Source organism: Malus domestica, chromosome 04, assembly GCF_042453785.1.
Source record: "Malus domestica chromosome 04, GDT2T_hap1".
Classification (NCBI taxonomy): domain Eukaryota; kingdom Viridiplantae; phylum Streptophyta; class Magnoliopsida; order Rosales; family Rosaceae; genus Malus; species Malus domestica.
The window spans coordinates 15,343,331-15,415,419 of record NC_091664.1 but is presented as its reverse complement, the minus strand read 5'-3'; the positions used below and the strand labels follow the sequence as shown (position 1 = coordinate 15,415,419).

At 38.4% G+C, this 72,089-nt stretch overlaps 2 protein-coding genes and 1 pseudogene across 2 annotated transcripts; 1 reads left to right on the top strand and 2 right to left on the bottom strand.

Moving 5' to 3' along the window:
- Positions 1-19,903: 19,903 nt before the first annotated feature.
- Positions 19,904-20,551, bottom strand: LOC114824492 (AP2-like ethylene-responsive transcription factor AIL6). Its single transcript, XM_029101640.1, has one exon. The coding sequence runs from the start codon at positions 20,549-20,551 to the stop codon at positions 19,904-19,906; it is 648 nt and encodes a 215-aa protein (XP_028957473.1).
- Positions 20,552-38,274: 17,723 nt separating this feature from the next.
- On the top strand, positions 38,275-40,115 carry LOC103412497 (alpha carbonic anhydrase 7-like). Its single transcript, XM_008351048.4, has 6 exons — positions 38,275-38,519; positions 38,748-38,965; positions 39,060-39,269; positions 39,365-39,574; positions 39,646-39,699; positions 39,800-40,115. The coding sequence occupies exons 1-6, from the start codon at positions 38,414-38,416 to the stop codon at positions 39,878-39,880; spliced, it is 879 nt and encodes a 292-aa protein (XP_008349270.1). The 5' UTR covers positions 38,275-38,413; the 3' UTR covers positions 39,881-40,115.
- Positions 40,116-40,300: 185 nt separating this feature from the next.
- On the bottom strand, positions 40,301-43,036 carry LOC103446621 (E3 ubiquitin-protein ligase RZFP34-like; annotated as a pseudogene).
- Between the last annotated feature and the right edge of the window lie 29,053 nt (positions 43,037-72,089).

Here is a 72,089-nt window from a genome sequence, read left to right as displayed (position 1 = left end):
GACACTTAAAGCGCTACCGAAGCACAATAATCCTTTATCGAAACAACGATGATCTCATGTGCAAGATATTCGCCACCACTCTAAAAGGCGAGGCACAAGATTGGTTCTACACCCTACCGCCACAATCCATCCGAAATTTTTACGAACTTTCTTTGGTTTTCACCAAAGAATATTCATCTTATCACTCAATAAAAAAGAAGTCTGACCATTTGTTCGACATCAAGAAGAACCCAAAGGAGTCGCTTCGCGACTATGTGAGGATGTTCAAAGTAGAGAAGGCAAAAATAGTCGGATGCAATGACTCGATAGCTAGAGCAGCCTTCCAAAAAGGACTTCCAGCAGACCACCCGCTATTCGGAAAATTGATCATGAAAGAAGATCTAACTCTGGTAGACTCTTTTGCTTTGGCAGAGAAGCATGCACTTTGGGATGAGGCTCGCCAATGCACATTCAAGGACTTGAAGTAGTACCCGACATCACCTCCCTAGAAGCAGCGGAGGACTTATTCGCATGTTTGACGGTATCTAAAGTAGCAATAAGCTCTACCATCATGCAAGAGGAAATAGGGGCCTGACTACCTGTATTCTACAGTTCAAAAGCTCTCATCGATGCTATTAAAAATTCAAAACCTAACTTTGGCGATAATTATTGTAACCCAAAAGCTTAAGTTTTACCTTCAAACGCAAGTAGTCATCATCATGACGCACTATTCCACCGAATCCAAACCGGTGACGATAAAGGCGTAGACCCTGGCAGATGCAAAGTTTTCTGACGAACGTAACAACTCGGCCCAACGACGTCCCGAAGGCAGCCGAGCACACTTTAGCCACACCTGTTCCCTCAATGGAGATTTCTGGCATTTGCATGTCGACGACGTATCCAACTACGAAGGCTCGTGAGCAGCCGTGGTTCTTGCCACCCCAGACGTTTCAATACTCAAGCAGGCGATCACTTTAAGCTTCAAAGCATCTAACAACGAAGCAGAGTACGAAACCCCACTAGCAGGCCTTCGAATGACAAAAAACTTGGTGGTGAAAAAGCTTTCCATTCATTCCGAGTCCTAGCTAATCACCAGCCAGACTACCAAGGGTAAAGGCATGATGATCATGGCAATCGACTACTTCACCAAATAAATAGAAGTAGAGCCCATGACGATCATGGTTCAGACGGACATAGAGCGCTTCATATGAAGGAGTATCATTTGCCAATTTGGCATCCCTTTCCAAAAGGAGATGGCCACAAGCTTAGATCTGGCAGAAGAGAGGCGCGAACAGACTATCACTCGCATTGCAGCCTACCAGCATCAACTCCTCTCCAGCTACAACAAAATGGCCAAGATCCGGCAGTTCCATCCCGGAGATCTGGTAATAAGAAAAACCTTCATCACTGCCAGCAGAAAAGGCTCCAAAAATATGGATCCCATATGGGAAATTCTGTACAAGATCAACAGAGTAGGTGGCAAGAACAATTACACCCTCGCCACCATAAAACGACAAAAAGATCAAAAAACAGTGGAACGCCTACAATATGAGGAAGTACCATGTGTAACATCTCGCTACATCAAAGCCCGAAGACTCAACCAGCTTGACGGGCACTACCTCACCAACCGAGGATTATCCAGTTGTTATGCAGTTCTTACCTTACATCTAAGTTCTTGTTCGTTTAACTCGTTTTTCAATGAAGAACTCAGAAGTAATCACGACTTGGCTTGGCTACATGCTTACAACAACTGATCACTCCTGAACTTCAAAAGAAGACTGCGCCCTTCTTAGGGACTTACCGCAGGAATTGCGCCCTTCGAGGGACCAACCATACTCTCCAGTGCGAGAGGGTAAACTAATTGCTCTCCAACACGAGAGGGTAAGCCAATTCCCCGACACCCACATGGGTCAGCTCTCCAAGAACGAGAGGATAAACTCTACACTCCGAATATCCAGACGTGGATGAGCCGGGCTGCCCTAGTATAACTAGATGCACAATGGCTTGCGCCGGGATTCCTAGAAGTAGCTGCAATGGTCTTTTTCAAGGCTTAGCTAACTGAAGGATTTTGGGTCTCTTAGCCTGATCCGTGAGGAACCGAGCCTTAGAGACGAAGACGGCACATTACACAGTACATCCGATAAACGGCTGCCCTGGAATCCTAAAGCTGATACCGAGTGCACTAAGGTAGCCTACGGATTCCAGAAGACTGTCTACGGCTTGCCCTTCAAGCAGTAAAGCCGCACTAGACTTATACAACCGCACATTCTTGTGAAAGGTTAAACAAGCTAGCATGCATATACGAAGTTTTATCCACTGCCGAGATGCTACGTAGTCGATAAGCTTCACCTCTGCCAAGCGCGGAACAACCTACACCAAGTCTTAAAGTGTTGTGATACTTGCTACGCAGCCTACGGAATTGGAGAAAGTCAAGGTTAACAGCCTAGTGGTTACGCGGACTTGTCTGCTTCTGTAAGTAAGGCATCTGGCTGCCAACCCAATGGTTAACAACTTTACAAAGTTCTACACCAACACCTACGGCTGCTTAGGCTACGCGAGCTTGTCTGCTTATAAAAAGTAGCATGCTTGCCACTGGTCTATCAAGTCTAAAGGTTAGGGCATGAACAAAAGAAGTAAAAATGAAGAAAAGCTAAGGAAAACATGTTTATAAACGACTAGCAAAGGCTGAAGGAGTTCAAGCAAAACAAGAGCTACAAGGAAAAACAAAGAAAATCTTAAAGGCTACCCAGATGACTACACTTTAGCAGCCTGGACATCCCATGACTATTTGGTCGCCACACCTTTAGCAGCCGCAAAGCTCTTAGCAGCGGCATCACCCCCGACTGCTTCAGCCTGGGCACCAACTTCTCCAACTACTTCACCAATACCAACATGGACGCACTGCAGCTCATCCACTTCTTTCTTCAAACTTTCGTTGATCTTCAGTACACCTTGAAGTTCCAACACTTGGGGTTCAAGCCTATCGACGATTCTCTTTAAGTGGATCACTTGATTATAAGCAGCAATCAACTTTTCATCCTTTGCATAAGCAGCGAAAGAAGTCTTTGGTTTTTTTTCTCAGCCGGCATCTCTTGAGCAGGCAGGGAAGATCATTTTTCCCACCTTCACTTGCAGTAGGATCCACAATGGTGATTAGACGAGCCAATGCATCCGCCTTGATCCTATTCACCTCTTATTTTGGGAGCAGCCCACGTTTCTCCTGACGAAGAGAGTTAAAGTAGCCAACGCCATTCGTGGTACCCAGCAGGGGAGTTCAACCCAACATTCCAGCAGCTCATGAGCCCCGTAACCTCTTCATTTCTCTCAATCACCTGCCTAGCTCGCGTCATGTCTAAAAGCCCAAAAAGACATGAGCCATGTGACTTGCCTAGCACTGCACCACATCGCCACAATCTGTGGCCCCAGCCATACAAGCTGCCTTTGGTTCTAGCCAAGTCGAGCAGCTTAAAGTAGTGGTCCCTGCCACAATACCTCCTCGGCCCATGCCGAGCTGACTCCTGGCCCATACTAGCCCACATGTCGCACAACCTCGACGGCTGCCCCGAGGTAGCACTATCCAAGAAGAAGACAAGGAAAATTAATTTTTTCTTACCTTAGTGCAGCATGAAGAAGACGAATAAACCAACGAAAGACGGTCCTTTGCATGGGCAAGAAGTAGAAAATTGCTAGAGGAAGGGGAACAAATATCCTCTAAGCTATCTCTCTCTTGTAGGGTAGAATAAATCGGTTTCCAAAGTTGATTTAATAACCCACTTAAGGTGGACTTAAATAGGCTTTGAGAGAAATTTATTTCACTTTCCTAGAAGGATCTAATTTCCTATTAAAGAGAGAATCTACATCAAAATAGGAAGCAATCCCACGTTTCCTAAAGCAAGATGATCTTTACACCTGCTACCCTTTCCTACGAGCAGCCCAACAGGTGTGGGGGCATTTGTGGAGCCAAAAATAATCACAAGGCGACACGTGGATTCTTGGGTAGAAGAGGACAAAAATACCCTTGAGGCATACTGGGATTCCTACGCGCGAGCAGCGGGCAATCATCCCTAAACCAAGTCAAAAGTGCCCAAAATAGGTAACAATTTAAAGCCTATTTCATCAAATCCTTTCTATAAGGTAATTCCTAAAACCTAATTTATTCTATATATTTTGTATTCCATTATTTAGCTAATCAATTAGCTAAATGATATTTTCCTTTCATATTCCCTAAAAATTGATTAATTAAGGGATTAATTACCTAATCAATCCCTTAATTATCAAATAAAACACCCATTCACACCTAAAACTACTAAGAGGCCGGCCACCTCCCTTTTCCTAACCTTTTTCACTTTTCTCCATTTTATTACCCCATTTATACAAATAATCAATTTTGTAACTCCTAATTAAACCTAAATTAAACCCAAAAAAACCCTAGCCACCTCCTATCCCTATAAATATACTCTCATTCTCACCAAAAAAGCCAATTCCAACACTTTGGCAAAAATCCCAAAATTCTCTAAACACTCTTTCTCTCTAAATTCTAACTTTGGCATCGGAGGTTCTTCGGCCAAAGCCCCCCCATTCATCGTGGGCGCGTGAGGCTCTTGGCCTTAACCTAAGGTGTTAATTGTTTTGTAGGTGCAAAATTGTCCAAGATCAAGGAGGAAGAAATTTGAATCCACAATTGTGACATTGTTAATAAGCAACTGTGAAATTGGGTTTATTTTTATTTATTTACCGTTTTGCCATTCTTCACAAAAATGCTCTACTTTGGGTGCTGTTATTGGGCCCGATGTGGCCTGGGTTTGGGAACGCTTGCACTCCAAGGGTTAAAGGCCTGCACTGAAACGGCCCACTCAAAGGGCTAAATTCCTGCACTGAAACATCAAAATTATTGCTTTGCTTGTTTTGATTTCAAATCAGATGGACAAGGGTGAAAAGTTTGGGGGTACTTTTTTCATTGCAGGTTTAGGAGGGGGTATGCTTGGTTTCAATGAGATTGAGGGGGATGCTTGTTGATGGAGCCATTGCAGACAGAGAGGCAGATGGTTGTGAATGGGGTAATAGAGATCGACAGAGATGGGGAGGAAATAGGGATTGCAAAAAAGTTACATAGCAAAAAAAAAGGGCCACCAAAGTAGTACAATAAAAAGGCCAATCCAACAAAAGGATTGGAGCCCAAAACAACAAAATAGTAGAAAACCTAGCCACCTACTGCCTATTACACCACCAGAGCATTAACCATCCGCCTTGATCCTGCACCACCATAATATGCTGAAACTAAAAGCATAGAAATCCCTAAGAACGAAGATGAATGAAGCTCCATCATTCACCAACAATAACAACAAAAATCTGACCCAGAACATAAAGGAAACCAGTGAGAAGGAACATCCCACTGGCAAAACCAAGGAAGCACGTGAGAAGGAAATCCCATAATCAACATCGCCGACAAGGGCGAACATTGAGAAGGACCATCAAAGGTCAACAAAGGTGGTGGTGCGAACACCCGAGTCAAAGCTCTCCACACCCTCTCTAGATCCACGACAAGATACAGTAAACTCCAGAATCAAAATAATTGTGGGCTAATAGATGATGGAGATGGAGCCAAGTGAAGAAGAGAGAAAAATTGAAGATGGAAGACATAGAGGTAAGAGAAATCCAAAAAGGAATGGAAGAAAATAGGTTGTTTGAAAGCATGGCAGAGAAGAAACATTGCGGTGAAAAGGAGGGGGCAAATTGGAAAGTCGAAGAAAATTAAGTAAGCCGGAGAACAAGGGAGAAAGCAGGCTGACAAACATGGAAGAGAAAAAAACGAAAGGGAAACGAGGTTGCCATCGACCCTTGCTTTCGCAAGGGCCGGCGGCAGAAAGAATTGCCGAATCTATAAACTCACATAGTCAGTGAGAAAGACTCTCAAAATGAGAGAAAAACTCTGAGGTGGAGAGAAACAAAGAAACTTATCATTTGTTTTAGCACAACACTATGACACAATTATCTAATCTGCCTTCACCAAATGACAGTCTACCTATGGGCCATTTGTCCACCTCTGCCTGCAATCTTTTGACATCACCGACTGTAATCAGAGCTGAAGCAAGACGAGTAGATTTTGATCGTCCCCGTAAAGATCACCTTTCGGCACCTCTATGTCTACATAGAGACATGCTATGCCAAGAAAATGTTTGATGAGCAGATCCGAGCGTTTCGTATAGATCATCTTCTGGCACCTCTATATCTACATAGAGACATGCTGTGCTGAGAAAATGCTTGATGAGTAGATTTTGACCCCCCGTAAATATTACTTTTCGGCACCTCTGTGTCTACATAGAGACATGTTGTGCCGAGAAAATGCTTGACAAGTAGATCCTGGAACTTTTAGATGCATCTTTCTGTATCTTTTTAATGGGAGCTCAACTTTCTTTATACAACTGCAACTCTTGAGATTTTTTACAGGCATAAAGAAACACAAAGGTTGCTAGCATATAGATTCTTGTAGATGACCAAAGTTTACCTAAGACAACACTTGCCTGCAAAATAAATTTACTGGAGAGAAAATGAAGAGAAAAGAAACATAGGATTTGTACCTTCTGATTGTTGCTTGTAGTTTGCTCTCCTTCTTTGAAAGACTTGGTTCGGAACTGCCAGTAATGGAATTACTTTGTCTTTTCTTCCGGCAGTACTTTGTTGCTTTTTTTCTTTCTCTCAAATTCTCTCTCAATTTCTGTAGAGTACCTCTTCATTTTTCCTCCTCCTACTGCAGCTAGTGCCTATTTATAGGCATCCAAGGAAAGCCCTAGAATTTTACATGAGGCAAGGTAGAGGCCATGTTCTCCACCACTTTCTCTTAACTTCTCCCACCAATTGTATGCAGTCCTCCATGTCCTTTTGTTGCAGAAAAATGGGGAGTTGCACGTCATCTTCTTTTTTGCAAAGAAACACATATTTTCTTACTATTTATTTTTTATCCCTTTTTTATACGTATCCGACTGCACATCTTCTTTTGTTGACGAAGCCATCTTTTGCACGGCTTCTTCCTTTGTAGAAGCAATTTTTTATTATTTTTATTATTAATATATTTTCCTTTGTGAAAATATATGGTTCAATAGGGCCGCTGCTTTGTTGACCTTGGACCCGTGGCTAAGATTGATGCCTAGTTCCACGGCCACAACAGAAATTATGAAATTTACGTAAATATAGATAATAAAGATCTATGTTTACGTAAATTTCATAATTACAATCAATTACGTATCTGTTCGTCACTATATATTTTGTACGACGAAATCTTCGACGCACTGAGCCTGTGCGACGAATTACTTATTCGTCCCACAAATTTTCTTCCGCGACAAACATTTTGTCGCGTAAAGGGCGTGTAAAACGCGATTAAATTTACTGCCATATTTCGAATATATACGTTTTGAGCGACGAAATGTTCGTTGTGTAAGGGGGTAATCAACATGCGACAAATCATTTCCCGCCAGAGTCTTGTGCGACAAGGGTTTCGTCACGCAAGATTTTTACTCTAAACGGTCAGTTTTTTGAGTTAGAGGATTCAATGATGTTGAATCAGAGAATCAGTTCAGCATTTTCTGAGGGGTTTTGCACGACGAAAGCTTCGTCAAGCAAGGTGGCCAAGGTTCCTATAAATAACTAGTTTCAGTTTCCATATTTCTCAAACCTTTTTTTGGGTTACAATTCCAATTGTTATTTAAATTTGAGAACGATGGCCGACTCAGGTGCTTGTTCGTCGAAGAGGATGCAAGGTGAAAGTTTCAAAAAATGTAATACCTACTAAATTAATTATGTGTTTTGCATGCATTTTATATTTTGTGTTATTATTTTTAATATATATTTTTTTAGTAGACAAGAAAAAAAAAAAAGATGTGGTCGTGGTCCGATACATTTTTGGAGCGAGCCGCTATTGAATCAATTATGAAGAATTGATGGAAATTTAGAAGTCAGATATGCGCAACAAGTTTATGTGCAATGTGCAGGTATTAGTGCTTGACAAATGTAGTGTGGATTGGGAGTCTTGGAGAGCTGTCTCCGAGGAGATAAAGATGCACTTGGTTGATGAGTTAGAACCTGATTGTGACATTGACTAGAGTGACCCAAATTTGATAAAGTGCATCGACAACATATTCAAATCCTCTTTCCGAGAGTGGAAGTTTCACGTTGAACGTGAGGCAGAACTGAACCGAATACCAAAACCACCAGCTACAAAATAGAATTTTATTTATGTTTAATTAAATAATAATATTTGGGTTTTAAGTTTTTATTTATGAACGTTACTTTTTAATATGTGACTTTAAAGTTTTGGTTGAATAAAATATTATTGTAATAAACGATTATATTAATTAAATATGCATGAATACTTAAATTAATTTAAACATTTGTAGATTTGTTTGGATATAATTTAATACTTTGTTTATTAAGTGTGTATGTGATTTAAAATGAATAAAGTAATAAATGAAAAAAAGTATTTTAAGACAAAAAAAAATTAACAAAATAGTGACGAAATCACTTTTTTGTCGCTCAAAGGGGAATTAAGCGACTAAACCACATCGTCGAGCAAAGGTTATCAAAAAATGTGTGAATGGCCATAAGTTGGCGCCAAAACGTGGAATGCATATGTTTTACGTAACAAAGGTTTTGTCGCGCATGGTGGGTAAAAAACGCAGTAAGCGAGAACATATTTGGCTTTTATGTACTCGAATGAAGAGGTTTTGCACAACAAAGCAAGAGTGTGACATTTAATTCAGCTTCCCATATGCAGAGAGGCAAAAACTGCAAATTCCTTGTAGTTCTGCCTCTCCTCCCTCAGCTCAATGTCTCTCCTCTCCCTAAGCTCGATCACTCGGCCTCGTGGTCCCGCTCTTCATCACCTATATATCATTTGGTAAGTGAATTTTTTTTCAATAATTTTTTTTAAATTAAACAATGAAACTAACAAAATTAAATTTGTTGTGTGTAGGTGTTTTTTTAGCGACTATCGGCGAGAAACGCATTAGGAGGTATATTTTTCTTGACTATTTCATTACCATTAAATGTAGTTTATTTATTTTTTTTTTTTAGGATTAATGTGATACAATTTATTTGTATGCAAACATTTTTGTACGGTCGTACAAAATTTTTATTTATTTTTCTTTTTGTACGAAGTTAAGTATTAACTTTGTACGTTTTTTCATGAAAACATAGTTTCCCATTTGAGAATTAGTTGGATTTCGCGCATGGATGCGAAAGCATGACTGTGGTCCAATTAATTCTTGAATTGTCCCAATTTTTGGACAGTTTGGGAATGCACAGTTATGTGTCGTAATTTACCGTTCACGGATTAGATTTTGATAAGGATAAATTTGGTAGCGTGTACGTGTATTCTTTGAGTGCTACATATGTATTTAGTACATACGTGCTGCACTTGAAGAACTGCAGGGATATGCTGCCAAATTTTTTTGACATCGAAATCTAATTTGATAAAGCTATAAAATATGGCATGTAGCCATGCATTCCTGAATGGGATAGGACCTTTACTGAAGGCATAAGGTGGCATGTTATAATTGAAGTGTTTGTAACGATTGTGATTTTGTTTTTTTCGTAGGCGATGTGGACAAACAATGGATATAGAATCCTAACAAATGTGCAGACGAATACTTGGATGGAATAAATCTATTCATTGATTTCGCAATGGTACACAACCAGGGTTTACCTCTAATCCAATGTCCGTGTAGGAAGTGTAACAATTCAATGGTTGAGTATTATGAAAATGTTCAATACCATTTATTAAGACATGGTATGATGGAGACATGTACCACTTGGAATCATCATGGGGAACGATTAGTACATCCTTCATCTTCACATGTGACCCCATTAGTTGAGGCAGTTGAATCTTATGTTGATCCAAACGAACAAATTATGGATATCCTGGATGATGCTTTTCCAAACGCCTTGACCAATTTTGATCAAGAAGGGGGAGATGACGTCCCTCGAACAATGGATAGTGGAGCCTTTAAAAATTGTGAAAAACTATTAAAAAGTGCCAAACAAGAATTATACTCCTGTTGCAAGGACTTTTCGGTACTAACGGCTATTGTGGAGCTGATGCATGGAAAAATAAAATTTCGTATATCTAACCAGTGCTTTGATTATTTTTTGGGCTTTTCAAGAGGATGCGTCCAAAGGACAATTGTTTACCTAAAGATCACAAAAGTGCAAAGTAGGTGTTGAATGGTCTGGGAAGGTTATGACAAAATTCACGTGTGTAAAAATAATTGTATTGTTATATAAGGTTTAAAATGACAGCTCAAAATAGAAAGACGAAGATTCAACAAAAAGTTATGCGTTATCTTCCAATAAAGCCCAGGCTTCAACGTTTGTATGTGTCAATGCATACTACTAGCGAAATGAGATGGCATAAGGACATACATGTGGATGGCGAATTGATGAGGCATGGAAAGATTTTGATGGTTTGTACCACGATTTTGCTCGAAAGACGCGGAACGTAAGATTGGGGCTAGCCACAGATGGATTTAATTTGTTCGGGGTATTAAACCAAAACCACAGCACTTGGTCAATCTTCGCAATTTCGTACAATTTTCCGCCTTGGAAATGAATGAAGAAAGAATATATGATGATGAATATGTTGATAATTAAGGATTCGGGCAAGTCTATTTTATTTGTGGCCGTTGGTCGATGATCTGAAAGATTTATGGGAAATAAAGCAACTGGGCAAATGTTCACCTTGCAAGCAGCAGTGGTGTGGACTATAAACGATTTTCCCGCGTATGTTATGATGCCCGAGTGGAGTACTAAGGGTTATTTTGCATGCCTAGTTTGTAAGGAGGACACTACGTCTTCTTGGCATGCCTAGTTTGCAAGGAGGACTCAATTACAATTGATCTTGAAAGTCTCCCAAGATACAATCCACCTAAGGGCGCGGATGATGTTGTTGATGTACCAACGGATGAGGATGAATGGGAGACTGAAAGTGATCAAAGTGAGGATAGTAATATTTATTGTACCGAGGATGAGGATTAAGGGCTTTTAACTTATATGGAATGCAATTACGTGTATTTAATTTTTTGTATATAAACAATTCTTAATTTACTAAAATTTGTAATTGGATAAAGGATTTAAAAAAAAAATTAAAGTCACGTTTAAGTGATGAACATTAGAAAGTCGTTCTGCATAACATAATAGCGCGATGAAAACAAGAAAATTCGTCGCTCAAGGTAGGGATGCACGATGCAAGGGACGCATTTGTTACACTTAATCGTTTGCGCAACGCAACAAGTTAAGTTCATCACTCAAGGTCTTCAAAATTTCCCAAAATCAAAATATGGGCGCCTTTTTCTAAATGTTAATAAAACATTGAGCAACAAATGGGATAAATTCGTCACTAAAGGTCCTTCAAAATTCCCAAATTAATATAATATATAAATGCAGGTCCATTTTCTCTCTAGGGGCATGGTTTACTTGGCCTTGGTTTTGTTGAAACATTTTCCATTAACCATGGTTGATTCTTTGTTGGTTGTGCTTACCAAGCTGGTCTATGGAAACTTGCCTAGCTATGGGGTAGAGAGGCCATAAGAGGATCCTTTTATATGAAGGTGAAGAACGGCAAATATCCGGCCATTGACATTTGTGCCTATCGAAAGATCAAATCCTGTGAGAATCAGGTTTTGCCGGCCGAAATAGGCAGCATAAGAGGCGGCTAGGTTCAACTGAAAAGTGAAAAGTTATACAAATTTGACACAATCATTTTCTGTACCGGATTCAAGAGATCGGCGAATTTGTGGCTTAAGGTGACTACTCAAAAACTGTATAATAATCATTTTTTTTAATTTTTAATTTTTAATTGCTTAAGGTGATATAGAAATTTGTTATGATTATGACCAAGCATCCCTAATCATTGCAAGGGAAAGAATGAATTATATTGTGTGAGACTATCGAAAAGAGGATTATATGGATCCATGGAGGATGCTTAAAACATAGCCAATGATATTAAGTCAAAACAAATGCACGAGAACTTACCTACACTTTTGGCTACCTAACATTCCAAATCAATGAGAGCATTTTTGCTCACCACCATTTAGTGTGGTATATGTTCACCACTTTATTTATCACCGTTAGATGAGTTTGAATTTCAAGATTACTATAGTAGATAAGCACAAATCTCAAAATTCAAACTCATCTAACGGTGATAAATAGGATGGTGAGCATACACCACATAAATGGTGGTGAGCAAAAGTGCAATCCCAAATCAATATGACGATGCCATGTTGAAAAGTTAAAAACACTAGACGTTTCACCGGTCTGAAATGAGACATTGGTGCACGTGTCGGAAAATCTCTCTCCTAAGTCCCACTTTCTATTTTTCCTCTTTCATTTTTGGTTGTGAGTTGTCATTGAATGTGAATTTTAAATAAATAATAAATAACATTTCATTATTAGGAAAACTAATAAAAATAACTTGAAAACTTTGAATTTTAACGATAAGAACAAAATAAAGGGTAAAGTGAATAGTACCAGGATTAACTTTTTAATGTAAAAATGTGATTTTTCGTTAAAGTGAATAATGCCGGGAGTTTTTCGTTAAAGTTCCCTTCATTATTTTTGTTACAGTAAATAACTGAAGCAACTTGGATACAAATTATCAAAATTGTCACACTAGCTAAGAAATTTCAAAACCGAACACCTTATAACGACGGCGCTGCTACGACAGGAGCCAATTGATAAATAATTGTTGGCCGGTAATCATAAGCATATCAAGTTGGAATGAATGTATTTACACAACTGTCTTGCAAACGCAGCATGCCTGTGTAAACAAAATGGAGGACAAGAACTTTCCTAGCATTTTCTTCTTTCTTTAGTACCTTCCAAGATACTCAATATTTAAAGGGGTGTGATATCCACACATTCCATTTTACTTTTCACACACTTTTTTAATTTTCGACCGTCGGGTCGGATAAATTGAAGAAAATCAGTGGATACAAATTATCAAAGGGTGTGTGAGAAGAAATTATCAATGGATGTGTGAGAAGTAAAATGCACACCCCTATTTAAAAATAGTGCATTATTTGCCTTTTTGTAAAATACAAGAGAAAATTTGTATAGCATGTACCGAACAATGGAGAACTGAATATCAAAAATTTCATTCCAAAGAAATACATTTTATAACTGTACATTGACGCATATATATACTAGAAATGGCCGATTAAAAAAGTTGACAATTAAGTTTACACCCAATTTTTTTAAGTTTTAGGTTAAGCCCAACTAAAATTTATTCGATTTAAACCCTTTGACTATTATACCACCTAGGAACCTTTATTTTATTTTATTTTAATTGAACAACGCCTTATAACAGGCTAGCAATAATGTGATTCAAATTTGCTTTTGGCAAGAATTGAATCCCTTTGACTATTATACCACCTAGGAAACCCTTTTTTTTTTTTTTAATTGAACAATGCCTCACAATGGATTAACAATAATGTGGTTCATATTTGTCTTTGGCAAGAATCAAACCTACCTCCCACTTACAAGTAAACAAAAATATCACTAAACCATAGTATTAAGTGATCATTAGAACCTTCTTTGACCTGGCCTAGTCTAAATCAAAAGACCCCTGGACATTTTCTAGGATCAGAAGGAACCGCTATGATGACCACTACGTGCTACAAAATGTTCTTGTAAATTATGGCCAATACCAGATATAAAAGTAGTGATTTCAACTAAGGAATGAACTGGCTTATTTCTAGTTTTTTTTTTTTTTTTGGGGAGGGGGGGGATCCTTTCTTCACTTTCCGGTATCCATGGTGTTGAAAATAGGGAAATTTTACCAATTCATATTTTAATCCCGGTAAAACGGAATTATTTGGCTCTATTTCATTATATCTCATCCATATTCTAATTCCATTCATTTAATATTAGCACAACATTGAATATTGGTTCAATAGCTATATCTACATATAGACCCAAAAAATGCAAAACACTGGAAAACTTAATTAGATCCTGTGGGGGTGTGACTGAAATTAATCATACGGATGAGCTTGAACCCAGCAATCACGTAATCAAGTGGTGTTGAAACTGACTTGTACATCAGACTTGTTTGAAAAGAAGGTTGCAACCAAAACCGGGGGTTTCAACTTTTTTCAGATGAAATAAAAAGAACTTGAATGTTATCGAAATATTCTCTTACATTATGTTTAGATGAAGAAATTTAATATTACTAATAAATTTTAAAATGACAGGAATTGAAATGACGGGATTTTATTTTCTAGAATTTGTTAATGTTCTTGTTTGATTAACCTAAAAGAACAATTTTATCCACAAAAAAAAAACCTAAAAGAACAAAGAAATTGAATACGGAATTTGTTATTTTTAAGCTCTCAATCATAGAAATTGAGAAGTGACACATATTTACATAGAATTTAAATTTAGGAATTAGATGTCCTAAATTACAAGTTTTTTTTCATGTGGAAATTCTAAATTCCTATGTTTATGAATCTAAACAAGAAAATTGGTGCATGTCAATTTACAGAAATGTTCTCTTGTTTCTTCTCACTAAATAAAATAAAAATTAAGAAAAATTAAAAGAATAATGTGTATATTACAGGCGTGCGATTATTAATTAAGGAAATTAATAATTAAAACAGGAAGCAATGTTTCTGTGAACACGAAAATTTCCTGAAAGGAAAGAGACAAGAACAACGTGCACAAACAAATATTTGTATTTTGATGATTTTGGGTTACAATCTCTCTCTATTTTGATCCTCTGATTCGATCTCTGTAAGGTGTGTATTTGTGGATGTGCGATTGATCCAAAGGGCCGTTGGGCTTGATCTAAGGATGAACGTTCTTCAAGGGCCGTGGACTTGATCTTGAAGGTGGATTTGAGCGGATCTTCAAAGGGGCTTTTGGGCTTGATCTTTGAAGAACAGTGATGAACGGATCTCCAAGGGCTTTTGGGCTTGATCTTGAAGAACAGTGATGAACGGATCTTCAAGGGCTTTTGGGCTTGATCTTGAAGAACGGTTGGATGTGTGGATTTGTTGATGTTTGTTGATCCAAGGGCCGTCGGGGCTTGATCTTGGATGAACGAATGATGAGCGATGGTGCTTTCTTCAAGGGCTGTCGGGGCTTGATCTTGAATTGGTGGAAGTTCTTCAGGGGCCGTTGGGGCTTGATCTTGAATTGGTGGATGGTTGATCCAAAGGGCCGTTGGGGCTTGATCTTGGAAGAACGATGAACGAAGAACACTTTCTTCAAGGGCCGTCGGGGCTTGATCTTGGAATAACGATGAACGAAGAACGAAGAAGGCTTTCTTGATTCTTCGGGAACCTGGATGCTTGAGAGCTTCGGAGTTTCAGAGCTTCAGAGCTTCAAGGTGTAATATGAATTGGTTCCCTCAAATGAATGAATTAGCCTTCTATTTATAGAAATTTCCAAGGCCTAATTTTGAATATAATATTCCAGATGAAATAAGTCGTTTCTGCCAGGTGTTGACACGTGTCCTGTTTGATGACTTTTCCAACTTATTTCGATTTTTTGTTTAGACACACGCTACGTGTAAAATTTATGTAATACATGAGCGTTGAAACTTTGATTTATCGGTCAACATTTATTTACCAAAATTTCGATGTCTACAAATGCCCCCACTTCAAGGCGCGTCGTATACATGTGCTTGTCATGTGTAGGATATGTGTTTTGAAGTCCCTTATTGTAGATGTTGATCCAAGGGCCGTTGAGGCTTGATCTTGAATTGGGTTGGAGATTTCTTCAAGGGTCGTTGAGGCTTGATCTTGAATTGGGTTGGAGATTTCTTCAAGGGCCGTCGAGGCTTGATCTTGAAGGTTGAAATTGGGCCACAAGGAGCTTCATGTGGTAGATGATCTTTGGCTTTGGTAGTGGATGAATCGGCACGTATTTTGTTGCGCTTGTTGACTTTCCACAGCTTTGATCTTGAACTGGGTTGGAGGATTTTCTGGATTCCTCCAATTGTTGATTTTCCACAGCTTATTCTTGAACTAGGTTTTGATTCAAGGGTGGTAGACACTTGATCTTGAATCGGACTTGTGATTTCTTCAAATGCCGTCGAGGCTTGATCTTGAATTTGGCCGGAAACTTCTTCAAGGGCCGTTGAGGCTTGATTCTTAAAGGTTGACTCGAACACATGGCAAGCAGGCACGAGGTGAAGGTGACGACTTGTTGCTTTGTTCAATCTTTCTAATTCACACCTGAGCAGTTTGGTCAACGGTATGATCTTCAAGATTGATGGGCTCTTCTTCCAATTGGTGACTTGATCTTTAAGGATTTGATTCAAGGGTGGTGAATCGGCACGTGCAGCCCACAACGCCTAGTAAGTCGACCCAAGAATTTGAGGGTCAAAATGAGTTCACCGTCCAGAGTGATTGCAACCCTGATGATATGAGATACTTTTGATTTTGAAGAAGTAGCGGATGACTCAGCACGTGCTTTGTTGCATTTGTCTCCACATGCTTCAAGGTATCATTTTCATTTCCTTTAACTGTTCCTCAGGTAGATGCGGCATCTTCTTGAGTTCTTCATCTCAGACTCTTTCTGCTGAGTTGACTGTGCATGCTGCATTCTTCTCTGCTTGTTTCTTCAGGCAGATGTGGCAGCTTTTCGAGTTCCTCAGTTCGGACTCCTTCTGCTGAGTTGATTGTGCATGCCGCATTTCCTCTCTGCTTGTTCCTTCTGCACGTTGTCTCCACATGCTGCAAGGTATCATTTTCACTTGCCTTATCTGTTCTTCAGGCAGATGTGGCAGCTTCTTTAGAAGTACAGCAGCAGTGGGAGACGAGTACACGAGAGCAGTGCTAGGTAGGCAATCAGGGAAGGGTTCCAAGCAGTCGGTTCCTTACCCGAGTTTTGAGTGGAGGTTCCGACATATTGTTTTCTTTATCCTTGTCTTTGTAAGTAAGAACAAGGACAAAGGAAAGGACAGGGAGAACGCATGATATGAGATACTCTTGCTTTCTACCCTGGTGATATGAGATGCTTTTGCTTTGGAGTCATTGGCTTGCAGAGGTACCCCAAGAAATAAGGAACACTGGGTGACTTGAGAGGCTTCGTTGGGAAGGCATTCTCGGAGATGAAGAAAGGTTCTGTACGTTTGCCTTGCTATGAAGGGTGAAGGTGGACATTTATATGGATTAATAACCGGTACTGTTCTTTCACTCTTGTCGGCAACCGTTGGATGATTGAACATTAAACTTCACGTGATTTCTCCTTCACCGAAAATCTTCGACAAATTGCCCGTGATTTGCGCAAAGTTGAGTGTGCATATGACAGGTGTTGACGCGGCTGAAAAAGACTGGCGCCTCTTCGATATCTGGGATCGGCGCTTCGACAAATTACCCGTGATTTCCGCAAAGCTGAGTTTGCGTGTGATGGGTGCTGACGCGTCTGGAAAAGCAAGATGCTTCTCCGATTTCTGAGCTTGCCTCTTCGATTTTTTGAATGGCCTCTTCGAATTCTGAGCTCGCCTCTTCAATCTCTGAAATCCCGTCGAGTGCTGATTTTTTATAGAGGCATGCAGTTCGTTTCGAAGCACACTTGAATTTTCGCTTGTGAAAACTCCCCTCTTGCACTTCTAAGATCTTGATTTATCCGACCTCTTCTTTCTTCAACACCTTTGAAAATGTTTGGACCCTCCGACCGTCGTTTTGATTTGAACCTTGGTGAAGAGGTAGTCCCGTCTTCTCCAAATAACATATGGCGCCCATCCTTCATATCCCCTACTGGTCCTCTTACTGTTGGGGATTCGGTGATGAAGAATGATATGACCGCTGCGGTGGTGGCCCGGAACCTTGTCACTCCCAGAGATAACAGACTACTTTCCAAACGGTCTGATGAGTTGGCTGTTAAGGATTCTCTGGCTCTTAGTGTGCAGTGTGCAGGTTCTGTGTCTAATATGGCCCAACGCCTATTTGCTCGAACCCGTCAAGTTGAATCATTGGCGGCTGAAGTGATGAGTCTCAAACAGGAGATTAGAAGGCTCAAGCAGGAGAATAAACAGTTGCATAAGCTCGCACATAGCTATGTGACAAACATGAAGAGGAAGATTGACCAAATGCAGGAATCTGATGGTCAGATTTTACTTGATCATCAGAGGTTTGTGGGTTTGTTCCAACAGCATTTAACTTCGTCTTCTGGGGCTGTACCGACTGTTGAGGCTTCAAGCAGTCAACCTCCGGCGCCTTTTTTTTTTTTATTTTTTTTTTATTTTTTTTTTAAGGTATGTATAATGCAAATTTATGTAAAATTTCCAGAAAGAAATAAATAAAAACGGACTTTATTTCTCTCGATGCATTTGTTTGTTTGTTTTTTTTTTTTTTTTTTTTTTTTTTTTTTTTTTTACTTGTAAACATACATATTAATTTTTCACGTGGACTGATCCACCATCCTTTTCTATTTTTTTTTTCACGTGGTGACAGCGCCACTTCGCTTTGCTCCACCCTTTTTTTTTTTTTTTCACGTGGTGACAGCACCACTTTGCTTTAATCCACCACTTTTTTTTTTTTTTTTTTTTTTTTTTGTATAAATTAAGATGCTTGGCTGAGGGATTTTGTAGGGAAGGACGAAGATGGACGGAGAGCTGGAGTTTAAGGAAGAGCTTCTCGGCCGGCTAGTCGTTTGACAGCGGTCTTTGAAGTTGGTGGTAGCTGCAAGGCAAGAGACGGAGGAGGGTGCAAGAGAAGAGCGGTGCAGCCTTGATGTCGGAGACTTTGCCGTCACCGTTGCTGCTTGGAACTGATGGGCAGAAGGGGAGAGCTGCAGAGATGGTGATGAAGAGTCCTGCTCGCGACTACCGCAGCTGTTATGACGATGGTTGCCGGTCGTGGCAGAGCTGGAGTTGTAGGCAGCGGCGCAGTGGTGAGGAGAACAGAGGAGGACGTCGCCAAGCGAACCTCACGAGGACCCAGTCGTCACTGCTGAGGTCACGAGGACCCAACCGTCGCTGCTGCGGTAGTTGCCGACGATTCGATCTTCCATTCATAGCCTCAACTTCGTCACGGAGGAGGACGTCGTCGCCGCCAATGAAAACCACCAAGTGTTCATAGCCTTAACACTTGTTCCTTCGCTGCAACTTTAGGCTTCGCCGGAGCTGCTGCTTTCTTCTTCTCATCTCATTTGAGAGTCTGACCAAAGCTAGAAGCAGCCGGGGAAGGTTTTGACGAAATGGAGCTCCTTTTGCGGCAGACAATGATGGGTGCAGTACACTTTTGCTTAGCAAGCAAGGAATCTGATCTTTCAAGCTGCTCAGGGCGTTTGGGTTGCTGACTTGTGGCGGGTGCAGGAACTACAGAGTCTGATGGCTCAGATGAAGGGTCGTGGTTGGGCCGAGTGATGAGATTCTTCTTCTTCATTTCATTCAAGACGAGGCAGGGGAGTTGGTGAGCAGTCCTTAACCCGAGGGAGGATTTGGGGAAGAAGACGACGGCATTGTTGAAGAGGAGGAGCAGGTCTCGGTAGAAGGAGAGAGAGGAGTCGCGATGCGCCGACGAGGCTCGAATAGCTTCGGCCGCAAGCGATTCGTCGGACTGCAGTCGATGGTGCTTGCTTTGGACGAAGAAGGCGGAGACGGGAAGTTAGAGGTTGAAGGCGGCGTCGCTTTCTGCTCTGCCTAGGTTGGCAGCGGCGGATGAAGAGGGAGAGACCGAATTTGGGTGCCCTCTGGGTGCCCCAAATTTCTACAGAGACGAAGGGAAAGGGAGGAGAGATCCACGAGAGTCATGGCAATTTCAGATCTATGAGGATCGGACCGGGTTAAAGGTCGAGATCCCGCCGGAGATTGATCGGACTCAGAGGACCTCAGCATTTCCATGGGAGACATGAGAAAGAAGGACAACCAATTGCTCGCTGGAGCCATGTATTTGTATCTGACTAATAGACGTTTCAGGTTTGCTTTTTGTCAGCTTGTAATAAATCTGGTGACCCCTCTGTAAATCGAAGTCCTCTGACCAAAAGTATCAGCAATCTTCTTTGAGCCGTCGTTGTCGACGGCGATAATTGCCTTCTTCTGATCGGAAGAGCTTTGAGTGGTGGTGACTCCAAGCGACAAAGCATTCGTCGTGCAGCTGGAGTTGTAGACCCCCAACTCGTTCCCGTTCGACTCAATGGAATGACCCTCAAACTCGGCGCAAGCGAGCTGCTGCTGATGCTGAGTCGTCCGGGCCATGGACGCGGAGTCCTCCACCTCCGAGCCCGAGTTGGTCGAAAAGGCTTGGAACCCGGTAATCGCCTTGAGATCTTCCTGCTGTTGGTGGTCGCCGCTGAAGTAGGTGGAGCTCTGGTCGTACATGTGGGTCAGGGACGATGAATCCTGGGTCTCTGTTTGGCTATCGGAATAGCGCACCATTGATGACGAATCGCCGAGAAAGTCCTCGAGCTTCGGGATGTGCTGGGTATGGCTCTGTGGGTCGACGAACGATGACAGATTCGGCGAATCGGACTGGCCTTGTTGCTTGCTTTGATCCATCATTTCCTCGAAGGCGCGGACATAGATTTGTTCAGGCAGATCTTTCTCGAAGATGCTCCACTGTTGTTGAACCCTTTTCATCCAGCCTCTTTTCACCTTCGGGAAGGTAGAGGGCTAAGAGAATCGTACGGAGCGGCTTCTGGACACAGATTCCGTCTCCGAACGAGCTCGGAGTGGTTCAGAAACCCTAGCACTGCAGATTTTCCTCGCGGGGCTGAAGAAGACAAGCTGGAGTTTGGGCCTGTAATTGTAGCTGGGCTCATTGGTTTTGGAAAGATGGCTTGTCAAGTTGAGGGAGAGAACCAGGCATGGGCTGGTGCCTTTTGGTTGCTGCTGGGCCTAGAGATATATATATATCATTTTTTTTTTGGCACAAAGAAATTGTAATAGCATTAAAACTTTTAATAAAATCTTTATTCCTTATTTTGGTGTGACTGAACTCAAATTTTGAATATTCGAGCTGCCTACGTACCCCTCCAAAGAAGAGATCAAGTCGTAACGTAGTTCAAATACATACATATTTTTGGTATTTTTTTTTGTGCCGTTTGCAGTTTTAACTCATGCAGGCAAGGAGTGTTGGTGTCGTTTGCAGTTTCAACTCGTGCAGACAATGAGCATTTGGTGCCGTGTTGCAGTTTCAGCTCGTGCAGGCAAGGAGCGTTTGGTGTTGCCTTTTATGCTCGTGCAGACTAGGAACGTTGTGCCATGCAGTTTAGGCTCATGCAGGCGAGGAGCCTCGTGTCCTACAGTTTAGGCTCGTGTGGACAAGGAGGTTTGGTTCGTGCAGTTTAGGCTCGTGCGAACAAGGAGCATTGGTGTTGCCTTTTATGCTCGTACAGACCAGGAGCTTTGGTGTTGCCTTTTATGCTCGTGCAGACCAGGAGCTTTGTGCCATGCAGTTTAGACTCGTGCGGGCGAGGAGGATTTGTGAATTTTGTCAAGCAATTTTGGAGAGGCGTTCCTCACAATCTTCATAGCAAGGAGCCTTGACCGAGTGATTGAAGAAGTCTTCGGGAAAGAAATCGTGCATTGTGATGGCAACAGACGATCTTTGTGTTGTAATTTCATCATCCTCAACACTTTCACGTTGCTTTGAGGGTTGACAAGAGCTGCTTTGCCCCCTTTCCGATTGGCGGACTTGTGGAGGAGACATATGCTTCTTGTGCAATTTCTTAGGAGTGACTTGAGTCCATCTTTCAGCTTTGTTTGTCTTGGAGGATGCCCCCGGAGGTTGAGGTAAAAACTTTGAGTAGGAAGAGCCCGAAGTGATGGTGGTATAGTTTGACTTCACCACATCGTCAAGATCTAGCTCGATGATTCCTTTCTGAGCTAGCTTCATGATGAGATCTTTCAGCACGAAGCACTTTTCTGTCGGATGACTGATGAAGCGGTGGAATTTATAGTACCTTGGACTGTTGGTGCGATTCATCTCTTCTGGCCGTCTGCACTCAGGCAAGCCGATCACCTTCTTTTCCAGCAAGTCTTCTAACATGGCAACCACATCAGAGTCGGGGAATGGATAAGTTTTCTCCTCAAGCTCCTTCAAAGTGCGTCTACGCATCTCTTGATCACGAAAAGCTTTAGCTTGAATCGCCTTGCCTCGTGTAGGGATTTTGACGGGAGATGTGTTGACTGTCATTGCTTCCTTGGTGGATTTCCACGTAGCCTTTTCCACCTTTGTCTCAAGAGCTTTGTCGTTCTTGTAGTCGGCGATCGGTTCCTTCTTCCCATGATGGGCGATGCTCAACTCCATGTCATGGGCGCGGGTGGCCAATTCCTCGAAGGTCCGTGGTTTAATGCCTTGAAGGATGTATTGCAAACCCCATTGCATGCCTTGGATGCACATCTCGATTGAAGAGGTTTTCGAGAGCCTGTCTTTACAGTCAAGGCTTAGAGTGCGCCATCTGTTAATGTAGTCAATGACTGGCTCGTCCTTCCACTGCTTTGTGCTCGTCAGTTCTAGCATGCTCACAGTGCGACGGGTGCTGTAGAAGCGGTTGAGGAATTCCCGTTCCAATTGCTCCCAGTTGTTGATGGACTCAGGCTCTAGGTCCGTGTACCACTCAAAGGCGTTTCCTTTCAGCGAGCGCATAAATTGCTTGGCGAGGTAGTCTCCATCCGTCCCCGCATTGTTGCAAGTTTCGACGAAATGTGCAACGTGCTGCTTTGGGTTTCCTTTTCCGTCGAACTGCATGAACTTTGGTGGTTGGTAACCCCTTGGCATCTTCAGGGCATCAATCTTCTTAGAGTAGGGCTTCGAGTAGAACAAGGAGGTATGTGAGCTCCCTTCGTACTGTGCCTTGACGGTGCTGGCGATCATCTCCTGCAGTTGCTGGATAGAAAGAGATCCCATGAGTGCCGTTGCTTGGTCTGGCTCCGGCTTCATATCGATATTCTCCACCGGAGGCTCCTCTTCTGGGTTAGGGTTATCGCCGTCCTGTGGCTCCAGTCGGCTGATGAGTGCAGCGATTTGCAAGTCTTTTTCTTCCACAATTCGGGTTAGCCTTGCGATTGCTTCATTCATTTGAGCCAGCTGCTCATCGATTGAAGTTGCTCCAATGGTCATAACTTGCATGGCTGAACTGCCGCTCGAATCGGCATCGGAGAGCATGGATTCGGAGTATTTCCTTGGACTTTCGCCCCTTGGTGCCTTTGGTGAGGCTAAGGTGATCAAAGGCTTGTGCCTTGGGTGCTCTTGCTCCCTTGGCAGAGTTGGTGCAGAGGTGAAAGAGGCGGCAGAAGTAGCTCTTGCCTTGCTTCGAGTCGTGATGCCTAAAGTGACACCACCTGCGATGAGAACGCTCTTGTTCTTTGCGCCAGTTGCGGGAACAGTTTGAGCCTTCCTTGAAGCCATTAATTTTGGAAATGTGCTCGAATTTCTTGAACGGAGAAAGAGATGAGAGGTAGAGATGGTCCCACTGGGCGTGCCAATTTGTGAACACGGAAAATTCCTGAAACGAAAGAGACAAGAACAACGTGCACAAACAAATATTTGTATTTTGATGATTTTGGGTTACAATCTCTCTCTATTTTGATCCTCTGATTCAATCTCCGTAAGGTGTGTATTTGTGGATGTGCGATTGATCCAAAGGGCTGTTGGGCTTGATCTAAGGATGAACGTTCTTCAAGGGCCGTGGACTTGATCTTGAAGGTGGATTTGAGCGGATCTTCAATGGGGCTTTTAGGCTTGATCTTTGAAGAACAGTGATGAACGGATCTCCAAGGGCTTTTGGGCTTGATCTTGAAGAACAGTGATGAACGGATCTTCAAGGGCTTTTGGGCTTGATCTTGAAGAACGGTTGGATGTGTGGATTTGTTGATGTTTGTTGATCCAAGGGCCGTCGGGGCTTGATCTTGGATGAAAGGATGATGAACGATGGTGCTTTCTTCAAGGGCTGTCGGGGCTTGATCTTGAATTGGTGGAAGTTCTTCAGGGGCCGTTGGGGCTTGATCTTGAATTGGTGGATGGTTGATCCAAAGGGCCGTTGGGGCTTGATCTTGGAAGAACGATGAACGAAGAACGAAGAAGGCTTTCTTGATTCTTCGGGAACCTGGATGCTTGAGAGCTTCGGAGTTTCAGAGCTTCAGAGCTTCAAGGTGTAATATGAATTGGTTCCCTCAAATGAATGAATTAGCCTTCTATTTATAGAAATTTCCAAGGCCTAATTTTGAATATAATATTCCAAATGAAATAAGTCGTTTCTGCCAGGTGTTGACACGTGTCCTGTTTGATGACTTTTCCAACTTATTTCGATTTTTTGTTTAGACACACGCTACGTGTAAAATTTATGTAATACATGAGCGTTGAAACTTTGATTTATCGGTCAACATTTATTTACCGAAATTTCGATGTCTACAGTTTCTTTTACTTAAGGAATGTTGGTCAATTAGTTAGTTTAATCGAATGAGAATTAATTCATTTAATATTGGTTACTAGAAATATATAAAACCAACCCACAACCATGTTAAAGATGAACATCATGTTGAAATATGGTCAAATTATAAGGAGTCTTTGGTTATAGGCCCGGCTGCTTATTTAAAGGGCCTTTTTTATATGGCCCATGTGAAAAGCCACGGGGTGGCTAGGGTTCTTTATAAGGCAGCAGCTGCTGCTGCTTTGTTTTGTGTGAGCAGCAGAGAAAGGAAAAAAAAGGGTGCTGCATCCCCACTTTGAAGAGAAGAAGAAAGTGCTCATTTTTTTGGTTAGCAATCATCCATTAAAATAATTGTTATAATTGTTTTAGGTTACGTATAGAGAGGAAATTATTCATTATATTTTTTTTCTCTATTTGTTCCTTTGGTGTGTAAGAACTATTGAGTGTATTGGAGTTTTGGGTTGTGAGATTGTCAACACTTTGTAAACTCTCATTTGGTTGGTAATGGATTATTGGGTGAACTCTTACTGCTCCGAGAACGTACTCTAGTTACACTGACTTTTGAAGAACTTGTTAAAATTTTGGTGTCTTTTTCTATTTTTTGTTCTTGCATTTCATTTGATATATTTCATGTGGGTTAGTTTGTGTTGGTTTCCAATTGATTTAGTGCTATCTTAGCACAACAATTGGTATCAGAGCACTAGTTGCTCTTGGGTGCCGTCTAGTTGTTAAAGATGTCAAACAGGCAAGATGATAGTCCTTTTGGAAGCAACTCCGTGTTTGCAAGAACTACGGTGCAAAATGCAAAGTTTGAAGTGGAAAAATTTGATGGCACAAACAATTTCGGAATGTGGCAAGGTGAGGTCAAGGATGTGTTGGCTCAACAAGATCTACTTGCCACTTTGAGAGATAAGCCGGAAGATATGTCGAAGTCTAAATGGGAGAAAATAAATTTATGGGATTGCTCTACAATTTGGTTGTGCCTTGCAAAAACTCAGAATTATTTTGTAATGCGGGAGACATTGTCAAATGTGTTGTGACAAAATTTAGAAGACAAGTATATGACGAAGAGTGTGGAGAACCAATTGCATTTGAAGAAAAAGCTCTACCACTTTCAATATAAAGAAGGTAAAAAAATGATTAGACACCTTGATGCTTTTAAAAAGTTGATTGCCGATTTAATGAATTTGGATGAGGATATTAAGGATGAAGATATGAGCATTTTGTTACTACTATTATGTATGGTAAAGAAACTGTGAAATTTAAAGATGTGTTGAATGCTTTGATGAATTATAAAATGAGGTATAGAGATAAAAATCATGATAGTTCTTTTAGGGTGCGTTTGTTGCACTGGATCATCTCAGATTGGACTAAACTAAGGGATTTAGCTAGATTGGCTTATACTAGACTAAGCTGGATTAATTAGTGAAGCGTTTGGTTTAGTGTCAAACTAATAAACAAAATATTTTTTTTCTTTACCATTTTCATAAATTTTTTGGTGTGACCTTTATCATTTTCTAGAGCCCACTTTCTCTCTCGAGAAAGTTCTCAATTTTTTCCATGAAAAGTTATCCTCACACCCCAAAATCATCGTTTGCTCGATTGGGTTCTTCTGATAACCACTATGTGGAGCCTTTGCAACCACAACTTTGTCTCAATCTTTTGCACATGTTCACAAATACGCTCAAATCACAAAACCCAGATTCCCTGGAATTGCAAAAACCTATATTCAAATTAGAAAACCCAGATTTAATCGCAAATTCACTTGAATCACAAAACCCAACTTCGCTAGAAGTGCAAAACCCATATTCAAATCATGAAACCCAAACTCAAAATGCAAACCCCAAACTTAAATTGCAAATCCAAAATTTCGTTCTAAACTTTGCAACATTTGCAGAAATCAGTTTCCACATTAGTTTCTGCAAAAATTAGTTTTCACCCACAAAATCGAGTAAAGTAAATGAATGAGAGCGCATGATGAGGAAGCAAGCCCTCTAGAGGACACGACTTGATTCTACGTTCTTCGAGTTTCAAAACGAACGAAGAGATCCTGGGTTTGTGAGTGTAAGCGACGGCGACGCGAATAGACGAAGCAAGTAGAGAGATGAGAGAGGGCACGAAGCAAAGAAAGAAGGGATGCAGCGAAAGTCTTAGCAATCCCATGGTTTTCGGGGGGATTGGCTAAGACCTTTTAGTGAAGGAGATAGTCCACGCGAGTCCTGTTTAATCCCATTTAACTTAGTCTGTGTACGTAACAAACACGAGACTACACTAATGTCTAGTCTTATCTAGTCCAATGAGAGTTAACGAGTCCAAACAAACGCACCCCTAAGGCTTTATTTGTTAGATGTAGATCATAAGAGAGGAGATCTTTCTCTAGTAAGAAAAAATCAGTCTTGACCTAGAGGAAATTCTGAAGGTAGAAAAAGCTTGGAAAGAGATGAATGTGCTTTTTGTCATAATAAAGGCCATTGGAAGAAAGATTGTCTTAGGTTGAAGACCAAAGGCAAAGTGAGTTCTGAAGCTAATGTTGCTGAGCTTGAAACTGATTTTTCTGATTTTGCTTTAATTGATTCCTCATCATTTGATTGTGCTACCAAGTGGGTGTTGGATACGGGTTATACTCATCATATGACTCTTTACGAGGATTGGTTTTCAAGCTTAAAAGCGTTTGATGGTGGTGTCATTTTCATAAGAAATGAGAATCCTTGTACAACAAAAGGGATCGATGTAGTTCGTTTGAAGTTGCATGATGACATGGTTAAAGAGTTGACAGGTGTTCAGTATATACCAAATTTGAAGAAAAATCTTATTTCTTTGGAAAATTTAGAATACAAGGGCTTCATGTTTCATTCAGATAGGCAGACATTGAAAGTTACTTATGGTGCACTTGTTGTGATGAAAGCTCATCGATATGGTCATTTGTATATATTGCAAGGAAGTACTGTGACAGGTGAAGTAGCGGTAGTCTTAGAAATTATGGGTACATCTAATTCTGATACTACTAGACTGTGGCATATGAAATTAGGCTACACTGGTGAGAGAGCTCTAAAAGGGCTTGTGAAACAAGGTATTCTAGAAAGTGCCACAACTTATAAGCTTGATTTTTGCGAGCATTGTGTCTTGGGGAAGCAAACTATAGTGAAGTTTAGTACTACAGTACATCAGACAAAGGGCATTCTAGATTATGTGCATTCGGATGTTTGGGGTCTTACAAATACTCCCTCTTTGAGTGGTAGACATTGGTTTGTGACTTTTGTTGATAATTATTCTAGAAGGTATTGGGTCTACACTATGAAGCACAAGAGTGAGGTGTTGAGCATTTTTTTGGGTTGGAAGAAAATGGTTGAGAACCAGACTAGGATGAAGATTAAGATTTTGAGATAGGATAATGGTGGAGAATACACATATGACCATTTCCTTAAAGTTTGCAAAGAGGAAAGGATTGTGAGACATTTCAGTGTCAAGGGGACTCCACAACAAAATGGAGTTGCATAAAGATTGAATCGAACCTTGCTTGAGAAGGTTAAATGTATGTTGTCTTAGTCGGGTTTAAGCAAGTCATTTTGGGCAAAGGCAGTTACTTATGCATATCACATCATCAGCCGGTTACCCTCAGCTGCTATTTAGTGTAAGACCCCAATGGAGGTATGGACTAGAAAACCTTCTTCTGATTATGATTATATTCGTATTTTTGGTTCACCTGCTTATTTTAATGTAACTAAAAATAAACTTGATCTTAGAGCCAAAAAGGTTATCTTTCTTGGTTTTAATAGTGGTGTCAAAGGTTACAGGTTGTGGTGACTAGAGATGAAGAAACTTGTAATTAGTAAAGATGTGACATTTGACGAAGAAAGTATGTTTAGAAACTCTAAGAAGAATGTGAAAGATGTCCAACAAGTGGAGTTTGAGAATGTAGCCTCTAGCACTTCAAATCTTATTTTCGCTGATGTCAAAGCCACTACAAGTGAAGAAGTGGGAGACCAAGAGGATGTTGAAGAAGTTGAAGTTGAAGACTCTTTTCAAGATGAAGAACAAGTTTCACCTCAAGAGTCTATTGCCAAGAACAGATGGATGAGAAATATTACTAAGCCAACTCGGTATAGTGATTATATTGCTTGTGCTCTTCCTATTATCATTGATGAGATTCCATCCAATTTTGAGGAAGCCATTGACAGTGAGGAAAAGGACAAGTGGTGCAATGCCATAGGTGATGAGATGAATTCTCTTTTGAAGAACAAGACTTAGTAGTTATTGCCTAAGGGTAAGAAAACTATCGTTTGCAAATGGGTCTATGCCAAGAAGGAAGAAGTTGATGAGAAAAACAGTGTGAGATTCAAAGCAAGATTAGTTGCTAAAGGGTTGTTGAAGTTCCTTTCGAGTGCAAATATAAGGATACTATAGCGGCATACGTAAGGATGTCGAACCACAGGGAATGAGAAACAACTTAGTAAAACCTTTGACTCTTACTAATTAGCATTAGTTAAAGACTCCTATGACTTAAAATGGGGGGTTTGAGTAATTTTGGAAAAGAAATAAAGACAGAAAGAAAAGGGACAAATTAGAACTAAACAAACGTAAGACATGAAATAGGTTAGAAACATTTTTAGGACATAAATCTGACTTCAAATAAAAATAGGCCTTCCCCTAAACATTCCTGAATCAGTGATATGATCTTTTAACTTATCCCTTTCAAATGCACAACTAAGATGTTCACATATCTAGCATGGCATATAACTAGATTGTATGAATCCTCTCTTACTTTGCATGTTAGATGCATGGCATATACATAAAACTTATATTTATAGGTGCAACCTAGCATCGCATATACTCAGATTTAGCACCTAGAAACTCATTAAGAACGAAAAGGATTATAAACATCACATGAACCCTAGAACATGACATTTATCCTAGAATTTCATGGAATCAATTTACAAGATTAGTTCTGAACCTAACCACATATTGCTAATGAATGAAAGAAGATATGGCAATCATCCTTGTCATTCCCAACAGAAAGCAAACATAAACAGGGTAGCTAAGCTTTAAAATATGTTCTTGAAAGGATTGAAACAGAAAACTGATTCTAGCTTGCAAATGAAATTGATAAACTACAGCTGCATCATAACATTAATTCAATTATGTCTAGGGCTTGTGCAACTTGATGCACTCCTCAATTCGTATTATGTTAGCTCTTGTTGCTCAATATGATCTTGAGCTTGTGCAACTTGATGTGAAGATGGTTTTCCTACATGGTGATTTGAATGAAAAGATTTATATGTGTTAACCAGATGAGTATAAAGTGAAAGGGAATGATAATTTGTTTTGCAAGTTGAAGAAATCACTTTATGGCGTGAAGCAATCTCTAAGACAATGGTATTTAAGGTTTGATAAATAAGATGATTTCTAGGCTCTTAAAATGTTCAAAATAAGATGATTTCTTCAAGCCCTTACTTTCATCTTAAAATACAATATAAATAACAAAATACCTCGTGATGCATAGAGATTTTTAAGTCAAAAACCGAAGTAAAAGAGGGCATATAAATATTACAAATGAATGCAATGCAAAGTATGGCAAAGAATGGCAAAGTATGGCAAATAATGGCATAGTATAAATACTAACAGAAAACAAAAACAAAATAGATGTTAAAAAAATAAAAAGCCTAGTTGGGTTGCCTCCCAACAAGCGCTTTATTTTATGTCTAGGCAAGACATGATGTGAAGGTTAAGTGGTGGATGATGGTGGTTGATTGAGAGTCTCAGTGACCTGAGGAATTGGTTTATAAGCATCATAGTATGGCTTAAGATGATGGCCATTCACTTTGAAAGTGTTCCCTGTCTGGATGTTTTGAATGTGAAGGAAGATTTTGTGAAAACATGTTCATTTAAGCAACATCTATTAGCATGCAATTAACAATTAAAGGATGAATCATGCTAGCATGCACTTAAAAACAAAACATTAACCAAGAAATTCAAAGCCTAGTAGATTGGTGAACCAAGAATCAACTCAAAACAAAGTGAGTTGAGATTTATACCTTTGTAGATTCCTCTTTGCATAAGAAAAGGCTAATCACCCAAAGAGAGGGCCTTCATTTCTTGCTTCTTAAATCTATGGATTTGGATGGAAGAATAGGATTCTCCAAGTTCCCAAAATAGAGAACCTCTAAGTCTTCACACCAAGGTTAGATTGGAGAAGAAATGAGTGACCTTGGAGGAGTTGGTTTGCTAGCAAATCCCTCCAAGGGGGCCGGCCTCCTAGAGAGAAAAGGAGAGACATGTTCTCTCCAATTTTCTCCAAAAGAACCCTTAATGATTTTAGGCTATAAAGTCCTTTATATAGTCCCTTCAAATAAGTGACCTAAAGAACCAAAAAGCCATTCTCTCTAACATGGCCGGCCATAAGGGTTTTATTGGGCTTTTGGGCCTTTGTGAATTAAGTTGTCATACAACTTAAGTCAATGGGCTTGACGTTCGAAGCCCATTGGGCCTTGAGGCCCAAAACTAACCCGTGGTCTTTTACGAACTTATTCGTTTGATTAATTAACATATTAATTAATCCTTGCCATAAATAATTAAACCATTTAATTATTCTTACTCATCTCCATTGTTTCTTCAATCTCCACCTTACACGGTGTACGATCCATTAGGTTCCTTTTAGCGAGGCAGTGGGCGATTAAAACCATTTCAAATCGATTGTGAATTGAAACTTACTTTCAATTCTCCCTTTAGTGATTATACACGTTTAGGGCTTCCACAAACCATGAGTGACACCTAGCAGCATATCATGGTTACCCAAGCTAATCAGAAGAGGTGGAGAACCTATTCAGTTTAGGATTACAAATGCAATACGGTCTTTCTCTAATACAATACTCTTGACCACATTGTTTGGTTTGATAGTTTATTCATGTCTACTATCCAATGTGATTCGTTTACTTATATGATTACCTTGAATGTGATTTGGAACGCCTTCCTAAATCTCATTCATACTCTGATCAGAGATTTTCAATCATATCATAGAGTATTCTCCCCCAAACGGTTTGAAGGTTAGAGATCCCTTGTTGCGCATTCAATTGTCTCCATGGCTAAGTGGCTTAACCCCAACGATGCCGTGGACACCCGCGGATGGGGTGACTTTGACATAATCAAAGATCAAGGACTTAACCACAAGACAACTGTGATGCCTCAGGTCAAAGGACTACTTTGCATTATCCCAACCATGAGTTCTCATGTGACATGAATATGAGAACTCTTCGTTGATAGTGTTAAGTGAACTCATTCTCTATTGAGCACCTACGTACTTGTCTTGATGTCACACACACCAATGATTCGAGACTAGTCACTCTCCCTGAGAGAAGACACAGCACGTACTGATCTTAACGGACTGTCAATGCCTAATTGGCAATCCTATGATCAGGAACGTTTAGGATGTGTCTACGAAAGAATGGTCTCATGAATCTAACTTCTTTAGATTGCATTCTCCCAATCACATATTCCTTGGACTTATCGTTTAAGCATATAACATTTATATGAGACGGCTTAAACAGTAATCTTTGCCCCTTTATATTTAAACTACATTAGTTTAACTTTGTGAAATGTCCGTAAAGTATCATCATATGATTGGTTTTAGGGCACATTTCCAACATAATGTCCACTGCACCATAAAGATAAACATTAGTGACAAGAAACCGACCATACCAACGAGAATGAAGCTTACCAAGGAAGAGCCTAAGGTGTGAATTGAATAAAAGAACTTTCTGCCCAATTTCAAACGACTTCCTATGGATTGCTTTGTCATGATATGTTTTGGTCCTTTCTTTGTAAATTCGAGAGCTCTCATATGCATCATTCCTTAACTCATCAAGCTCACTAAGTTGAAACCTCCTCAAATGGCCTGCCTCCTTTTGATCAAAATTAAGCTTTTTTATTGCCCAATAAGCTTTATGTTCCAGCTCCACAGGAAGATGGCAAGGCTTTCCATACACAAGTCGGAAAGGTGACATGCCTATGGGAGTTTTATATGCTGTTCTATAAGCCTATAATGCATTATGCAAGAGCAGCGACCAATCTTTTTTAGTAGGGCCTACTGTCTTCTTAAGGATTTGTTTGACTTCACGGTTAGAGATTTCAGCTTGTCCGCTCGATTGAGGGTGGTATGGTGTGGAAACCACGTGCGTGCCTCCTTTTTCAATTGTTGAATAATTAAGTTGTGCATCATTTAAAGTATGGCTAGCAGTAAATTACATGGGGAATTCCCTTGATATCAGCTATTGTCTAACCAATAGCTTTCTTATTCTCTCTTAGAACTCTTACTAGCTTTTCTGTCTCAATATCACTTAAATGGGCATTTATAATAATAAGAAGAGTATTCTCATACCAAGATAAGCACATTTAAGATGTTCAGGGATTGGTTTGAGTTCTAACCTTGGAGCTTGAATCATAAAGGGAATTGGCTTCCCCGTTGAGCTAGGAAGATGCTCAAAACATGGCCATCTTGAAGGCGTGTAAAATGGCATAGCTTTTAAGGCAACAAGTATCTCAGTTCTTGCTTCGTCATATGCATCGTCCTTACTTTTAGTTAAAGTGAGTGCTTTCTCTAGTGGATCATCCCAACCTTGTGTTTCAACTGGTGCTTGCAATGTTAAGCTTAAATCAATTGAATTGCATTCATGTCACTAGGATACCTCATAGTTTCAAGGATTGAAAAGTTTTTGTTTCTCCTAGAATAGTCATGGTAAGCTTTCCGGAATAACAATTAATGATGGCACGAGCTGTGGCTAAAAATGGTCGACGAAAGATGAGAAGAAGATGATTTGGTAGAGGGCTCTCATCCATGTCTAAAATGTAAAAATCTGCTGGTAGAACTAGGCTCAAGGATGAGTAAGAGAACGATCTACTAGTTGAATCATCATATGAGTTGGCTTGAGATCACCTAATTAAAGTGCTTCATAAATAGAATAAGGCATTGAGTTAATCAAAGCACCTAAATCACATAAACATTTAGAATTCAACTCACTAGGTTTAGATTTTACCTTCGGAACATTCAACTTGGTTGGAATGGTGCTCTCGTCATAAAGAGTTGATTTGGGCTCCTTGTGATGTTGCTGGTAATCTTCTTCTTCCTTTTGTTGGACAGCCACAAGTTCATCAATTTGTTGAGACTCCTTAGTGCTTTTAAGCTCCTTTCCAATCCTCAAAGTGATCACATTCACCTATGCATTGTTCAAATCTTTTGGATTTACAACAACTTGACTATGAAGCTTACCTGGTTCTCTTTGGTTTATGACTACTGTAATCTGTCCAACCTGAGTTTCTAAGTTTGCAATTGAATGATCAGTCTTGTTCATGAAAGCTTGGGTTGAAACCTTGAGGTCTTGAATGCTTTGAGCTAAAGAACTCACTTGTCCATCCAATGTACTCATGATGTCTTCAAGAGGTTTGCTCGGTGTAGCTTGGGGAGGTGGCAGATTTTGCACATTGTTGTTGTTTCCCCATCTGAAATTAGGATGATTCCTCCATCCTGGGTTGTAAGTTGGAGTAAACGAATCATTTCTAGGTCTCTGATTTCCTTGAAATCCTCCTACCATGTTTGCTTCTTCATGAAACCTTTGAACTTAAGGACATGCCTCAAATTGAATAAAAAACAATACCTTGAGAAGTTGATTCGGAAATTTGGAGTTCATGATTCAACTAAACCGGTTAGTACCCCTTTGGCTCTTCATTTTAAATTGAGTTATCTACAATGTCCTAAAACTAATAAAGAGAAGTTGCATATGAAAAATATACCATATGCAAATTTGGTTGGTAGTTTGATGTGTGCAATGGTATGCTCTAGATCGAATATTGCTCATGCAGTTGGTATGGTGAGTCGATATATGTACAATCCTAGTAAAGAGCATTTGCATGCAGCTAAGTGGATATTGAGGTATCTTCATGCTACTTGAGATGTTGGTTTATGCTTTTGGAGGAATGACTATGGTATTGGCAACTTTGCAGTTGGTTATGTTGATTCCGATTATGCAGGTGACTTGGATAAAAGGAAGTCTACTATAGGCTATGTATTTACTATGGCTAAAGGGCCAGTTTGTTGGAGGTCCATTTTGCAGTCGTCTATTGCCTTGTCAACTATAAAGGCTGAATATATGGCAGTTGTTAAAGCTATAAAGAAGGCTGTTTGGATACATGGACTTATTAGAGATTTGGGGGTTGATCAGAAGTAGGTGGAGGTGCATGTTGATAGTCAAAGTGCCATTTATTTGGCTAAGTATCGGGTTCATCATGCGAGGACCAAGCACATAAATGTGCGTTATCAATTTGTTCATGAAGTTGTTGGTGAAGGAGAGATCATTCTCTATAAGATTCCAACTTAAGACAACCCCGCTGATATGTTGACGAAGGTTGTTGTTGTAACCAAGTTTGTTATTTGCTTGAACTTGGCTCACATTTTGCCTATATAAATAAGGCGTTGAGCAATAGGAGCTTTGGAGCATTTTGGCTCGGCATGAATTATTCTCTTGCTACTTTTAGGAGTGATTTTGTATCAATTGTTGATTATGTTAGTTTGGCTCGTCATGGCGCTTTCAGAATTTGGCCAAGGTAGAGATTGTTGAAATATGGCCAAATTATAAGGGGTCTTTGGTTACAGGCCCAGCTGCCCATTTAAGGGGCCTTTTTTATTTGGCCCCTGTGAAAAGCAAAGGGTGGCTAGGGTTCTTTATAAGGCAACAACTGCTACCTTTGCTTCGTGTAAGTAGCATAAAGAAAAAAAAGGGTGTCATAGCCCCAGTTTGAAGAGAAGAAGAAAGTGCTTCTCTCTTTGGTTAGCAATCATCCATCAAAGTAATTGTTGTTACTTTGATGTTGTAATAGCTTTGAGCTATGTATAGAGAGAAAATTATTCATTATATTTCCTTCTCTATTTGTTTATTTGGTGTGTGAGAGCTATTGGGTCTATTGGGGTTTTGGGTTGTGAGATTGCCAACACTTTGTAAACTCCCATTTGGTTGACAGTGGATTATTGGGTGAGCTCCTACTACTCCGAGGACGTACTCCAGTTACACTGATTGCTGAAGAACCTCGTTAAAATCTTGGTATCTTTTTATTTTTATTTTTGTTCTTACATTTCATTTGATATATTTCTTGTGGGTTAGTTTGAGTTAGTTTCCCATGTTTGGTGCTATCCTAGCATAACACACCAACCCATTAAATGCAGTCGGTACAAAGGAACTAGATGTTCTATTAGTCCATCCTATCCGTTTATCAGTCATCATGCGGCTAGACATCATTTTAAATTTTTTATTTAAAATTAAACACAAAAAGTACCTAGCGACAGTTGGCTGCACAATGTAAAATAAATGGCTAAGATGAATTGATTAGAATCCTCACAAAGAGGATCCTTATCTGTTTGCTTGTACTTAGAATATGCTACAAGCTAGCAAAATGTGAGGCTATTATGCATAGCTTATGTCGGTAGAGTGCATGATAAATATAGGTGTGTTGTTGTAAGTGAAGCAACCAAGAGGACAGTAGGCAAGCAACCAAGTGAGAAGTGACAAGCAAGAAGTAAGAGCAGTCTTGTAAATGAGTAATCTTGTAAGGAGTGTGAGGGGTCTAGAATTTATCTCTAGAAAGTGAGAGAGTGTCATAACTTTTAAATTGTGTCTTTGAGAGTTGTTGTGGTTTAATATTTTGTGTGTGTGATACAAGTAATTTGTTTACTTGTTTTGTCTCTCCAACACTTTAAGAGTTGTGTACTCTAATTTTTCTCAACAACAACCACTAGGTGTTCATATAGTAACTCTCTCTTCTTCCTGCTTAAGCTCGAGAAAGTGCCAAAACAGCATACACACGAGTGAAATTCAGGAACATAGGCCTTATTCGTGGTTTTATACTTGTGATTTCGTGTGTCCCTGGTGCAAGCTATTTTCTATGGCTTAATATGGCTGGTGAAAAGGGAATCCCTTTGAACTATATTAGAAATAGAAAATATGCCCCATGGCTTCCACCGTAAAATACTTATGATACCATCGATATTATCGGGGAGGGGATGGACTTAGCCTCACAATGAGCTAACAATAATGTTATTCAAATTCGTCATTGGTGAGAATCGAACCTAAAACCTCTCACTTACTAGTGAAGAGGAATACCAGTAGACCATAGTACTCAGTGGCAATGATACCATAATTTATATATAAGGATTGATATACAGTCATCAATTGTACTGATTGAAACAACATGGTGGTTGTATACCATGATTTATACAAGCCATTAATAATCGTCCATTGTACTGATTGACACAACATGGTGGTGTTGCCAAGTATATGCAATCTAACTTGGATTAAAAACGCAGCTCATGAAAATATTATACGTCAAACCTAATAGTTTTCAATCATATAATCACTGGCTTTGATACCAACCGTTAGCCTTATATAGTTATATAATTAAATCACAAACGAAGGAATGGCGAACCTGATTCTCATAGTAACCATGGAGGTTGAACAAGAAAGATTAAGGCTACAGCAACACCAAAGTCTTCTATAAACACCTAGCTGGATACAACTACTTTATGGGAAGTATTATGTTGTGTGTATCTACGGTTTGCAGGGACCTTAGTATTTATACAAACTAAGAGCTAGGGGTTCCGTCCATAAAGAAAACCTAATCCCACTTTCTTAGCTACCAAGAACAGTATCATAATCACAAGTAATTAAGGATTTCATCAATCCTTGTTATATTATAAGACACTTGATATAAGATTAATATCTTAAGAGATCAAATCACAATCTACATTATTCTCCAATATTACATTCCTATTACATATAGCAGACCGCTTAAAGGTTGATTTATATTGGATAAATCCAACACACATTCTGCAAACTATGGGGAAGTCCCTGATGGTAGGCCTTTGACAGTTAGATGCACGGGAGCGCAAGACACCAAAATGAGACTCTGAAGAGTCAACCCCTGCCTCCTTGAACCGGAAAAAGCACAACAGTAGAAGTGGGGATATCATGGGCCCAAAGGACGCTTGATATGTATATAAGCCTGAAGGCACAGGACCTACTGGGTGAACGCATATTTAACCTTTTAAGGTGCAGTGTAGTTTGCTTACGATGTCAAGAGTAAATTCATTAAATTGAGCTAATAGTCCACAAGTTGTTCTCGTATTTGAGGTAGTTAATTTATATCTCCACAATATATACGTAGTAATAGGCGTGTTCGCCCATGTATTGACAGTCTGGGTACTAGTGTTCATAGAGAGAGCTTGTTCATCAAGTTTAAATATCATGAACGACTACTCTTACATGGAAATACATCAAATACATCCATTAAGCCATGGCCTCTATAACCGTAACCATAATATATTTATGTTGCCCTGGTCTAGTCGTGGCCTCCATCCCTTTGTTGGGTTGTTATTGAGTATTTTTTTTGCGTACGTGCGAAGATCATATAAAATTCCTTTTTTCAGCAAGTTTAAGAAAGACACAAAACAAAAAGAAAAGTAATCTATCAAGTTATTTTCATTCATTGATTAGCTCATTCAATTATTTGCTATTTAGGACGAGTTATATTTATAAATCTCTTTCCGCATATGTCTTTGTAATGCTCACGAGGAGGAGCATTTCCAACCCTCTATCTTTTGTGGTTTATCTTTTTTAAGTAATTCCAAATCCCTCACCTAAAAACATATATAGCTAATTTTGTTGGTTAACGACATTTTTCGCTCGGGTTTCGTTACTTCTTAGTCGTACCTCTCAGATTCCCCAAAATCTGAGCTAATTATAACAAGGATGATTTGTGGACACGAATATTTTGAGAGAGAGAGAGAGAGAGAGAGAGAGAGAGAGAGAGAAAGAGAGAGAGAGATTATAATTACGTACTGGCTACAGGTTATACAAGAGCCATATATTGGGTGTAAATCACAGACACACAGACACATTGATCGTGGAGAAATTGTGAATTGTTTCCCCATTCAGATCCCTCTACTGGCAATTGCAACATATATATTTCTATAAAACCTGGGAGGGAGGAGCTCTTGGGGGTCTAACAATTTGTGACAATTGTCTCTCAAAACATGGTTGGATCAAACCAAATCCACCTTGGCTTCATTGCTTTCACATTTTTTCTTCTCTTCTGGGATGCATCACCCATTACAGCTTCCAAATTTACCCGTGAGCTGGGTAATGCCATATACATAACCTTATATGTAATGTGTGTGTGCGCGCGCATGCATTTTTTCATCATCATCTAAATGTTCTTTGTTTAAAAAGTGACATTCTAAACTACTCTAATTTATAGAAACTAATGGGAATTTGATTTGGGTACTGAAAAGGCATAGTACCTGGCTGACTGAACTAATCCACATCTGCATCGTCACAATCTTATTGTGTTTCCCTTTTTTGGTGCAGGACATCCGATAGAGTTTGAATTTGGTAACGGGGATAGAGGACCGGAACACTGGGGAGACCTCAAGAAAGAATGGAGTACATGTAAGTATGGAAAACTACAATCTCCAATAGATTTGAGGGATGATATTGCCCTCAAAGTTAACTCAAACTTTGATGAGCTTTCAATTAGTTACAAGCCTACCAAAGCCTTGATGAAGAATGAAGGTCATGCTATATCGGTAAGAAAGTGAAAGAAAATCCTTATTTTCCTTTTTTTTCTACCATCAGATGCATGATTCTTTTTACTGCTTGTGTTGTAATTTGACAATGCAGGTTGTATGGGAGGGCGATGCAGGAGGAGTCATGATCAACGGCACAGAATACATTCTCCACCAATGCCATTGGCACGCCCCATCCGAGCACACCATGAATGGCATAAGGTATGATGCGGAGCTGCACATGATTCACAAAGACAAGAAAAATCGTGTAGCTGTCGTTGGATTCCTCTACAAAATTGGCAAGCCCAATCCCTTTATCTCAGAGGTAAAAAGCCTCAACCATTGCACGGTAAAAACTCGTTTCGGTTAAATTAGAAAAGGCAAAATATAGGAGATCAATGGTGTTATTCATACTTTCAGGTGAAAAAGGCGATATCGTCTATGATTAAGAAACCGAAGGAGGTACCGTTGGGAGTAATTGATCCGAGGAAAATGAAAAAGGCTCAGAAGGCGCATCAGGATGCAGCAAAGAGGAAGATGAAGAAGAAGACCTCGAAATTTTACAGATACACGGGATCATACACAACCCCTCCTTGCACCGAAGGAGTTACTTGGACCATAAACAAACAGGTACAGCTTCTTCATCAGCCCTCAAAACTTACCCGAAAACGAAAACCAAGCTGATTACGAACTGTCCACAGGTACATACTGTTTCACCATCACAAGTGGAGTTGCTTCACAAGGCCGTTTACAAGGTGACTACCCTGTCCGTGTGAAATAGTTCTAGGTAACTGGCTACACCACAGTAAATATCCTTTAACGCATATTAACTCCTCTTGGTTAACTTGAATGCAGTATGCGGAGATGAATTCAAGACCGGTACAACCTCTCAATTACCGGGAGGTCAAGCTCCACGGTTCATCGTTCGTCAAGTGAGACATGCGTAACTAACGACCTCCGAAAATTTGAGGACAATAAACTTGCTTTTCAGCTGTAATAAATCAGTGCTTGCACATTTTGATTAAAATGCACATCTTGGCAAATTCTATATGTACTTCAGAAGCTGTGTGCTTCTGAGTCTATCTCAGAAGGTATATGGTTGTTTTTGGTTTTGCTCCGCTAAAATTCATTCATTCTCTTAAATAAATTCATATGTACTTCAGAAAATTTATTTCATGATAGTTTTCTGAAACTTTGTTTCATTTTCCATTGATGAAGCCGCATACAATACATTCCCATACTTTCAAATGCAAAATGATTCCCCTACCCAGTAGCTGACAGAAATTGGCTCTAGTATAAGCAAATTTTCCGCGACAAAACCTATCGAGTAACTTACTGGCTCAAGAACAAAGGGACTGGCAATACCACTTTTCCCTATCTCACTACTAAAAGCTGATCATTTTTATATAATTGGGAAGAAATACATCATAAATTTTGATCTGGAGGTTATTCACCTTGCAGTAATCCTAGACGAGAATGACGCTGGCCCTTTGTGTTTTCCTTGTATTGTAGGATTTGCACTTGAGGCACTTGTGTGCCACAATGTGAAAATTAACCTGAGATGTTTCGCCACAGTCGTTGCAGAGGATCCAAACCTAACCAAAAGTGTGCAAAATTTAATTACCCAATAGTTGCAGAAGCAACAGAAAGTGATCATCTGCGTACACTTACCATCTTATTTTGATACTTCTGAGGCATGGGAGTCCCTGCGACCTAAAATTGATTTGAAAGAGATCAGTAAACTAGAAAAGACAGGTAACTAAGAGGTAGTCATATGACTCATTAAATTGAAACATCGAATCCTTGATTTACCTCCTCATCAAGTTTTTCCCATACACGGGACATATTGCGGAATGATTTTGAGCAAACTGGGCATGAATACCTGCAAGTTATATACAATTAATATGGGTACAGTTTCTTTACCATTTATAACAGTCACCTATATCCGATGAATTACTGGTAATGCCGCTCCATCTCCTTTACACATTCCAAATGAATATTGTGTCCACATCGCAAGACAGTAATGTCTTCCCTTGTATCGAAAAGAAACTGCAGAAATAACCGATGCGAGCTGGTGCACTAATTTGTTGGAAAAAGAGGCCAAAAATCCTTAATTTGTCGGAAGGAAGGTAACTTTCTGAATTTCCCTTAGTCATTAGACACAGTATTCTCCAAACTTTACCTCAAAGCACACAGGGCAATTATGATGCATCACGTTTTCCACACAATTGTGCGAATCCTTCATCGCCTTTGAGTAACAACATCCTAACACATAGATAGAGACATTCCAATTCAGGCTATTTGTACAAGTATGATTAAAAGAATTTAATAGTAATAAAAAGATCGGGTTAACATCTTACCACACTTGTTACAGTGGAAAACGTTCTCCCCACCTCCGATTCTGCAACAACAATTAGAACAGACTTAGACAAGTGCAAATGTCTTATCAATGAAGACATTTTTTGAGAAGATAATGATAGGTAACACGTAATTATAAAAATTTAAGAACGCAATGACAAGAATGCAAACGACAAATCGAACAACAGAGAAGTGTAGAAGAGAGTCCAACCTGCAAATATCACATCCGTCACAATGATACTGTTTCTTTGAAAAAAAAAAAAAAAGGTCGTACCCAGTGCACAAGGCTCCCACTTTACGCAGGGTCTGGGAGAGGTGAATGTCGGCAGGGTCTGGAAAAAAATATATAAATTGGATTTATCGATGATACAAGTGTTTTCAAAGTAGGGTTCAATAATTATGACATTATGAACTAAAAGAGTCTCTCTTTTTCATCAGACTAGAACTCAAGGCTTACATCATCGTCAAAGAACTAGCATTTGGAGCAAAAATAGTTTCCCATGCAAACCCCACACTGGACACAGTGTTGCTGAACCTGAAAAAGATATCAGAAATTGAGAATCCATTAACCTCAATCCTTACATTTTTTTTGTCATAATTACCATCATCGGAATTGTCTACAAGAGATCTTACATCTTGTTCGGTGTTGCACAAGGAGCAAATGATCTGAAAGGCACAAGGCAAACAAATTAAAAATGAATCAGTAGCATTTCAACGATTAAAAAAATCTTCAAACGATAACGGCATGAAGAGCTAGAGGGAAATAAAAAGGAAAGAAAAGGACCAATTCAAGTTAATATGTCCCAAGTAATTATTATTCCACAGTCCATAGAGAAACACAGGATAGATCCTCTGCACTTTATCTATCAAGTTTAGATCCTCTGATGTTAACCAGTTTATGCTACACTTGATTTGCAGAAAAATAAATGGAAAGTACATTCATATCCAGCAAAACCCTGATAAAATCAAATCTCCATTGCGAAAAATATCCAACAATAGTTTCTATTCTATTCCATTTTCCAAATTCCGTTCTTTCCTTCTCAACTTATATATATATATATATATATATATATATATATATGTATGTATGTATGTATGTATGTATATGTATATGTATATATAGACCGATATATTTACACTGATAGGTGGGAGGATAAATTGATATCAAACTCACATTCACAAGATTAATCAGAGGGAGTAAAAGCAACTAACCCATTTACACTGATATATTTACACTGATAGGTGGGAGGATAAATTGATATCAAACTCACATTCACAAGATTAATCGGAGAGAGTAAAAGCAACTAACCCATTTCACATCGTGGGGCGAGGAACATTATGGCGATCAAAAGGATCAACCTCCAATGAGTTCTGCTACAAGAACAAAAACATCCAAATCATCAGAAGCTGAATTTCACAACGATCACGAAATAAATAAAAACCCGGAAGAAAAATAAATAAAAACTGACCTTAGCTTCGTTATGGCAATGCCTGCAATCGAATATCCCATCACAGCATGGTGCTCTGATCTTACACCTCCGTTTGTAATGCGCGCACCGTCAAAAATACATCAATAGCAACAACAATTAATCACAAAATTCAGCTCAAAAATTCAAAATTTTTGAAAAAGGAGAAATACCCGAAATTCCCAGATTCCATATCGGTGAGAGAGTTGACTTTCTGGTGGGAATGGTCGTCGTCAATGGACACCTGGGGCTCGAATCCACCGTCCATTCTCCTAGGTTAACTAAAAACTACGTGAACCAGAAGAGATAACTGAAGCTTGAAGGTGTAAAAATGGCGAGGGAAGAGGAAGGCCCAAGGGAGAAGGCCTAACCTTTGCAGTATGCAGAGCCTTCAAGTAAAAGCAAAGCTGCTGAGGAAAGCGTCTGACAAGTAAATGAGGTGCGTTTGATCAGTTTTCTGATATTTTTCATGTGGGATGACGAAACTGATGACGAGGCGACACGGCAGCGTTTGCCGCTGTAAATCTAACCAACGGAATTATTGCACCTCTTTGATAAAAAAAAATGTAATTGCATTTGCAAATGTGGATGGAAATGTGGATGCAAATGTGAATGGCCAAGTCTAGTAATATTGTATTCATTTCATGTCAAAACACTGATGTAAATATTAATGTATGGGTGTATAATTTGCTTTCGCAAAAGTCATTTGTACTCGACACTATTTACTATAAATACGTGGGGAGAGCTTATTTGTAATTACCATCAATTATCATATATATATGTGAGAGCAAGACGGCTATGCTAAGGCCAGAAAGACGAGAGAATAATAGTGAGAGTTATATTTGTACTCTTAGTATTTGAAATAACAAAAAAAACTACTAATGTTGTTTCGAGGATGTAGGCATATTTACGAACCTCGTAAACATTGCTTCTTATTTACTTTATATACCAATATATAGATTATCTATTTCACACCACATTATCATCACGATAAGCTTTCGTGTCAATGAAAAGCACGCCATGAAGCCAGTAAAGCACTACCTACCTCTCATCTCTATTGTTTGGAATATCAAAAATAAGAAAATTCTTTCATTTTATCCTCATATCTCAATACGACTAGTTTTCTAAAATCAAGTATATATCTTGTTGTATGACTGTATATAAACTCCAACTTCTTGTACTCAAATAGAAACTTTTCCTTCATAAAAGTTGTTTCTCATCTTCTCTCCCATAATATGTTAAAATCTCATAAAGATCCAATGGTCAAATTATTGCAGATCTTTGCAATACTAATCTACAGAAAAACGGTTAACCATGTTAGCAATTTTTAAAGTCCAATTTCCTTATCTTGGATGAAAACTCTTCCTTCATTGAAGTTGTTCATTATCCTTCCATTCGTACCCAATAGAACGGATAAAATCCGAAATAAAATTTTGAGTCAGATCCAAAGGTTTTGTCATCCCATAATTCTCAATCTCTACTCTTGACTCCAAAACTTGGTGGAACCATTACTGCTACTTCCTGAGCAACTAATAGGATCTAACAGAGATTATGGTTCTGTAAATGACCACATTATAAAGGAGAGAGGAAGTATAGTAACTTAATATTCAATTTTTCCTTATTATCATTAATTTTGGTATTAATATGATTGGTGCAGTATAATAGCACATCCTATACTATATACTATACATTATTATAATATGAATTGGGTGGAACTGTAGCCTTTCTCATAATAACAGTCGTTATCTTTAAGTTTTATTCATTTTAAGCAATTTATTTACAATGGGCTTTGCTTTAAGCTTTAATATTTATGTGAAATGGCATTGAATAAAAGTCATTCTCACAAGCTTTATTTACTTAAAGATCGAACCCAAAGTTCCATGATCAAAATTAAAACTTGAAGTTTTTGAATCAATTGAGAGAACAACATTTCCTTAACTTAATTGAAATGATATAAGCGCCTCAGTCCATAGACTATTAAATGAGGGATATAAGTTCCTTGTGTAATACCCTAAAAAATTTAAAATATATGTTTTTGGTGAAAAAAAAATAAATAAAAAAAATAAAGAAAGAAAACTGCCTGATGGCAGAAAATGAAAGGGAGGAAGGAAGCAAGAAGAAGGGGAACCAATTAGGAAGAGGGGGAAAAGGAGGAATCAGGGGAATCCAATCAGGAAGGGAGATCAAGTAGGGAAAGGAGGGAAGTGAGACACACCAAACTCGTGCCCTTTATCACTGTGACCGTCCTTGTGACCCGTTTGACCCGAGGAGAACCCGGATCTCCCCGAACCAATTTTGGCTATATTTGCCACTATTTTCGGCGAATCATGACTCCCAATCACCTGCAAACATCATCACGCCCCTCCTCCTTAGTTGATCACCCAAAAATTCGAAGCAAATGAGGCATTTTCATGGTGTATAGTGGCGACGGCGCCGTGGGACTCTTGGTGGCAATTTGTCAATTTCGAATGAAATACACTCGATCTTCATCACCAAAACACTACTTTAGAGGTCAGGAACAAAGCCCAAATAGGTTTGGGGGCGGCGGAGCACCAGTGGTGGTCGAATCGAAGCACAACCACACCTAGGGTTCCAGCCGTTCATGGGAAAATTTAGGCTTTTTCCTGCAGAATTGGACACCGGCCCATGTATGAAAATTGCTACCCTTACTGAGACCTACTTGCCTGTAAAATTTGGTAATTTTTAGAAATAGTTGAAATTTTCCAACAAATTGAGGCTGCCTACTGCCACCCACGGCGGCGTATGCAGCGGCATGTGGCCAGAGGGCCGACGATGCTATTTTAAGCTAAATTAGATGTCTTGATTTCAGATTTGAGTTTGATCGTTTAAACCTAATTTCACTACGATACACTACTTGGTCAAAATATGAATTGACGATTCGACTGTTGGATCGTCACCAAACTTTGAGACATTATAATACGTAATATTTGAGGACCTTGGAAACTTATGGATCGGGAATGCGATATCCGGATCTTCCTAAATTGGATTTGCAAGTTCGTAAAATAAAACATCCACCGCCACTCGAATGTTGTGATTGACGAAGATCCAACTATTGGATTGAAATGAAATTTTAGTATGTTGTTGTAGAAGTGTAATGTGAACTACAAATGGCTTGATCCCTTAGTAGGGGTACGTAGGTAGTCTAACGAGAAGGTTAGATGCAACCATAATAAAATACCTGAGATTGATCTTTTAGTAAAATTTGCTAAGAAAATGAATTTGGGGCCTATCTTAGTAATTAGCTTCCGAATTAGAAATTTCGGGTCGTTACACCTTGATTCATGTAAATGAAGACCATAAGTTCTTTAATCCATAATCAGATTAAGTACGGGCATGAATTTCAAAAATATGAACCTAAAGGTTTTAAAATATCGATATCGAGAAAAAATTTCGAGTCCATATTATAATGTTTTGATGTGAAGTTCAAAATACAAATAATTTTAAGAAGTTGAAATTCTAACGCTTTGTGTGGACTTATGCTTATATAGAATGAATTAATTATTGCAAGTTCTGTCATACCTCATTTTCTTCCTTTTTGGGAATAAGAGAATGGTGAACTTAGCAAAACTCAATTTTATTACCATCGACATCTTAAGGAAACAAATACTTTCATAGATTCATGATGTTCGATAATTAATGTGGAAGCATATCATATTAGGAAACATCTTTGCTTAAATGCTCATTGTTCATATTAATGGAACCCAAAGTTTTTATAGTTTCCTATATCTAACAAGCTGAACTAGAAGTGTTCAGGCATGTATAAAACCAGAAGGAATGGAACTCTTACGTTAAGCAACCTTATCAACTAACGTTTTTGTGAAATCTCGTAGGCGGATTTAACAATTTAAACACATATTTCATATTTAAGCATGTTATTTTTACTTTTATTTTTGGTAATTTTAAAGTTTTAGTTATTTAGTTACAAAGTTTGAATTTTCATAAGTAGCCATTTGAAATCTATAGATCTTTCAGGCATACACTTAGTGTTTTCGAGTAGAGATCAATCCCACAACTACGTTGGTGAAAACCGTTCACGAAACGGATCTATAATGAAAAGGTTACGAGCAACGTAAGTCGAGGACATAAACGTAAATTGGACTTGCTATAAATAGCAAGTCCCACATTGTGGGAAAGGGACCAATCCCTCTCTGGAATTTGTCAGCCAACCTAGACCCTTTCTTCTACTCGCTCGCGACCTGTTTTCTGACTTGATTCCCTGCAATTTTTCCAACGAGATTTTGGCCATTTTTTGGCGAATTAAAGCCACCCACTACCAGAAAACAACTTAGTGTCAATCCCTGATTGTTTTCCACCAATGGATCGCCCTGTGTGGTGACGGTTTCACGTCGAATGAACTCATCGTCTTCCCCGAGTTCACGAGAACAATCTCGTTATTCCTGCTCTTTCTGACGTAAGCCACCACCACCGCCTGACCATCTCGACCTCAGGAGAAAAGTCCAACCAAAGTTTGAAGTGTTGGAGCTCAGGTGACGTTGAATCAACAATAGCCATTTCTAAGGTTTTCCGACCCATTTCACTGTTTTCAAGCGTTTTCAGCCAGAATTTGGTCCTAGAAAAGGTATAACTTTTAATCCACTTCTCAAGGCCTTTATCTTAGTATAATTTGAGCAATTTTGGCGTTAGGTGGAAATTCTAGCGAGTCGTGGCCACTGTGTACGGCGGCTCGTGGCCATAGAACCCATTTGGTCCTTATAGGCTAAATTCGATACTCTAATTTCATTTTTTACATATGTTTTATGAAATTCTATTGTTTGAGCCTAGTTCCACTAAGGTTTGTCACTTGATATTTGTAGTAAACGAAGATCCGACTGTTGAATCGTCACTAAATTATAGTAATTTGTTACACGTATTATTTAAGAACTTTAGAAACTTACGGATCAGACATCCGATCTACGGATCTTCCAGATTGAATTACTAAGGTTGTGGACCTGACCATTGGCCGTGTTGACCAAGGGTTTCCTTTTGGTCAACGTGTCTCAAGTCCTCTTGATTGTTGTAGTGCATGTGTGTAACCTAGAATTATGTGATTTATCGGAAGAATTCTAAGTTGGGATTTGTAGTTTGTTTTAGGCGATGATCATACTTAAGCACCTTGATCATTGAGCTAGAGTGCCATAGCACAGACTCTAGGTGAAAAATACTATTCATGAGATTTGGAAGGTTTTAAAAATCTAAACAACCATGTAACCATCGTCTAAGCGTAGAGAATGCAATTACGAGCGTTTATATATGCTTTCACATTTTTCAGACTTAAGCATTAATGATTATGAATTTTATTTATTTTGAACTCCTTAAAAATATATTCATGAGGGTTTGTATTGTGACAACCTGTCCCTAAAATTTCGTTTTATTTATTTATTTTAATCAAGGAAATTGACGAAAATGCCTAGAGGCAAGGATTTTGATTTCTGTTGACCATCGTCTAGAGGAATGTGTGACTTATTCTTTTGGCGTATTTAAGTAGTACTCGTTGGTACAAACGCATAGGCGAAAGATGTTTATGAGTCTGGATTATAACGGTATAGTTACAAACGCTTGAAGTTGGTTATTTAAAGTTAGTTAATTGGTTAAGAAGGACCCACACCGACCGCGATCTCCCATTTTCCAAGGCCGATTCCGGCCAACTCCGGTGGAGATTTTCGATGCCACCACCACCATCTTGAAGCTCTCATTCCCCTCTACAAAACTCACCCAAGAACCACCTTGATTAACGTCGGTATGTGGCGATTTGAGGCCACGAAAGTTGACAAAAATCAATAGTACGCCGTCCACCTTTTTCAATTTTTCGGCGAATCGGCAAAGCGATGTCCGATGCCACCACTTGAGCTTTGTAGCCTATCATCCCAGGAGCAACCAACCAATCTTGACCCCGTTAGACCACCGTAGACAACGAATTGACACCGGGAAACTTTAGGCACCCGCCGGCTTTGTGGGAAAAATTGACCATCTTCCGTCCACTTCTGGACTTCATGGCAAGTATAAAAGTTGTTCCACTCAATAAGATCTTCATTTCTGTGAAGTTTGAGAATTTTTAGAAATAGTTAATTTTTCTTGCGAGTCGGGGCGGCGCGTGCGGCGGCGCGGGGCCAAGGGGCCGTTGATGCTATTTTTAGGCTAAATTAGATGTCTTGAGTTCAGTTTTGATGTTAGTATGACATTGTTTGATCGTTTGAACCTAAATTCTTTATGCTATGTTACTTGGTAAAAACATGAATCGACGATCCGACCGTTGGATCGTCACCAAACTTTAATACGTTATAGTACATAATATTTGAGGACCATAGGAACTTATGGATCGGGAACCCGATATACGGATCTTCCCGAATTGGATTTGTAAGTTCATGAAATAAAAGGTTGACTGCCACTTAATTTTGGCAATTGGCGGAGATCCGACCGTTGGATAGTAATGGGATTTTAGGATGTTGTTCTAGAGGTATAATGTGGGTCTTTGGAAGCAATGGATCCGAAATCCATGATGTAGCTCTTCCAAATTGAATTACGTAGAGATGTGTTTTATGTAAATTGTGTATTTTATCGATCATATCTCTGAGGATGTGATTTGATAATTGGTCATATGCGACAATGGTTCGTGATGTCTCGACATGTGTGCTAGGGAGTCGTGGCATGGACCTCAAGTAAGTGGGTCTTTTCCATTCTATCGTGTATTATATATATATATATATATGATAAACAATTCCATAAATGTTTATAAATCGATTATTGCTTATGATTAATGTGAATGTTTTGAAATACTATTGTGAACTACGAATGGCTTGATCCCTGTTTAGGGTACGTAGGCAGTCTAATGAGACGTTAAATGCAGCCATACAATAATTGAGACAAAAACCTTGTTTGGGAATTGAGTAAAGTGAAGGAAATTGGTGAAAATATGAGATTTAACCTTATGTTTTTAGTGATTGGATGTTGGTCATAAATCAATGTGGAAGGAATCAAGAAATTGAAAGAAGGAAACATAAGTAACAATAGTTAATTAAACTAATGTTTAGTTGGACTTATTGATGATCGCATATTTTACTATTTATTTACTCCAAAAGTTACATTTTCTTGTGATAAGTTGGATGAAAATGAAAGGGATTTCAGAGATTTGTGCCTTTATGACTAGTTAATAATAAGGCAACATTCCTAAGATTTTTTGTCTAATTTCTAGTCAAAATGGAAGTTGCTGGAGCTGTTGCTCTTTTGGATTCATGTGTAGGCATTATTTAAAGTCATCTTACTTTCAAAATTTTTATGTAGGTTCTACATGGTCAAGCTGGCAATATTATGCTTCCACATGGACCATTTTATTTTGCTTCCACGTGGCCACTTCAATACTTAAAGGGCATCAAACTTTAGTTAATCTCTCTCAAAAGCTAATGGAAAGGCTTGCGATTTGTCCCAAGTTCCAGGAGCAAGCCAAGAGTTGCTTAAGCACTGTTCCCTTCTCATCCGCATCAAAATTCCCACTTCTAATTCAAAACCAACGGATCCGATCAACCTCTCCCTCCTCAAGAGAGTACTTCCTTCACCAAATTTTCAGTCGGTGGATCTTTGCAAGAAGATGAATCTGGAGCATTGGGTTGATTAATTTTCGAAAAATGGCAAATATGACCTGGAAGGTGAAATTCGAGCTGCACAGTTTGGGGGATAAGGAAAAGGAAGCAGAGGAATGTTATTCCCTCTTGCTCCTAACTTGTTTGATTTTCTTGTGGTTTGTTCTCTTATATTATGGGTTTTGGCGTGAAGGTATTAAAGAGAGAGAGTGGCTGTTGATGTTTTAAATGGATTTACTGAGTTATCCAAATCAAGGGGTAAATAACAGCAAGTAGACCAAAGGCACAAGGGAAGACGTTGGCAAATGGAGAAGGTGATCAAGGTGTGTGTATTGTACGAAGTGGCAAGGAGTTAAAGGTTTCTTCCGTTTCTTTTGTTCTAATGTTGTCAATAAATGGGTTACAATTCATTGTTGGTTACGAAAGAAGAAAATTAAAAACTGAAGAGGAAAAAGAAAATGGGGGACTGATCAATCGAAAAGAGAAAAAGAAGAGACACACGGAAGACGGATTTTTGGCAGGAAGAAAGGCTACGGCAGAGCAGAGGAGTTTACAGGGTTTTCTAAACTCAATTTTTTTTTTATTATGAATTCAATGATATTTCCAATTATGTTTCGGAACTAATTTTCCTTAGCTAGGGCTACGATGTAGCCATGACTATGAATGCTTAATTTCTGAAGTGAATTATTTCAAGTTTTCAATTTCATTGAGTATCGTTTGCTGTGTTTATATGCTTGGTTTTTGTCTTGGTGATTAGCTACCATCTTGACTTTTACTTGGTAAATTTGATGCAAGTTATGCAGATGCCATGTTTTCAACTTGAGTGATAGCTTCTTGCAAATAGATACCATGAATTACCTAGTAGTAGATGCCATACTCTAGGATTTGTGTAGTCTTTATATAAATTTCCAGTGATCGTAATGAGTTTCATGATGTTAAACTATTCCAGATGCCATGGATGGTTGCAAATTGAGATATACGTAATAGTCTAGATGCCATAGATATTACATGTGTTAGGGAAATTTGACTATCAATGAGATTGAGTACTTGTTAATAATTTGTTGCAGGAAATAAGTAGGATTGGTTATGGTGAGTCGGACGCTCTAGCGTTTTGCTCGACTGAATTACAATTTGTGTTCTTGGCTGCCACTTTTTGCATTGTGATCAAACTTTCTTGTTTTTATTTGTTTTTACTATTAGTTTCAATTCTCAAAAACATCTTTCATCAATCTTTGCTAGTTTCACTTCGTTGCAATTGGATTTAAGTTAGTTGATAAGAATTAAATCGTTTTCTAAGGGACGATATTAAGTGCTTGCTTTCTATACTATCAAACGATTCGTACGCTTGCGAGCATAAAATTTGGAACTAAGTTGGACTAATTTCGGTTAGTTTAAATTTCGCAACACTTATCCCCGACAATTATTTCTGAAAATAAATAATTTAGTAGTAGGGCGTTATCGATTGTGCATTTTACGCCACATTATATATATATATATATATTGGAAAAATGCTATAACATGGTTGAGTATTAGATTGTATCATGGTTTATCTATATGTATATTACCTGCACATAATTATTGTAAACGCTGAAGTGCAAAGTTGAACGCAGGACACCCAGTTAAGTTCAGGTGAGTTTATGGTATTGGTTGAAATGATCGAGTGATGTCATGACTAATTATGTTTTAGGCAACTCCGATATTGTCGTACAGGTTGCCTATGAGTTATGTATGTCATATGAGATGCATTTAGAGCTCATAAACTTACACCCCGGTGTTAGTGCTCTTGTCCGTGGCCAGGGCACAGTCCTTCACGTGATGTTCACCTCCTGCTCACCTTGAATCCAAGGTAGGTGCACAGTCTTGTCGTACAGACCACTATAGGTGGTTCCAACTCGTAGGTGACCTACGATTATTTGCATAGTCTTCACGTGATCGTAGCATTTGAGCGTATTTAGTTACACCCAGTCCTGTCGTACCGACCACTTTAGGTGGTTCCGACTCGTGTGTAGGTATACTTATTGAGATATTGATAAGTCGTACAGGTCACTAGAGGTGACTCCCGACTTATAAGCTAGCATATGTGATGAGATATATGATGAGCTAGCATATGTGATGAGATATGGATAAGTCGTACATGTCACTAGAGGTGACTCCCGACTTATGAGCTAGCATATATGATGAGATATGGATAAGTCGTACAGGTGAGCTAGCATATGTGATGAGATATGGATAAGTTGTACAGGTCACTAGAGGTGACTCTCGACTTATGAGCTAGCATATGTGATGAGATATGGATAAGCCGTAATGAGACATGGATAAGTCGTACAGGTCATTAGAGGTGACTCCCGACTTATGAGCTAGCATATGTGATAAGATATGGATAAGTCGTACAGGTCACTATAGGTGACTCCGACTTATGAGTTAGCATTGATTGATGAGTTATAGATGCAGTCGTACAGGTCAGCATAGGTGACTTCAACGTGCGTGCTAGTATAGGTTATTAATCACATGATTATTGATATTGCTGATGAGATGATGTGTTGTGGTATATTTATGGTTTACTGTTGATATACTTTTGATTTCATATTGATACGTGGTATAATTTTCTGGAAACTATACAGGTGTTGTAGCGAGGGGTTATAATACTTTAGATGGTTTCTATTAAAATTCCATTTCTACGGCCACTTACCCTTGTTTTCTTTTCACCCTCCAGGTTTTATTAGCTGAGCTTTCTTATCGTCGAAGATTCGTGGCGATTCTTAGTATTGGAGATTCTTTCGAGGGTACAATTCTTAATCCACTCTACTGTACTTACTTATGCTCTAACGTCACGTGTGAAGTGGGTTCCTTCCCGCTCACCAACGCACTATAGTATTTAGGCACTCTTAGGTTTAAATTTATTCATATTTTTTCACATCATCACACTTTATGGCTTCGTCACCTTCCAGGTGTTGGCCAGCGCAACTTGATTCAGAGTCCTAGTGGACATTCCGGGTCGGGGTGTGTCATGTATGGTTTTAAAAATTTAAACGATAATGTACCCATCCTCAAAGCGTAGAGGATGCGATTACGAGCGTTTGCATATTTTATTCACATTTTTCGCACTTGTAAATTAATTATTATAATTTTTTTAATGTATTTTCTATTTTTAAATTACTTGATATTTTTATTTTTAATGTGTTTATAATTTTTTTAAATCTCACTCTTTGCCTATAGTATACTATAAAAATAAATAAATGAATAAAACTTGAATTTTCAACTTTATATAAAATAATAATACAGTAATAATTAATAAACAATATGTACATATCTATTATATCTATTGTATTTTATAGTAAGTTTTTTTAGTAGTTGAAAAAATTAAAATCATCAAAATAACTTCTTTTTTTATTGTGTTGAAACGGGTTACGCACGTTCCACTCTCGTGTAAACCTGTTAAGGACCTGTTATTAACAGGTTTTTATCGTGTGACCCAATAACGACCCGAAACTCGTTATTTTCGTGTCATTTACGTGTCGTGTAAGAAATTGCCAGGTCTACTTCTGCTTGGTTAATTTGCTATGAAAGGCTACTTCTTTCTTAGTTACTTATTGTAGTCTTCCGCCAAATGGCATCTCTCTAGCCCTATTTTAAGTGTATTTTATGAACTGTAGATTAAGAACCTTTGTGGTTTGATTTAGAAAAACCTGTTGGATGTCTAGGTGACTCTTTCAAGATTTCGAACGAGTTTGACTATGATTTTATAACTGAGATCAATGGATTTTTTTTATGAACACCACATACATTGGATTATCGTTACTCACATGAATATCGCAACTTATTTGGGTTGTTTTTTACCCTGTGCACCATTCCCACAGTGTAGAGGCTAATTTGTAGAGGAAGGCTTGAGTAGATACGAGAAGCTAGTGAGGTAGCAGATTAGAGGTCATAGAGCTAGAGCGACTAGGTTACCCTTTTACCTTTCCTTGTATTATTTTTTAGACTTATATTTGAGAGCTTGAGCACATGTCTTGGCCCTAGTGAAGGCTGTGTGCTTCGGGTATACAAACTTGTATATATTTTGTGGGAGAGAACCCACTTTCATGCGTATTTTGAGGTATTAATTCTAATATTTTATTGTGTATTTTGTACATATGTTACCATGTCCCCTATGTTCCCGTGTCATGTGTTGATTCTGGAAGTATCTCAGGACTAAGGCGTGAGAATTGAGCCTCCTTCACAACAGTAGGCTTGGCAGACTCAGAATTAGCAACCTTTTTCTTTCTCTTAGAAGAAGAGAGGCTGGTGACGAGCTTCTCAAGAGTGGCAGAATTGATGTGAAAATTATCTAACACTCAAATTAAAACCCTATGATTGTAGTATATGTAAGTAGGGATCGTTTTAGGCTGGGGATTAAAAGGGATGCTAATCTACTCAATTTAAACTTTAAAACACTAAACTTGACTCAAAAACAGAAAACTAGACTCTTAAGACTCAAAACTGACCAAATTGACTCAAAACAGCAAAACTAAGTTAAAAGGGCTCAAAATAGACTCTAGGGAGTGATTTAGACGAATTTAAGACTATGAAGACTCAAAACTTGGACAGATTTAAACACTTTTCTAAATAATCTAACACACTTAATAAAAAGGGGGGGGGGTTGATTTGAACGAAATTAATTAAATTGAACAGATTGCAAAACTAAATCAAACTAGGTACGAAATCAGGTGAATTAAATGGTGAAATAGGCTAGTTAGTGAAGGAAAAATTTTGACCTAGCTAAGAACAAGTATGAACATTTGAATACACATGCAAGCTATTAACACTTTAAAGTAGGCATGCATCCAAAAACAATTCATAAAACTCATGACTTTCAAAGCCTAGTATATGGTGAACCAAAATAAACTCTTTAACAACATTAAAGAAAAGTAAAGATTTAGAGTTTCTTTACCCTTGAAGCTCATCCTTGTTTACACAAGGGATTCACCCAAGTGGAGGGCCTTCAAGTCACCTCCAAGCTCCTTGAATCCTCCTTGTGTTTTCCTCCCTTTAGTGCTCATTTGGAGATTTGAGGAAATAAGGATTTGTTCTCCAAAACACCAAAAGCTTGATGTCTCTAAGTCTCTTCACCAAGGTTGTATCTTGTGAAGATGAAATGGATGACTAAGGGAAGAAGAGATTGCTAGATATCCCTTCCCTTAGTGGCCGGCCTCCTTAGAAGAAAATGGAGAAAATGTTTCACCCAATTTCAACAAGAAAACCCCTAATGAGAAAATTGCTATAAAGTTGCTTTTATAACATTTTCTTTGGTGAGTGGCAAACTTGTAATTAAGCAAACTTGCCCATTCACCCTAATGGCCGGCCTCTCCTTGTTATTGGGCTAATTTGCCCATTTTGTTTTTGTTGTCATACAACTTAAACATAATGGGCCTTTTGGACCAAAACGCTTTTGGGCCCCGAAACCCAAAACCAACATATAAGCCCATGGTGCGAAAATTACTTGACACACAAATTAAACCCTCTTTTTGACAATTGTAGTATAGATGTAAGTAGGGTATCGTTCTAGGCCGGGGATTAGGAGGGATTGCTAATCTATTCTAAATTAATTCAAAAATATTAAACAAGACTCAAGGACACAAAACTAGGCTAAAAACTCTAATAACTCGAAACACACTTAAAATGACTCAAAATAATGAAAACAATTAAATTAAACACTAGGAACTGAAATGGACGGAAATTAAATTAAAAGACTAACAATAAAGAAAACTAACTAAATAATATAATTTAATAATGGATGGGTGTTTGGTTTTGATGAAAAGTAAATTAAACTTAATTAAATTACAGAATTGACAAAAACATAAAATTAAGGTAAAATGATAAATGACGGACTAGCTAGAGGGTTCTTCTCCACACATGTTATACTTGCATACAAAATGATTTCCAGTTGCTTTTCGATAAGCTATGAATACTCAACACCCCAAATTAACCGTGAATTGCACTAATTAACCCTCAGTTTTTCCACAAGTTATTGGGTTGGATGATTGCATACGACAACCCAAAACATTCCCTACAAGTTCCCTACATGAATTGCATAATAGAGATACAAGCAAGAATCATTAAGTTCTATGAAAAACATAAGCATTGACGATGCACTCGTTACTATGATTTGCATGAAACTTATGCCAAGAATTTACTTAACGTGATTGTGACTAGCAACCTTTACTACTTGTGAATATAAGTTCATAACGATTAGGTGAAATTCACTTATATTCTAGCATCAAATTCATGCATGTAAATTAAGCGTGCACTCTCAACCAACATACACAAATCAGTTTTTATACGAACGGATAAGTAAATTGAATTCACAACTTATGAAATCACAACCGAAGGTAATCAATTCATATTACAAATATATTCATGGTTTTGAATTAACCTCTAGCCAACATAAATTTAATTACACATTATTAAAAACAGAAATAAAATAAAAGTTTGGAAAGATTTAACCAAAAGATAAGTGCTTCTGTTTTGCTCTTCCAGTCGCTGCGCAAGGGCCGACTGCTCCTCTGCCTTGCTGCCACGGGCAGCAGAGTTTTGTTTTTCTTTTCTCGCACCTTCTCTGACTTCTTCTCGGTACTGCCCAGCTGCAAAGGCAGCTTGTACCTTCTCTGCTGAGGCCCTCTCCCTCTTCACGTGTTGCACAAGAGGCAGCTTCTTCTATTTTTTCCCCGAGGCCTCCAGGTACTGCCCAAAGGGCAGCACACACACACTGCACAAAAATGCCGAGCCCCCTCCACGCTGCAAGGCAGCGATCCTTATATCCTTTTTTTTTTTTTTCTCACGCAAGCTGCCAACTTTTATTCCTTTTGTTTTCTTTTTCGTTCCACTCCACAAGGTGCTCTAGTTTTTTATTCTCTAGTGCTGCAAGGTGCAGCCCTTTTTCTATTATTCCCTCACCAAACGCAGCTTTGGCTAATTAATGGTCGACATCAGCCTGCATGAAAGAACACAGAATTAGCCATATATTAATTAATCCACTGATAAACTTAGCGTCCATATACCATATAGGCACGCATGTGTGATATGTACAGGCAGCTTTCCACTCTTTTTTTTCTTTTTCTTTGTGCGTCTCCTTTAGCACCAAAACAAGTTCCCACCATTCCACTACCATTCCCATTTCACTAACCCTTTCCAATATTAAATATCCGGTTGTCCCGATCACGTCCAACCATATTGTTTTAATCATTTGATTTGTAGCATTGCCGCATCATGCTGCTTATATATTTTTTTTTATTTGCCAGTCGAAAGGATGAATGAAATGTTAGTTTTGACGAATTTATTATTTAAAACTCATTTGTGCCATTTTTATTTTCTTTGCATAACAAATCCTATAAACACAAAAATAACGTAAATAGCTCAAAAATATAAGGAACTAACTAAGAAAAGACAAGTGAATTTGAAGTAAAAATATATATAAATATGATCCGATCAAATACCCCCATACTTAGCTTTTGCTAGTCCTCGAGCAAAACAAAGAAAACATGAAAAAGTACTAACATGAAAAACATTAGTTTCCCCCTATGTGACCCTCATAGAATTTCATTCGAGAAAACAAATCATCAAGAACCATAGCTAGCACCAACAAACTAATCCAAGTTCATCTTCCTTATTCAAATATTAGCAGTAATCTTTGAATCATCCTTGAAGTGTAGTGTGTGAGATAGCCATGCTAATGCAATTTCAAGTTTTTATTTTTAAAAACATCATATGCAAACTAGCGACATTCTCACTGGATATGCACTCAATCACACATGTGTTTAGTTTTAATGTGTTTCGCTCAAAGAATCAAATGTGAAATTTCTACCATAAGCTTGCATAAAGATCACTTCTCCACAGTCATAATTGCAAAACTTAAATCAAGAGGACTTTTATTGGATGTAATGAGGCTTAGGGATAGGGTTATTGAAATGAAAGAATAGGAAAACACAAGTTCCAAGCTACATTGCAAGCAATTCTTTTGTCTAGATTTATAAGAACTCAAGCTCTCCAACGATTCTTCTGAAACCTCCAATCACACCCTTAAACTGAAACTTTAAAAACATTTTTTTTTTCTTTTCTTTGTATACAATCTTTCTTTTTCTTTTTCTTTTCTCTTTTTTTTTTTTTTTTTTTTTTTTTATTTTTATACAAACATGAAATACCCCCACACTTATTCGTTTGCCCAACACCCTCAAAGTACTTCACAAACATTTCTCATAAGACAATCTCACATTGCTCACTAGTTTGCTTGGAAAGGGTAAGGAAAAATATTTCAGGTATAAGGGTAGACATATCTGGTGATAAGAAATAAAAGGCTCAACATACACGGCTCAAATTGGCAATCTAATAATATCATTTTTTTCTTTGGGATACATGGTTATTTGGGCCATGGTGGTAAACCTAATGCCTCTATCATTTCCAAGTTCATGCAATCAATGACAAACATTTCGAAAGATCGTTACGCAAGTTCTAGAGATGTATTTCACATAAGTTCATCACACATGAAAGAATAGGAGTGTATGAAAAATGCACACACTTTCAATAGGCTCAAAAACTCACATAGGATGTATATGGTCACTAAATTCACATATGAAGCTTTAAGTCATACTTTAGTTTCACATTAACAAGGCTATGTGCATTTGGTTTTTCAAAGATGATCAAACATGTACAAAACTAACAAGAGAATTAGGAATTTCACAAAACACATGTTAACTAAGTTCTTGATAATCATGATTCAAATTTGATCTAATTATATCATTGGGTCGGGAAACTAACAAAAATCTAATTCAAAACAATAAGGGAAACAAGACAATATTTTTGGATTTTTTTTTTTAAATTTTCCGATTTTTAAATTTTTTTTTTTTTTTAAAATTTTTTTTTTTTTATGAAAACAAAAAGCAACAACATGGAAACAAATGAAACTCGTTCGTAGTTGAAGGTACAAAAAATTTCAATTTGGTCATTTTTTATACTCTTTATACCCTACTTACAACTATACTACAACTGTCAAAAAGAGGGTTTAATTTGTGTGTCAAGTAATTCTCACACCAAATTTTGGCGCCGTTGCCGGGGATTAGGAGGGATTGCTAATCTATTCTAAATTAATTCAAAAATATTAAACAAGACTCAAGGACACAAAACTAGGCTAAAAACTCTAATAACTCGAAACACACTTAAAATGACTCAAAATAATGAAAACAATTAAATTAAACACTAGGAACTGAAATGGACGGAAATTAAATTAAAAGACTAACAATAAAGAAAACTAACTAAATAATATAATTTAATAATGGATGGGTGTTTGGTTTTGATGAAAAGTAAATTAAACTTAATTAAATTACAGAATTGACAAAAACATAAAATTAAGGTAAAATGATAAATGACGGACTAGCTAGAGGGTTCTTCTCCACACATGTTATACTTGCATACAAAATGATTTCCAGTTGCTTTTCGATAAGCTATGAATACTCAACACCCCAAATTAACCGTGAATTGCACTAATTAACCCTCAGTTTTTCCACAAGTTATTGGGTTGGATGATTGCATACGACAACCCAAAACATTCCCTACAAGTTCCCTACATGAATTGCATAATAGAGATACAAGCAAGAATCATTAAGTTCTATGAAAAACATAAGCATTGACGATGCACTCGTTACTATGATTTGCATGAAACTTATGCCAAGAATTTACTTAACGTGATTGTGACTAGCAACCTTTACTACTTATGAATATAAGTTCATAACGATTAGGTGAAATTCACTTATATTCTAGCATCAAATTCATGCATGTAAATTAAGCGTGCACTCTCAACCAACATACACAAATCAGTTTTTATACGAACGGATAAGTAAATTGAATTCACAACTTATGAAATCACAACCGAAGGTAATCAATTCATATTACAAATATATTCATGGTTTTGAATTAACCTCTAGCCAACATAAATTTAATTACACATTATTAAAAACAGAAATAAAATAAAAGTTTGGAAAGATTTAACCAAAAGATAAGTGCTTCTGTTTTGCTCTTCCAGTCGCTGCGCAAGGGCCGACTGCTCCTCTGCCTTGCTGCCACGGGCAGCAGAGTTTTGTTTTTCTTTTCTCGCACCTTCTCTGACTTCTTCTCGGTACTGCCCAGCTGCAAAGGCAGCTTGTACCTTCTCTGCTGAGGCCCTCTCCCTCTTCACGTGTTGCACAAGAGGCAGCTTCTTCTATTTTTTCCCCGAGGCCTCCAGGTACTGCCCAAAGGGCAGCACACACACACTGCACAAAAATGCCGAGCCCCCTCCACGCTGCAAGGCAGCGATCCTTATATCCTTTTTTTTTTTTTTTTCTCACGCAAGCTGCCAACTTTTATTCCTTTTGTTTTCTTTTTCGTTCCACTCCACAAGGTGCTCTAGTTTTTTATTCTCTAGTGCTGCAAGGTGCAGCCCTTTTTCTATTATTCCCTCACCAAACGCAGCTTTGGCTAATTAATGGTCGACATCAGCCTGCATGAAAGAACACAGAATTAGCCATATATTAATTAATCCACTGATAAACTTAGCGTCCATATACCATATAGGCACGCATGTGTGATATGTACAGGCAGCTTTCCACTCTTTTTTTTCTTTTTCTTTGTGCGTCTCCTTTAGCACCAAAACAAGTTCCCACCATTCCACTACCATTCCCATTTCACTAACCCTTTCCAATATTAAATATCCGGTTGTCCCGATCACGTCCAACCATATTGTTTTAATCATTTGATTTGTAGCATTGCCGCATCATGCTGCTTATATATTTTTTTTTATTTGCCAGTCGAAAGGATGAATGAAATGTTAGTTTTGACGAATTTATTATTTAAAACTCATTTGTGCCATTTTTATTTTCTTTGCATAACAAATCCTATAAACACAAAAATAACGTAAATAGCTCAAAAATATAAGGAACTAACTAAGAAAAGACAAGTGAATTTGAAGTAAAAATATATATAAATATGATCCGATCAAATACCCCCATACTTAGCTTTTGCTAGTCCTCGAGCAAAACAAAGAAAACATGAAAAAGTACTAACATGAAAAACATTAGTTTCCCCCTATGTGACCCTCATAGAATTTCATTCGAGAAAACAAATCATCAAGAACCATAGCTAGCACCAACAAACTAATCCAAGTTCATCTTCCTTATTCAAATATTAGCAGTAATCTTTGAATCATCCTTGAAGTGTAGTGTGTGAGATAGCCATGCTAATGCAATTTCAAGTTTTTATTTTTAAAAACATCATATGCAAACTAGCGACATTCTCACTGGATATGCACTCAATCACACATGTGTTTAGTTTTAATGTGTTTCGCTCAAAGAATCAAATGTGAAATTTCTACCATAAGCTTGCATAAAGATCACTTCTCCACAGTCATAATTGCAAAACTTAAATCAAGAGGACTTTTATTGGATGTAATGAGGCTTAGGGATAGGGTTATTGAAATGAAAGAATAGGAAAACACAAGTTCCAAGCTACATTGCAAGCAATTCTTTTGTCTAGATTTATAAGAACTCAAGCTCTCCAACGATTCTTCTGAAACCTCCAATCACACCCTTAAACTGAAACTTTAAAAACATTTTTTTTTTTTCTTTTCTTTGTATACAATCTTTCTTTTTCTTTTTCTTTTCTCTTTTTTTTTTTTTTTTTTATTTTTTATTTTTATACAAACATGAAATACCCCCACACTTATTCGTTTGCCCAACACCCTCAAAGTACTTCACAAACATTTCTCATAAGACAATCTCACATTGCTCACTAGTTTGCTTGGAAAGGGTAAGGAAAAATATTTCAGGTATAAGGGTAGACATATCTGGTGATAAGAAATAAAAGGCTCAACATACACGGCTCAAATTGGCAATCTAATGATATCATTTTTTTCTTTGGGATACATGGTTATTTGGGCCATGGTGGTAAACCTAATGCCTCTATCATTTCCAAGTTCATGCAATCAATGACAAACATTTCGAAAGATCGTTACGCAAGTTCTAGAGATGTATTTCACATAAGTTCATCACACATGAAAGAATAGGAGTGTATGAAAAATGCACACACTTTCAATAGGCTCAAAAACTCACATAGGATGTATATGGTCACTAAATTCACATATGAAGCTTTAAGTCATACTTTAGTTTCACATTAACAAGGCTATGTGCATTTGGTTTTTCAAAGATGATCAAACATGTACAAAACTAACAAGAGAATTAGGAATTTCACAAAACACATGTTAACTAAGTTCTTGATAATCATGATTCAAATTTGATCTAATTATATCATTGGGTCGGGAAACTAACAAAAATCTAATTCAAAACAATAAGGGAAACAAGACAATATTTTTGGATTTTTTTTTTTAAATTTTCCGATTTTTAAATTTTTTTTTTTTTTTTTAAATTTTTTTTTTTTTATGAAAACAAAAAGCAACAACATGGAAACAAATGAAACTCGTTCGTAGTTGAAGGTACAAAAAATTTCAATTTGGTCATTTTTTATACTCTTTATACCCTACTTACAACTATACTACAACTGTCAAAAAGAGGGTTTAATTTGTGTGTCAAGTAATTCTCACACCAAATTTTGGCGCCGTTGCCGGGGATTAGGAGGGATTGCTAATCTATTCTAAATTAATTCAAAAATATTAAACAAGACTCAAGGACACAAAACTAGGCTAAAAACTCTAATAACTCGAAACACACTTAAAATGACTCAAAATAATGAAAACAATTAAATTAAACACTAGGAACTGAAATGGACGGAAATTAAATTAAAAGACTAACAATAAAGAAAACTAACTAAATAATATAATTTAATAATGGATGGGTGTTTGGTTTTGATGAAAAGTAAATTAAACTTAATTAAATTACAGAATTGACAAAAACATAAAATTAAGGTAAAATGATAAATGACGGACTAGCTAGAGGGTTCTTCTCCACACATGTTATACTTGCATACAAAATGATTTCCAGTTGCTTTTCGATAAGCTATGAATACTCAACACCCCAAATTAACCGTGAATTGCACTAATTAACCCTCAGTTTTTCCACAAGTTATTGGGTTGGATGATTGCATACGACAACCCAAAACATTCCCTACAAGTTCCCTACATGAATTGCATAATAGAGATACAAGCAAGAATCATTAAGTTCTATGAAAAACATAAGCATTGACGATGCACTCGTTACTATGATTTGCATGAAACTTATGCCAAGAATTTACTTAACGTGATTGTGACTAGCAACCTTTACTACTTGTGAATATAAGTTCATAACGATTAGGTGAAATTCACTTATATTCTAGCATCAAATTCATGCATGTAAATTAAGCGTGCACTCTCAACCAACATACACAAATCAGTTTTTATACGAACGGATAAGTAAATTGAATTCACAACTTATGAAATCACAACCGAAGGTAATCAATTCATATTACAAATATATTCATGGTTTTGAATTAACCTCTAGCCAACATAAATTTAATTACACATTATTAAAAACAGAAATAAAATAGAAGTTTGGAAAGATTTAACCAAAAGATAAGTGCTTCTGTTTTGCTCTTCCAGTCGCTGCGCAAGGGCCGATTGCTCCTCTGCCTTGCTGCCACGGGCAGCAGAGTTTTGTTTTTCTTTTCTCGCACCTTCTCTGACTTCTTCTCGGTACTGCCCAGCTGCAAAGGCAGCTTGTACCTTCTCTGCTGAGGCCCTCTCCCTCTTCACGTGTTGCACAAGAGGCAGCTTCTTCTATTTTTTCCCCGAGGCCTCCAGGTACTGCCCAAAGGGCAGCACACACACACTGCACAAAAATGCCGAGCCCCCCTCCACGCTGCAAGGCAGCGATCCTTATATCCTTTTTTTTTTCTCACGCAAGCTGCCAACTTTTATTCCTTTTGTTTTCTTTTTCGTTCCACTCCACAAGGTGCTCTAGTTTTTTATTCTCTAGTGCTGCAAGGTGCAGCCCTTTTTCTATTATTCCCTCACCAAACGCAACTTTGGCTAATTAATGGTCGACATCAGCCTGCATGAAAGAACACAGAATTAGCCATATATTAATTAATCCACTGATAAACTTAGCGTCCATATACCATATAGGCACGCATGTGTGATATGTACAGGCAGCTTTCCACTCTTTTTTTTCTTTTTCTTTGTGCGTCTCCTTTAGCACCAAAACAAGTTCCCACCATTCCACTACCATTCCCATTTCACTAACCCTTTCCAATATTAAATATCCGGTTGTCCCGATCACGTCCAACCATATTGTTTTAATCATTTGATTTGTAGCATTGCCGCATCATGCTGCTTATATATATTTTTTTATTTGCCAGTCGAAAGGATGAATGAAATGTTAGTTTTGACGAATTTATTATTTCAAACTCATTTGTGCCATTTTTATTTTCTTTGCATAACAAATCCTATAAACACAAAAATAACGTAAATAGCTCAAAAATATAAGGAACTAACTAAGAAAAGACAAGTGAATTTGAAGTAAAAATATATATAAATATGATCCGATCAGCCCAATACGAACCTTTCGTAAAATTAATTAACTAATTAATTAATCTTGACCATTCTTCAATTAAACCATTTAATTGCTTATCCATTTCATATAATTTCTTCACATACATCCTTACTCGGTGTACGATCCATTAGGTTCCAATTAGCGAGGCAGTGGGCGATGTTACTCTTAACTATCGATTGTGAATTGAAACCACATTTCAATTCTCCCTTTAATGATTAGTGTTACCTAATCATTTGGGCTTCCACAAACCATGAGTGACACCTAGCAGTATGTCATGGTTACCCAAGCTAAGTAGAATTGGTTGGAGAACCTATCCAGTTACAACTACAATGCAATACGGTCCTTCTCTAATACAATACTCTTAATCACATTGTTTAAGTGATAGTTTGTTTCATGTCTACTATCCAATGTGATACTTTCCTATATGATTCCCTTGAATATGATTTGGAACAAACTTCCTAAGTCATATTCATTTGCTTTGGCCAAAGACTTTAGAATCATATCTTAGAGTATTCTCCCTCCACCATGGAAGGTTAGAGATCCCTTGTTGTGCATTCATATGCCTACATGACTAGATAGCTTGACCCCAACAATGCCGTGGACACTCCAAAGGAATGCCGTTGACATGATCAAAGATCAAGGACCTAACCATTAGACATCTATGATGCTTCAGGTCAAAGGACTACTTTGCATATTGCAACCTTAGAGTTCATGCATGACATGTATGTTCGAACTCTCTTTTGATCGTAGTTCAGTGTACTCGAGTACTCTTTCGAGCACCTATGTGTTTGTCTTAGTGTCCAACACCAAATGACTTGAGACTAGTTATACTCACGATTGAGTCAACATAACACATACTAGCCTTAGCGGATTGTCAATGCCCAATTAGCAATCCTATGGCTAGGAACATTTTAGGAATGAACATAAGAGAAAGGTCTCGATAATCTAACTCATTAGATCACTTATCTCTTAATCAAATACATTCCTTGGATTCCCTTATTGCTTAAACACATGATACAATAAATAGTGATTAACAATAAGATTTTCCCTCCATTAAACATATAAAAGTTTAACACAATAAGTATTCCAAAAAGCTATTACATCAAATGAGTAGCTTTGTGGGCATACTTCCAACAATCTCCCACTTGCACTCAAAGCCACCTTCCCATGTATCTAATACCCATCTTTTCCATATGACGGTCAAGCTGGATCTGAGACATTGGCTTTGTCAGTGGATCTGCTACGTTATCGGCTGAAACAACTTTGAGGATGTTGACTTTCCCCTCGGCAGCATATCTTCTAATGATATTAAAGCGTCTGTCAAAATGCTTGTTCTTTTGATGTGCCCTAGGTTCCTTGGCTTGAGCTATCGCCCCACTATTATCACAGTACAAAGTTACTGGTGATGTAATGGTTGGAACCACCCCAAGTTCAGTGATGAACTTCTTCATCCAGAACGCTTTTTTGCCGGCTTCAGCTGCAGCGACATATTCAGCCTCTGTCGTGTAATCAGCAATTACACTTTGCTTCTTGCTTTTCCAACTGACAGCCCCACCATTCAGAGTGAATACATATCCGGAGTTGGAACTTCTATCATCGACGTCAGATTGGAAATCTGCGTCTGTATAGCCTTCCACTCGCAACTCTGATGCTCCTCCATACACGAGGAACATGTCCTTAGTTCTTCTTAAGTACTTAAGGACCGTCTTGACAGCTCCCCAGTGTTCTGATCCTGGGTTAGATTGATATCGACTAGTAATGCTCACAGCATATGCAATATCTGGCCTTGTGCATATCATGGCATACATGAGACTTCCTATGGCTGAAGCATAAGGAATACAACTCATTTTCCGTATCTCTTCAGGAGTTTTAGGTTCCATGGATTTCGAAAGGTGAATTCCATGTCCAACAGGAAGAAAACCTTTCTTAGATTGTTCCATCTGGAACTTACTTAGCACCTTATCAATGTACATAGATTGGGATAATCCAATTAATTTTCTGGATCTATCACGATAGAGCTTTATCCCAAGTACATAAGATGCATCTCCCAAATCTTTCATGTGGAAGGTTTTGGACAACCACACTTTTACAGAAGAAAGTACTGCAGTGTCATTCCCGAATAGTAATATGTCATCTACATATAACACCAGGAATACAACTGCATCCCCAACGACCTTTTGATAAACACAATTGTAGTCTTCGTTTTGAGTAAAACCAAACGTTTTGATCTCAGTGTCGAAACGAATGTTCCAGCTCCTGGAGGCTTGCTTAAGTCCATAAATGGACCTTTGAAGCTTGCATACCTTAGTCTTTTCAGACTTGGACACGAAACCCTCGGGTTGAGTCATATAGAGCTCTTCCTCTAGGTAGCCATTCAGAAAGGCCGTCTTCACGTCCATTTGCCATATCTCATAATCATGGTACGCAGCTATCGCAAGCAAAATCCGAATGGACTTAATCATGGCTACAGGAGAGAAAGTTTCTTCATAGTCAATCCCTTCTCTTTGCCTGTAACCCTTGGCTACTAGTCTAGCCTTATAAGTCTCCACGTTCCCATCAACGCCTATCTTCCTCTTGAAGACCCATTTGTTTCCAACAGGTACAATACCTTCTGGAAGGTCTACAAGAGTCCATACCTGATTTTGATACATGGAATCCATCTCGGATTTCATGGCCTCTTGCCATCTCTTTGAATCAATGTCGGACATTGCTTCATTGTAGTCTCTAGGGTCCTCATTTGTTTCATTGTCACCTAGAAGGTACAATTCATCAAAGTCATTGTCTAAGCCATACCTCTTAGGTGGCTTACTAACCCGTTCAGATCTACGTGGAGCTAGGGGTTCAGGAACAGGATTGTCAATATGTCGAGTGCTCGTTTGTGGTTCATTATTAATCTCATTAATTTCCATCTGTTTACTTATAGTTCCTTTGAGAACAAATTCGTCCTCTAGAAACTTAGCAGTTCTGGCGACAAAGACTTTCTGGTCGTCAGGATGGTAGAACTCATATCCCATAGTTTCTTTAGGATATCCCACAAAATAACATCTTACTGATCTCGCTTCAAGCTTAGTAGCTTCAAGCTTCTTGACATATGCTTCACAACCCCAAATCTTAACATGTTTAAGACTTGGCTTTCTTCCATGCCATATCTCATAGGGCGTTTGTGGAACTGACTTGGAAGGTACTCTATTAAGCAAGTAAGCTGCTGTATATAGAGCATATCCCCAGAATGTTACTGGTAGATCAGCAGAACTCATCATAGAACGAACCATGTTCATCAAGGTTCGATTTCTCCTTTCAGAAACTCCATTAAGTTGTGGAGTTCCTGGAGGAGTCCACTGTGATATTATTCCACACTCTTTGAGATAATCTAGGAACTCATTACTCAGATATTCACCCCCTCGATCTGATCTTAGGGTCTTTATCTGTTTCCCAGTTTGCTTCTCAACTTCATTCTTGAATTCTTTGAACCTTTCAAAGGATTCTGACTTGTACTTCATAAGATACACATAGCCAAACCGAGAGTGATCGTCGGTGAATGTGATATAGTAGGAGAAGCCTCCTCTCGACGTAGTAGACATAGGTCCACATACGTCAGTGTGGATTAACCCTAGAATTTCAGTGGCACGCTCTCATTTTCCAGTAAATGGAGATTTGGTCATTTTCCCTTTCAAGCAACATTCACAAGTACCCATCTGGTCATTACCTAATGGGTGGATATATCCGTCTTTCGACATCTTGCGAATCTTATCAAGGTTCACATGTCCAAGTTTAAGATGCCACATCTTTTCTTGGTTAACATCTTCTCTAGCCCTTTTGGGTTTTGAGGTATTCCTGCTTGCAATACAGTGCATCCCACTATTCGTCTCTAGGTGAAAAAGTCCATCTATCATATTACCATGAGAGATAATACGACCGTTCAAGTATAAAGTGCAACTCATTTTGTCAAACAATACTGAGTGCCCATCTCGTAAAAGCTTAGAGATGGAAATCAAATTCTTTATACATGAAGGAAAATATAAACAATTTTTAAGTTCCAGGACTTCCCCAGAGGGCAGGTTAAGCATGTAGGTGCCTATTGCTTTTGCCGAGATTTTAGTGCCGTTCCCAACTCGCACTATCATCTCCCCATTGCTCAGTGATTTGCTCCCCACTAGTCCCTGCATCGTATTACAGATATGTTGACTAGCGCCTGAATCAAATATCCAGGAATTGGAGCTCACTGTAAAAGAACTCTCTATGACAGAAATAGTCTCTTCAAAAGTTCTTGTCATAAGGCTCGCAATGCGCACCCTGTATTTCTTCTTCCAACGTTCATCCTTTCCACAATGAAAGCATGTTCCTTTGGATTTCTTTGCCTTCTTCTTATGCAACCTTTTCCTTATGTTTGCATTCTCACTCCCACTGTCCATTTTGAAACCTTTTTCAAATCTACAGCACATGTCAATCATCTCTTTCAAAGAATGATCGAATCTATTCACTTTATAGTTTACAATAAACTTAGTGAAATCATCCGAGAGAGATGCAAGGAAAAAGTCTTGGGCCATTTTCCCATCGATGGAAGTTCCTAAACTTTTAAGATCTCTAAATATCTTTTCCACCTTTTGTCCATGTTTATGAACCGATGCCCCCTTTGCCATCTTGGCATTCATTAGACTACAAACATTTGAGAATCGTACATTACTAGTCTCATTGTCATGCATCTTATGCAAACTTTCAACCATGGCACAAGAAGTGTCCATGTGTTTATGTAGCTTCATAAGCTCCTCACTAAGTGAAGTAAGGATTAAGCATTTGGCTTGTAAGTCATCCTCATAGTGTCTAACATAATTTTGACACTACTCCTTTGAAGCTAGTTTCGTAGGAGGTACATGAGGAGGGGATTGCTTAAGCACATACAATATGTCTTTCACCTTTGAGACATTCTCAATATGGCGATACCAAGCAAGGAAACGTTGGCCCTTAAGGCCACTTTTGTCAAGTATAATGGTGGGTATAATTTTAGGCATGTCGTTCACTACATAACATAACAGAAATCGTATTAGATTGTTTGTTTAAAACTATTTGATTGGGTATTTTAATCAAATTGTACCACCCACTATTTTTGGCAAATTCCACATCCCTCAATAGAATTCGAGAGTTATATTGAACTCTTAGCGGGTTATGGGAGACTCACCATTACCAAGCCCACCTCACGATGATACGATGTTTGGCTAGCAAAAATAATGATGAGAGAATAACGCATTATTCATTTACAACTTTTGTAATTACCCATCCGTTTGGCCTCTAGAGAATGTTGCCTCACGATGATACGATGTTGGCACCATTGCACTTAGTTTAAGTTATTCCCACCATGCTTAGTGTGTGAAGGGGTTCAAGAATAGCCTCACGATGATACGATGTCGGCTACCCTCGTTGCCTACACTCACCTCATCATATGTTTATGGACTCCTCCTGGATGTAAGCACATACTTTGTACTCCCCCATGATAGGGTGAAGCCGGTGTATGAGTCACAAACGCTTGGAGCCCACCACGGTGGAAGGCCTACGAAGAGATATTCTAAACATCTCTCGCTTATCAACTTAAATCTTCATTTTGAGGGAGTTGTTTTGGGCTACATCAAAACATTTTAATCACATTAAAAGAACTTGGGCCTATCACAACTATTGGTCCAAGTCAATATGAATTAGTAGCATATAATACTCCCACTGTTTCGTTGAAACAAGCGAGACTATATGGAACTACTAACGAATGCATTGCATCCTCATATGGACTATATAGTCATATTAGGTTTTAGGATGATTATGAACCGATTAATTTGATCCAACACGAGCCTTGTGTTGGACCTTGGGTTTAAGGTAGATAGTTGTTGATTTTAGTTACGCGTTTAATCTAATTAAACCGTTATTACCTATTGGGCGTTGGACCCAACTATTCCATTTTGCATACATATAAACAAAAGGAATACATGAAATAATAAGAAGGGCTTATGCCCTTTTACAACACAAATCAAATGATGGACTTATGTCCATTTACAACAACTTGAATTAATCAAATTACATTCAAATCTACACTACTAAAACCCAAACATTCATAATGTAAAGCGGCCAATCACATAGCTCAATTATCGTGGCCTTTGGTTCATAATCACCCTTTTCTTAATCAATCACATTAACTAAGAAAACAACTTTAAACAATTGGTTTTTGGATCCATAGAATTGATTTAAATGGAACTAAATGAAATGAAAATCCAATTCTCATTAAAGAGACAAAACAATTTTGTTCTCATCCTTTTGGGCCAATAGGAAACTATGACCATAACAATTGGGCCATAATGCAAATACAAAAACTTTTGGGGTCACTTTGTAAAAACACAATAGTCCACAACTTCATGTAATTACAACTAGATCCCAAAATTTTAATAATGTAAAAACATCATTAAAGGATCAAAACAATTTGTCCTTTAGAGTTTTAGGGCCTTAACGTAAAAACGTAAACTTTTGGGCCAAAATGCAAATACACAAAAGTATCTAAAACTTTATGTAATTGCACAAAAGGCCCCAAAAGTACCCCCACTAGGGGTGGCCGGCCATTTAATGAAAAAATGAAAAATTTCTAAAAAGTTTTTGCAAGTTGATTTTGGTGGGTGAGGTAAAGGTGATTAGGATAGGTTTGTAAGAGATTTTTGTCAAACATTAAAACCAACAATAATACTTCACCAATAAACATCACCCATCAATAATAAATCAATAATATACCAAAACTTTATGAAAAACATATAACTTTTGAATCAAAACTTCAAAACTTTATGTTCTTGGCAAGAACACCAAGAACAATGAAGAACACCATGAAAACTCATAATAGCTCCATGAATGTTCTCATTCATCAAAACTCAATTTTTCACCTCTCAAAAGAGGGCTAATATCCTAGGGTACTTAGGGGTTCCAAAAGTCACTTTAAAACCATTTTAACAAGACAAACATGAACCCAAAAAGTCACCCTAAGGATTTGGCCGAATTTCCCAAAACTCATGGCACCAAATTTTAGTTTCAATATTCATGCTTAAATGAAATACATCTACAACATTTGAGATGCTAAATTTTCTAGCAAAATTTATATATTCAAAAGCAAGAACAAAGCTTGTAACATTTACAACATTTAAATCACAAAATATGAACATCA

Bases quoted from the DNA above. Each gene is read 5' to 3' on its own strand.
- LOC114824492 (XM_029101640.1), bottom strand. From the start codon at position 20,551: ATGAAAAGGGTTCAACAACAGTGGAGCATCTTCGAGAAAGATCTGCCT.
- LOC103412497 (XM_008351048.4), top strand. From the start codon at position 38,414: ATGGTTGGATCAAACCAAATCCACCTTGGCTTCATTGCTTTCACATTT. The intron at 39,270-39,364 runs GTAAAAAGCCTC...TCATACTTTCAG, and splicing joins CCAATCCCTTTATCTCAGAG to GTGAAAAAGGCGATATCGTC. The intron at 39,575-39,645 runs GTACAGCTTCTT...AACTGTCCACAG, and splicing joins CTTGGACCATAAACAAACAG to GTACATACTGTTTCACCATC.